The 72,089-nt window shown below is 45.1% G+C and overlaps 1 long non-coding RNA gene across 2 annotated transcripts; it reads right to left on the reverse strand.

Moving 5' to 3' along the window:
• Window positions 1–34,295: 34,295 nt before the first annotated feature.
• Window positions 34,296–58,809, reverse strand: LOC148783742 (uncharacterized). Of its 2 annotated transcripts, XR_016045587.1 has the most exons (4): window positions 58,490–58,809; window positions 58,178–58,297; window positions 37,205–38,131; window positions 34,296–34,486 (listed from the first exon to the last, which is right to left on the reverse strand). It is a non-coding gene; the product is annotated as an uncharacterized LOC148783742 (long non-coding RNA). The 2 variants fall into 2 exon arrangements; XR_016045585.1 differs by having other exon boundaries at window positions 58,178–58,809.
• Window positions 58,810–72,089: the final 13,280 nt, after the last annotated feature.

Genomic DNA, 72,089 nt, shown 5'->3' on the forward strand with positions numbered 1-72,089 from the left:
CCCACACCCCCTTTAGCGGCTAGCAAATCCTTCCAAAAGGGCATCCAGGGAGGAGGGACTTTAGGATCCTATCCCGATAACACAGAGAGAGTGAAAGGAGAAAGAGATTGAGAACCTAAGGAGGGCTCCCGTCCAAACCGTGCTAATGAGTAGATGGAGGGCTTCTTAATTGCTCTAAGAGGGCCATCCGCCCGGGCGCATCCCCGAACCCCCAAGCGACGTAAGAGCGATTCGCTCTTCAGTGGCAAAAATCTCTCTCGCCATTGGCTTCCTATCAGCAAGTAAGAAGGCTCGTGCATTCACCGCTCGCCGGACCACCGCGGTTGTCTGAGAGAGGGTTTCCTCACCCCCGCATGGAGGGAAACCAAGACCCCACCGACATCAAAGCAGTAACGGAAATTTTGGATTGAGATGCTTTGGCTTTACCTCTATCTGAATCCCTCCAAATGGTTACTGACTGCAGGCCTAGACCAAAACCCTCCATTAGACTCCCTAGGTTAACTGCATTAGTTTCCAAGTCATTGAAGTTCTGGGATTTGGAAGCATGCAGGTGTATTGTGATATCAGATCTCATGGTTTTTATACACATGAGCACCTCTTGGTCCTCAGGGAATGGGGTCGCCTACCCTATGCTACTATTTTACCATTGAGTGATATAATCTTGCACAGGCTCATGGTCCCTTTGCTTCTCATTGAGGAGTTCAGTCCAATGGACCACCCTTTATGTATTCTGAAACTTTGCTAAGAATGCTTCTTGCATTTTCTTCCATGTAGATATGGTCTCATGAGGTAGTCGTGAATACCATAAAAAAGCTAGTCCTGCTAGTGGCTGTACGAATTGTCACATCAAGAGGTTCCCATTACTGACTGTGTCCGCGCACATTGACATGAAGTAGGCCAAATGTTTCTGAGAGCCTTGACCATCAAACTTTGGAAATTTGGGGTGTTGGTATCCTGCGGGATATGGCACTACATCAACATACACTTACCCCATAAATATGAAGTGATTACAGCTTCTCCATAACCAAATTTTGCACTGTCTTCTGCTTTAAGACAATGTTAGTTGACGATTATAACGGCATTAGTGCAGGAGTTGATTGGTTCTCCATGGCTGGTTTCGAGGACTGTTGTAATGAAGGGCCGTTGGGATTAGGAGCCTCATTAATGGCTCTCAATGCCTCGAGCTCAACTGTTTGTGCTTGGAACTCTATTTCTTTCTGGGTTAGCATCAACCAGAGGCGATCTAATTCTTCAATTTCAGACGAGTCCTTCCCTACTCCCATCATCAGCATACTCAGAACGGGGTCTTGTTCAAATGGCCCAGTGGACTAAGTATCCGAGATTGGTGCAATGAATTTGGGAATTTTGAAAGGGAAAGCATGAGGGGATCCTTCCGTGCCTTAGAGACTGTAACGACCCCAAGGCTTTTCTAAGTCAGAGAAAAGGAAAAGACATACACGATAGGGAGAGTGAGGCAACGACGTTTGGAGAAGGGAGGGAGAGGTAACATCGGGTGTGAAAAGAGACTAACGTCGGCAGTGAAGAGAGAAAGGCAGTGCCAGCTGGGAAGAGAGAGAGGCAGCACCAACTGTGAAGAGAGAGGCAGTGCCGACTTGAAGAGCGAGAGGCAGCGTCGGCTACTAAGAGAAAGAGGCAACGATGACTGTGAAGAGATAGATGTAGTGCTGACAGTGAAGAGAGAGAGGTAGCACCGGCTGTGAAGAGAGAGAGGCAACATCATCTGTGAAGAGAGAGTGGCAATGTCGCTGTGAAGAGAGAGAGGTAGTGCCGACTGGAAAGAGAGAGGTAGCACCGACTGAGAAGAGAGAGAGAAGAGCATGGTCGTTTGTGGCACTTCTGTGCATGGTCAGTGGCCACCACTTATCAGGTTGCATGGGAGTTGTTTGCCATCTTTCAACTCTGAGCTGCCACCTCCCACTAGGGGGAATACTTAAGACCTCCTCCTCCTCATGCCATTTCACTCCCACACTCTCTCTCTCTAAGAACCGACTCTTGAGCCTTACCCACTGTTACCTCAATACTACTCACTAAGGAAGTGTCCTGACCCTGCCCCCTGATCCCTACCTTTCCCAACCGGAGGGTGACAGGATACGAGACTGTGATCGCGTACGTCACTCAAGTGGGAGTGGCATCAACACGTGTTATAATTGCAGAATCAAAGCAAACCAGGAACTAAAAATAAATACATAATCACATGGCCATAGACAGAGCAACACAAAAACCATTTATACAGATCCCGCCTTCAAAAATTATTTGATAAAGGTTCAAGGCGCTATTGGCCCAATAACAAAATACAATTCATCAAAATAACCTTGTGGCAAAGTCACCAGACACCCACAATCACAAACTTCCTGAATCGAACTCGAGCTTCCAAAAGTTTGCTACCATGTCCAGCTATCCACGTACAAGCTATCGGTTGTCACTCTACATGGAAGGGAAAAGAGAGGCACGAGATAAAAGCCCAATAAGTAAATCAGTACCATGCAATCCTATCTACAAGCTTATAAATAATGACAGGGCCTACAATTCATCAAACATCGTATCGACAATCAAAAAGTAAAGTTATTCCCCATAATATCTATAACAACGGCATAAAATGAGTATTGTTCAACAGACAGAAACAAAATCAGAATAAAAAATAGAATCTTTACTCCCAAAGTAGAAGTCACATCAATCGGGCTAAGCCAATTATGTAACTTGAAACTTCTACCCTCATTCGGGAGGGAGGACAATGACAAATGGAGGTCCCATTTCATAGTGTCCTCACTCACAAACTTGATCCCCAACGCGCTTTGGGGTTTTGATAAGCTGAGGCCTTGCAAGACATGGCCCTCTCCTTGTGCCTTTAAGAGAGAGGGCATTACACTATCATTGGACGACTGAATGCGTAGTGCCCATAACAATTTGGAGGGCATGACCCACCCTGTTATTTATAGTTATTACCCGATTCCACTCCTATCATTGGAGTCGGGGCAGAATCAGAACTTGCCGACAAAACAGAATAACTACTATCAATGGAGGACCCTTTGTGTAGTGGCAAAAAATCAGATATAACAGAGTTCATTTAACAGAAACAGAATATCCACTACCAATGGAGGACCCATTGCGTAATGGTCAGCAATCATATATAACAGAGTTCATATAATAGAAACAAAATATAGACTACCAATGGAGGACCCATTGCATTGTGGCAAAAAATCAGATACAACAGATTTCATATAACAGAAATAGAATATCCACTACCAATGGAGAACCCATTGCATAGTGGTCAGAAATCAGATATAACAGAGTTCATATAATAAAAACAGAATATCCACTTCCAATGGAGGACCCATTGTGTAGTGGTCAGAAATCAAATATAACAGAGTTCATATAACAGAAACAAAATGTCCACTATCAATGGAGGACGCATTGTGTAGTGGCCAGAAATCAAATATAACAGAGTTCGTATAACATAAATAGAACATCCACTACCAATGGAAGACCCATTGCGTAGGGGCCAGAAATCAGATATAACAGAGTTCCATGTATATGCATGCATATCATTCATTCATTCATACTTTAAATCACCTTGCAAAAGGAATTAAGTTGTGTTCAGAAAGAGGCATCGATGCATGACATATGCATAATTCATGTGCAACTTAAAATTCATTATCGCTAACTGAACAATACTTGATCAATTGAGGGTTCAGTATATCGTTCTTAACCTTGCTGAATTCAGCCAATAGTGACGTACATTCACAATTAAAAACATAACTTGCAATCTATTCAGATTTTCAAAACAATTTAGACATGCAAATTTTAGTAGGATTTCAAAGCTTCCAAAGTCTATGGTTTCGAAGTAATTGGACTCCATTTGGATGGACAAAGTTCATGGCAACATAGACCAAAATTTTGAGTTCCTAGAAGGTCTGTCAAAAGTCATATACTGGAACATTCATGAGTATGGCCCGTCATTTACACAGAATTTGGGCAAGGTTAAAACGTGAAAATCATAGAAGACCAATGAATCTATCAAATGGCTGTATTTTTGTATTATTTGGACATCAATAGGTCAGGAAAAGCCTTAATGTAACATAAACAATACTTCTGGAATTTCTCACAGTCTGTCAACCATGGCATATGAGCACAACATGAAAGGTACCACCCTCCAAACTAGCAAAATTCATAACTAAACAAACACCAAACTCAAAGTAGACTCAAAGATCTTTCATTTGGTGGTGATTTAAGGCCAAAAGGGTATCATTTTCTTAGTCAAAATCTCATTAATAGAACATGTAAAATCCTTGGAAAATCACAGTCCAGCCATGATGTCCCTTCCAAAATCATCTCTTAACTCTTAGTCTATGCAAAGTAACAACATGAAACCAATTCTAGCTTGAATTACACTCACAAGAGTATCATCCCATAGAATTTTAGGGCCATCAAAAAGGATTTCAGTGCTCATTTTTATCATGCAAAAGAATTCAAGCTTTCTGGAAAATGCAGTCACCATTTTTGCACATACTTATGCTCAAACGAGGCCCAAACCATACTTTATTCATGTTCCATGCTTATGGGTCTGCAAGGTTGTGATCTACTTACCTCTTTGAGTCTTCAAGGATGATCCCAAACTCCTTCCACAGTACCCTCCACCAATATTTCTCGAACTCTCCAACAATGGCACAAAGGGCTAAGCTTGAGCCTCAAAATGTGAGGTGTAGAGCGAGAAAGAGTGATTTTGTACTCCAAAGGTGGGAAGGTGGCTTTCTATGCTCTCAAGTGGCCTTTGCATGAAAGAAAGGTTGACATTTGCTGCACAAAGTAGCATGCAGCCAACAGGTGGCCGACTTGCTTCATGCACGGCCTTCTCTTCTTCCACATCGCCGCGCACGTGCTTTCCCTTTCTCTTAATCTTTGCAACTATCACCGCATGCACTCCTTCCCCTATCACCGCGTGCTCCCTTCCTTCTCTCCATCCTTTCTTCTATCGCTGCGTGCACACTCATGTGACACTCTCTCTCCTTCTTCTTCTTTTCTTCTATCATCACACACACTCGCGTGACACTCTCTCTCCTTCTTCTTCCCTTCTATCACCGCATGCACATTTGCGTGGCTCTCTCTCCTTCTTCTTCTTCTCTTCTATCACCGTGCACACACTCACACAACACTCTCTCTCCTTCTTCTTCCCTTCTATCGTCATGCGCACACACACGCGATGCTCTCTCTCCTTCTTCTTCTTCTCTTCTATTGTTGCGCACACACTCATGTAGCACTCTCTCTCCTTCTTCTTCTCTTCTATCGCCGTGTGCACACTCGCATCATGCTCTCTCTCCTTCTTCTTCTTCTCTTCTCTCACCACGTGCACACTCGCACCACACTCTCTCTCCTTCTTCTTCCCTTCTATCGTCATGCGCACGCTTGCACGACACTCTCTCTCCTTCTTCTTCTTCTCTTCTATCGTCGCGGGGCAGCGACCTCATCTTGCTCATGAAATTTGGATCGTTACATCATTCCCCCCTTAAAAAAAGATTTTTTCCCCAAAATTGTGTCTCGATTAATTAAACAATTGGGGGTACTTATTCTGGATCACATCGTCATGTTCTCATGTTGATTCTTCCTTTGAGTGGTACTGGCATAGAACACGAACTAGGGGGATTTCTCTATTGCACAAAACTTGCACCCTCATGTCTAAAATCTCAATTGGCTGCTCGATATAAGTCAGGTCTTCCTTGACTATTAATGACTCACACTTCAAAACATGGGTTGGGTCTGGCTGATATTTCCTCAATTAAGACACATGAAACACATCATGAATATTTGCCAACTCAAGCGGTAGGGCAAGTCGATAAGCCATACTTCCTACTCTTTCCAGAATTTCAAATGGTTCAACAAAGCGTGGGCTCAATTTTCCCTTCTTCCCAAATCTCATAACACCCTTGGTTGGCGATACCTTTAGGAAAACCCGATCGCCTACCTAAAACTCAAGGTTTCTTCTTCAGTTGTCGGCATAACTCTTTTGCCGACTTTGAGCAGTTTTGAGCCTCTTCTGAATCAAGGAATTCTTTTCTGCAGTTACTTGAACAATTTCAGGCCCTAGATCCTTCTTTCAACGACCTCATCCCCACAGATAGGTGAGTGGCTCTTTCTTCCATACAAGGATTCAAAAGGTGCCATCTGAATACTGGTTTGGAAACTATTATTATAAGCAAATTCTATCAGAGGCAGATGATCGTCCCATCCTCCATTAAAATCAGTAACGCAGGCGCTTAACATGTCTTCTAGAGTCTGAACAGTCCTTTCTGATTGTCTATCAGTCTGGGGGTGAAAAGCAGCTTTGAAAGTGAGTCTTGTCCCCAAAGCTGATTGCAAACTGTCCCAAAATGTTGAAGTAAATCTAGTGTCCCTGTCGGACACTATACTAACAGGTCTTCCATGTAATGTTACAGTTCTTTAAGGTACAGTTGGGCCAATTTGTCCAAAGTATAAGTTGTGCAGACCAGTAAGAACTGAGCTGCTTTTCTCAGTCAGTCGACGATGACACAAATACTATCATATCCAGCACATGTCCTGGGTAAGTCAGAGAAAAAATCCATGGTAATGTGCTCCCACTTCCACTCCGACATGAGCAGGGGTAGCAACAGTCCAATAGGTTTTTGATGTTCAACCTTCACTTGCTGACATGTTAAGCACTTAGAAACAAATTGTGCTATTTCCTTTTTCATATCATTTCAATAGAAATTTTCTTCAAATTCTGATACATTTTAATACTTCTCGGGTGAACAGTATAACAAGAGTGGTGTGCTTCTTCTAGAATAACCCGCTTGACATCCTCAATATTCGAGACACAAACTCGATCTTTAAATCTTTACAGACCGTCCCCACTAATCGAGAAATCGTTTTTTCTTCCCAACTTTATTTCTTCAAGAATCTTCATAAGTTGGGGATCCTCTTTCTGTGCTTTACCAATTTATTGAAAGAGCTAGGACTCTGGCCTCATATTAGCAGTTACTCCTTCCTCAACACTAAGGGGTAGGGTTGGGTGCCACTCCACCACATCTTCAATTAGATTCATCTCTCGAGTCATTAGGTATGCTACTAACGCTTTAGGTTATCTGGTAGGTAATTGATGGTACAATCATAGTCATTCAATAGATCCATCCATCTTCTTTATCTCATATTTAACTCTTTCTGAGATAACAGATACTTGAGGATTTTATGATCTGTAAATATCTTAAACTGGGCCCCATATAGATAATGCCTTCAGATCTTTAAGGCAAAAACTACAGCTGTAAGTTCTAAGTCATGGGTTGGGTAATTTTGCTCATACGACTTCAACTGTCTAAAGGCATAGGCTATAACCTTCCCTCGCTGTATTAATACACATCCAAGTCCTTTATGAGAGGCATTAGTATGGACCACAAAGTCTTCATTCCCTTCGGGTAATGTCAATATTTGGGCCATGGTCAGTCTTTGAAGATGAGAGGATCAAGGTTTGTTATCAGGAGTTGGATGCCCTTGACAAAAAATGATTAGAGCCCCTGCAGGACCTCGATCTCAATCAAGAGAGAATGAAGAGATCCTTTAACAAATATGTCAAGGTTTGCTCATTCACTCGTGAAGATCTAGTCTTAGAAGTCAAGAGACCGATTGTCATGCATGAGCGCCGCAAAGGAAAGTTCGAACCTAAGTGGGAAGTACCATTCATAGTAAAGAAGGTCACACTAAACGGGACCTATATACTGGCAAACTTTGATGGAGAAGAGGCTATGCCCCCTATCAATGGGAGGTACTTAAAGAAGTATTATCCCTGACATATCCCTAAAATGCGGTGCGTGCAGTAAAAAGAAAGAAATGAAGACGAGGAACATTAAGCCAACTCAAAGGAAGTTCATTTCTTTTATTGCATTAGAAAATGTTACAAGCTACAATCAAAAGCCCATTATTAGGGAAGTTACAGAGCTCTTGCATCTGAGGATAGGAGTACGATTACAGGCCAAAAAGAAATACTCTCCTCATGAAGAAGAAGCAAAACCACCAAAGAAATGCTCTCCTCAAGAAGAAGAAGCAAAACCACGAACGAGGATGGTTACATGCCAAAAAGAAGAAGCCCTGCCATTTTCAAGTCAGTTTCAATTCATTTGACGAGGTCTGGCTAGCTTCCAAGGAAGTGGCCCGTGATGGCTTCCCTTCCTCGAAAACAACATTGACTTCACTGTCGTGCTAAAGTAATTAGCTTTCAACAAACCACAGTGACCGGGCTTTCTCATTTTCCATCACTCTTGGGCCCCACAAGGCATCATCGTGCATGGTCATCACCGCGTGCAACTCAATACCGCGCATAATCATCGTCGTGAATACTAAACGCTGCATGTGACCGCTACCATGCACAGCTCAATGTCGTGTGCTACCATTACCACAGGCAGGCTAGAGTTCCGAGCGGCACTCTCCCGAGTGTGGCTATCACCGTGCATGGCCTAGAGACGCGTGAAGGTTCCAACTGTTTCCAATTCTCGGGAGGCATTAAATTCCACGCCTCTTTGATTTCCCAAACTATCAGTCCTCGTCGATGGTCCAACTTCTCACAACCTTTTGCCTCCCCCGCAACACTTCGATTCTCACTAGGAACTCACTCCAGCCGCCGAAAATCCCCATCTGACCCTATTCTTTCCCCTTTTTGACAGCCGCGAAAATTGAAAAAACACACCAGAATCCCTAGAAAGCTTCCTTGTGACTCTACGGATTTCCCTTCTCCTTGTTTTCGCACTTCAGCAGTTCGCCACAAACTCACCGAAATTCCATTGAGTTTTTCGGTGAACCCATTGCTACTCCTCCTTCTTCTCTCGATAACCAGAGGATTGTTAGCTCCCCAAACATCTCTACAACCTCCCTATCAGCCTCAGGACTATCAGAAGAGCACCTCAACTCCAACAAAACACCACTACGATTCTTGCAGCTTCACCGAAAATGTCTCAGTGAGCCTGAGAAGCCTCTCTTCCTTGCTTAGGAGAGCCTTGACACCTTCAAAAAACTCCCGTAAGCAGGCTGTAAAGGCCCACAACCTACTGAAGCTCGTCAGAAAATTTCTTGAAGGCATGTCTGCATCAAATTTTGGGCGAGAAAACTCTAGTCGGGAAACTCTCGAAAAAAACTCCCGCTCTCTTTCTCTCTCTCTCTCTAAAACTCTCTTCGAATGTTTTACTCTTCAGTAAAACAATAAAATGAGGTTTCCCCTTTTTATACTCAACAGTAACACAAACTGCCACTCACAAGTTCAAAATGATGCTCCAGTCACCAGCTTCTGATGGCAATAAGACTAGGCCAGAGCAAGTCAAGCCCGAGGCCTGAAAGGGTTATCGTCGTGTGCTGCGTAAGATGCTATCGTCGCGTGCCTTTATCAAGGGTTGTCGCCCCGTGCTTCACCCAGAGGCAATCGTCGTGCACTGCATAAGATGCTATCGATGTGCACCTTCGTTGAGGGCTATTGCCACGCGCTTCACCCAGAGGTAATCGCCGTGCGCGGCATAAAATTCTTTCGTCTTGTGCCTTCGCCAAAGGCCATCACTGTGCGCTTTGTCAAGGGCTATCGTCGCGTGCCCATCAAGAGCTAACGTCGCGCACCTCACCAAGTGACTACTGCCTTCATCATGAGCCTAATGTCATGAGCGTCATCCAGAACTTAGCACCGTGCACATGCCATGGCACTCCCATCTGGACCTTCGTCCCACATCCCCAAGAAGTTCATTCCCTGCACCCCAGCCTCACTCCTCCAAGAGTTGAGTCCCCAATTACAACTCCATTCCCCCAGGAGCTACATTCACCCTACACAATGGTCCATGCTGCATAACCTTAAACTGCACAACCATGGTCCATGCCGCATGACCTTAAACTGCACAGCCTTGGTCCACATCGCATGATCTTAAATTGCATAGCCTTGATCAATGCCGCATGACCTTAAACTTCACAGCCTTGGTCCATGTCGCATGACCCTAAACTACATAGCCTTGGTTCTAGCCGCATGACCAGAAATTGCACAGCCACGATTTAGTTGCATGACCTTAAACCGCATGGTCCAAACTACATGACCTTAAACTGTAGCGAAGGTCTAGTTGCACAACCTTAAACTGCATGATACTAGCCGAATGAGTTTAAATTGCGTAGCCATGGTCCGAGCTACAAGACCTTAAAACTGTAATGCATGTCCCTGTAATAAAATGATAAACAACATGACAAATAGTCCACACGCAGGACTTTAAACTGTGAAATGGATGCACCCCTTTGCCAGGTGTATTCCATCAACATGCCCAGTGGAGTTAGGCATATGCAAAAGAAAAAGAGAGTCATGCTTACCCCTTTAATCCCCAGTGGGTTTGTCTCACACCAACACCTCAGTAGGAGTCACACCCTATTGTGACCCACTACCCCCAGTGGGGTTGCATCTATACTTTGGCCTGTCATTATTAACAAAGTTACATGCATACTGTTACTCATCATCCTCAGGGAGTCACACTTACCCTCTTAATCCCCCATGAAGTCCGCTTCCACTCGCCACTCCTTGTAGGGGCCACCATCTTCATTTAAATCTATCTACTTATGTATAGCCTCAACTATCTTTATCCTTAAGGAGTCAGATTGCTATCCACAGACCTCTTCCCCATGCAGCTTCACCTACGTGGTGATCCACATAAGGGTCCATGCTGCATGACCCTAAACTGCACAGCCATGGTCCAAATTATATGACCTTAAACTGTAGTAACGGTCTAGTTGCATGACATTAGACTGTTTGGTCCTACTTGCATGACCTTAAACTGCATAGATATGGTCCAAACTATATGATCATAAACCATATTCTACGTCCTAGCCGCATGACATTAAAAGGCTCAACATCATGGTCCAAACTTTATGACCCTAAACTGTAGCGGAGGTCTAGTTGCACGACCTTAAATTGCCTGGTCTTTGTTGCATGACTTTAAACTGCATGACCACGGTCCGAGCTATATGACCTTAACGCATAGTGCATGTCCTGGCCACATGACGTTAAACTACTTTGCCCAAGTCCAGGAGACATGACCTTGAAGATTCCCCCACACATATGCACACAACCCCTTTACGTGCATTTTCATGCACGCTTTCCTTCAACGACCCATTCGTGTGCACGCACCACCTTCATTGCTTCCCCAGTGAATTCACTTCACTATCACTATTCATCACTCCCCAGTGAGTCTGACACATGCTCACAAAGGTGACGAACCATCTCGCCATCCATACTCATCATTAGCTAGTGGGTCACCACTTTTCATCCACTATTCATACACCTTCCATATTTCATAGGTAGCCTCATGTCACCTCCCCAAAGAGAGTCAAAACCACCACCATACTCACCTATGGCCTCCACAGACTGCATTCTTCACCACTCTGATCCAGATGTATGACCCTAAACTATAATACGCGTCCTGACAGCATGACGTTAAAAGGCTTCGTGCAAGTCTCGAAGGCATGACCCTAAACAGCCTTCACAAAAAATGGGCATGGTGTACACATGAACAAGAGAACGCCATGAGTAAACATGACAGATAAGCATGGTCATGAAACCATGAGTAAAAGAGTTATGTGAAAAAAAAAAACTGGGCATGGTGAAAAACCCAAAAGGGAAATGTGAGCAAAAATGGATGAAAAGGATGGACATGGCCGCAAAGTCATGGGTAAAAGAGCCCAAAATCAAGAAAGTTGGCGAAAACTATCTTTACGGCACCACATCCCCTGTTCAAGAGAAAACCCGCAAAAGGGCACTTGGACCGACAAAACAGGTTGAAGCAACACCACAGCCTCAACCGACACATAATTTCCAAACAGTCATAATCTTAGCTAGCGAGGTCTACCTAAAATCCTCAACTGCCAGCATCCAATCACAACACAAAATGGCTCATTTGGGAGTGAGAGCCTCAAAAGATCTCCCACACTTCACCTCCAAAAAATGACAAGAGTCTTGGAGGGTGAAGACGATGACCGAAAGATCCCTCCAAAATGCTAAAGATCCCCACAAAGGCATGAAACTGACGAAACCAGAGCCTAACCTCCCAGAGACTTCAAGGTAATGTCTCGTCATGAGATTGCCTCGCCTAAAACCTTCCATAGTTGAAAGGCCCAGATTTTCTACTAGACCCGACAGAATGGGGCCCACGAGGCCGCCTCAACAAAATTCCCTCAAGCGACAGGGCCAAACTTTCGAGATAAGTCAGAAGCTCCAGACTGGACCCCGTTAGATGGGACCTACAGAGATACCCTGATCATCAAAAGAAAATCTGGTGTAGCAGCAAACAATGAGGTCCCTACAAAATTCAGATAGGCCCTATTCTGATCAATGAGGTCCCTACAAAATTCTCAAGCAGTCAGAATCATGAATAGTCCCTCGAGGGTGAGGACTTTGACAGGATCGGTTAAAAGTATCTTCTCCCCCTAAAGTCTCCATAAATGGACCTGTACATTGCATCCAAATTTCCGAGCATCCTTTTCAAAAGTTTTCCCTCTCGTTTCTCTCTAAGAACAACATTTAGTTGGGTAAGCTGTTTGAAGACATTTTTCAACACCTTGGTCGCCCGGTTAGTAAAGCCTGACAAAACAGTGGAAATTTTGACAGTCTTAAAAAATCGCCAGAACTGGCCAATATCTTCATAAGGATTCTCAAAGTCTCCTATCAAGTTTCGTCGTATTCCGACATGTTTAAGGTAGTGCATACTGGAAAACAGTTTCGCCAGAATCGACCTTCAATACCCTGAAACAGACCTTATAATTAGAGCTATAGTTTTGATGTCTCAATTTGCTGTGGGACAACTGCCATTGAATCTGTCATGGTTAAAAACCCTAGAAGGTCAAATTTCAGCATAAACGGACACTCCAGGAAGATGTTATAAGCACAACAGTGAAACAAGAGGAGCCACACGCTATTCCCATGCGGCCACCCTGCAACTCAACTACATTAAAAGGGCAGTGTGCCCAAAATATATACCAGGTACCATCATGTTTGGGCACACTTCCTCACAAGAAAGGGTTTTTACTTAATAAAGTTTCTCTTTCTTCCCATTGTTGGGTCATGCTTGGAGAGAGAGAGTAAGGAGAGAGAAACTTTGGGACCGCTACCCCTAGGCTTAAGGTACGTGCTATTCCTCAACGTCTCAGTGAGGAATGCAGGTAGCGAAGCATATTGTCATCCGCGGGGGCTTCACCCTGCCACGTGACTATTGGAGGCGGCGATGTCCATCACCATCTGCAAAGGGTCACGACAATACTCATCACCACCCATGAGCCTCTCTTTTGCGCCCCGCACCTACCGTCGTGTGCAGGTTTCTTTAATTCACTCGACGGCCATCACCACGCGCAAGCTCCAGACTCCTTCCATGCCTCTCCACATCTATCATCGTGCACAAGTTACCCTTGTGCCCCATGCTTATCGCCATGCGCTCCACGAGATGTAATGGTCGCGTGACCCATGAGAAGTTATCATTGTGCCCCTCGCCAAAAGCTATCGCCATCCGCAAAAGATGAGTTGCCTACTTGCGTTGTAAATGGCGATGCCTCTTGCATTCCACGGGTTTCTCTCATGTCCCTCGTCTAGTGTCGTGTGCCTCACGGGGAGCTATTGTCGTGAGCCTCACCGGAAGCCATTGCCGCCTACAAGGGATGCGGTGTCTTCTCATGATGCTAAAGGCAAGGCCCACTGCCGTCTGGAGTCTCCCCCCCTTACTCTTGAGCAAGGTTCTTGAGAGAGTGATCTCAAGTTCCGGGTTCACTAGAGACCTGAGATACGTGCCGTTAGATCATCTAGATCCGAAGGGTGAGATCAAGGCACCTAACCAGTCTCTTCTTTAGCTCTTGGAAGCTTGTTTCACAATTATCTTACCATTCAAACTTTACCTTTTTTTGAGTTAAGTGAGTCAGGGGAAGCGCTATCTTTGGGAACCCTTCAACAACGCGTCTGTAATAACCTGCCAGTCCCAGAAAACTATGGACCTCAGACACATTTGTCAACCTTTCCCACTTCAAGACGGCTTCAATTTTACAAGGGTTAACTGCAACCTCGTTCTTCGAAATAACATGCCTAAGGAAGGGAACACTACAAAGCCAAAACTCGCTTTTCCCCAGCTTAGCATATAACTTCTCTGTCTTTAGGATCTGGAGGACCATTCTGAAGTGTTGTTCATGCCCTTTCTGATTCATTGAATATAATAGAATGTCATCTATTAAAACCACTACAAAAATCTTCCAAAAAGGGTCTAAACACTTTATTCATTAAATCCATAAAGACGTCTAGAGCATTAGTTAGCCCAAATAGAATAACTAAGAACTCATAGTGTCCGTATTGGGTTCTGAATGCGGTCTTAGAAATATCCTCTTTCTTGATCCGTAATTTATAATAGCCTAACTAAAGATCAATTTTAGAAAAAACTTGAGCCCCTTAAAGCTGATCAAAGAGGTTGTCAATTCTAAGCGAGGGGTACTTATTCTTTACTGTGACCAAAATCAGCTGTTTATAATCTATACAAAGTCTTAAGGACCCATATTTCTCTTTCACAAATAAAATTGATGCACACCATGGTTACACACTAGGTCGAATGAATCCTCTTTTCAATAATTCTTGCAGTTGTTCCTTCATTTCCTTCAATTTAGCTGAGGCCATCCTATAAGGGGCTTTAAAAATGAGGGAAGTGTCAGCAATCACTGTTGGAAGGTATTTTATATCAACATGGGGCCCCCGCTCAATAAAGGCCTAAAAAGTAGTGTAAATTCAGGCAGTCTCAGAACAACCACAAAACTGGCCAAGATCTTCATGAGTTCTCTCAAGAGTCTCATGCCATGTTTCGTCACATTTCGACATGTCTAAGGCAGTGTAGACTGAGAAACAATTCCGACAAAATTGGCCTCTAGCACCTTGAAATGGACCCCTATAATTAGAGCTACATTTTTAGCATCTCAAATTATTGTTGGACCACCACCACTGGATCCGGCATGGTTGAAAAGCCCCAAGGGTCAAGTTTCAGCTCAAATGAACATTCCAAGATGAAGTTATAGGCAAAAGAGTGAAACAGGAGAAGTTGCACGTTATTCTCATGTGGCCACCCTGCAACACTACACCATTGAAGGAACAATCACAACCAGTAAATTTTGATGCTCATATCTCACTCATCCTAGGTCGGATCATGCTCAAATTTGGTGAGCATGTTCGTCTAATCAAGACGAGCAATTCGATATGTGACACGCCTTGTGACAATCCCCAATCGCAAAGAAAAGCTAGAGAGAAGTTGCTGATCTGTGAAGAAAACTGCAGAAAATTCAGCATCATCGTGCCTCGCTCAAGTGGTCAAATCATGCCGCTCGTGAGCCTGATCGATGCGAGATCAATTCTAAACCAGCTCAAGCAGCTGGGGGGCTTTCTTCATGATCTAAAAGGGCACCCAAGCCAGCCAGCATGAGTAAGTCCTGAACCCACCTAAAATTCCTCTCTCATTGGTCAGTATACCTACCCTTTCCCTTGAGCGAGGTTCCGAGAGAGAAATCTCAAATCTCAAGTTCACCAGAAACCCTAGACACTTACCGTCAGATCACCAAGATCAGAAGGGTGAGATTGAGGCACCTAACCAGCTTGGCGACTCCACTAGGGAATTCCTACCCCTTAGTCCATTCGCTCTTGTTTGACCAATTTCCTTTCACTTGTTGCACTTATTTCTATGGCACTTGGGTTGTTCAAGCCATTATTCTTGGTCGAGGACTTCCTTATCCCTGCACTCGTGGCTGTCCTAGGGAAGTGAGTCACTGAAGCCTCCTTCCCTACCCTCCTTTTGAGTTAGGACTCATGATCTGGCCCTCAGATTCTCACCTGGATCGGTGTGAGTGAGGACTTAAAGGTCGCCACCTCCCCAGCTTCTCACCTTGGTGGACTCTCCACCAAGGCCCCTTGCATGGGCAGCAATGCTGCTACCACACACCCTACTACTGGCAAATCTCTTGCCAGTCATACTGTTAAGATACACCGAAAGGTTGCCCCATCCATCCCTGTGAAAGGCAAGCAAGTCGTCGTCGTTCCTGAGGTTCACTGCAAGGCAACCCCCTGTGCTCCTTCAGTACTCCATGCCTCCGCACGCGGAAGGTCAGCACTCAAAGGCAAAGGTCCTAAGGTCTTCACCCCTCGCACACACTCAAAGGCTCATGCTCCATCAACCACACCTCGAGGAAACCCTCATGCATTCGCTTTCCTCCGCTCGGGGCAACGCTAGCTCTATGCCACCTCGAGCACAGGACGGTTGATCGTTGCATCTTCCCTCCTGGCACACACAGCTTCACCTTATGAGAGACAAGCTCCCGCCTCATCCCTCGCGAACACAGGCACATGGGTCTCGACCTCTTCATGTCAAACCCATTTATCGACTCTGGGCTGACCCCCAAGTCACCCGGACAGCTAACCCTAAAGGTGCACACGCACCACCTTTGTAGGTCCCTCTTGGATTCAGACTCAAGCGGAGTCATCAACCAGCTTCTTCGTTTACTGCGTCCCTGAAGTCAGGCAAGCACCTCTAGCTCTAGTATTCAAAGGTCTTCCCTAAGAGTACCATCTTGAGTCAGCCCCAAGTCAACCAAACACCCGAGCCTTATAAAGGAATTCGGGGCATCGGCTTGATGTCAGACAGAGGTCTCCGGCCTCCATGACAAGAACCCAAGCTGCCCTCCATCCTTGGGCCCCACTCCCTGCTCCAACTCATAGACAGGGTCTTCACCTTTTTGAAGAAAACAAGGCAGTCCAGGTTTCAGGCTCGGTTTTAGAATGAGGTCCATAGATGCCTCAGGGTCAAGCATAAAAGAGGCATGCAGATCTTGACCAGGGAAACCTCCAAGGCAGTCGAGGTCACCACCCTTGACAAACTCCTGCCTTGTAATCCCTTCTTCCCTCTTCAAACTACAGAACCTGAGAAAGTTCTAGAATACTGATCGGTGATCACCACCCAGAAGTCATAGTCTCAAGACCGTCAAGAGTCGGTCCTCTCAAGATTGGCATACAAAGCCCGAGTCTAGTCAGGGCAAGCTAAGCCCCTCCAGACTGATTTTCCACGCATGGCTCCCCAGCCTAGGCGGTCTGCTGCATCACCTTACCTTGGCCGCCCAGAGAAATGGTCAATGTCATGGTGATCAATGACCAAAACGACGCTCAAGAGGAGTGGATGAACAAGTTCGAAGAAATGATGCAAGTCATCCTCGGAAAGATGGCTCGACTAGAGGACTCCAAGTCCCCTTCTTCATTTGATTCCCCGACCAGTGAGGACACAGCTCCAAGGCAGACTCCCCGTCCGGTCCCCCAAGACAGCTCCTCTTCTCGTGGGGTCTCCCAAATCGACATAGATGCTATGGTGGCCCATAGCCTCAAGAACAAGGTCCCGAGAATACAGGAAATGCCGCTCTACCAAATGCCACATCCTTCATACATTGACCAGGTGTCGTTTCCTTCAAACTATTAAAAGGGGAAACTTCCCCTGTTCAATGGAACCACGTCTCTTCACCAGCATATGACCCACTTCCCAGCAACCTGCTAGGAGATGGTAACTGATGGATGTCTCCTCCTCTGCCAATTCATCGAGACTCTTCATTGACCAACCTTCTATTGGTATGCTTAGCTGCCGCCAAACTCGGTGCACACTTGGCAAGAAATGGAGCAATTGTTCTACCAACACTTCTACGAAGTTCAAAGGAACATAGAAACCATAGAGCTCCTCACCTTCATGTAAGACCCTGGTGAGCTGGTTGACAAGTTCATCACCCAATGGAGAGAGTTGGCGACCTTTCACACCCCCATGATCAAGAAGGAAGCAGTCCAGACCTGCATACGAAACATGCTTCTAGAGATCGCCCTACATGTCAAGGCTTCCATCCCGCCCTCCATGTTAGAGCTCATCTCTAAGGCAGTTTGTATCGAGGAATTGTTCAAGCACCACGACAACCCTCATCAACAATCCTTCTGCTCAAATTCTTGCTTCAGCAGTCAGGGCAATCAAAAGGCAGTGATCAACGCGGCCATCACCATGACTGACATTAAAGGCACGGCTCCCCAAACTCTCGATCTCTCTAAAGCACATATGACTCGGACCAGGGGCAAGCAGTAGTCCTACAATACGGTCCTGCCTCCTGAACACAGTAAGCAGAACGACTACTAGACCCATCACCAAAATAAGGTTTACCCCTTTGACACGAAGTGGACCCCTGCACTACTCCAACTGCTGTTGGAACAAAACAAGATCCAACTACCGAAGATCACCACTGTAGAGTCGTCGGGGCAAGAGTCGAATGAGAAGTACTGCACCTATCATAGGAGAGTAGCCCATTCCACTAACGACTCCTACAAGCTCAACAACACTATCGAGTGCCTTATCAACAAGGGACGGATATAGCTCGAAGAGTTGACAAAGGAATTTGGGTAGTTGAGGCATCTCACATAGTCACAATCCAAGAGGACGATAGGGCACCCGCTATCCTTCGTGCATTTTTCTCTATAATGGTCGAAGAAGGGATCGCCACCCCAAAGCCAACAAGGCAGCCCAAGTTCTTTCCTTCAGGTACCTGCCAAGTTTCGTCGTATTTTGACATGTCTAAGGTACTGAACACAAAGGAACAATTTTCGAAAAAATTGCCTCTAACACCCTGAAAAAGACCCTACAAGTGAAACTACATTTTTGTTGTTTGAAATCATTGTGGGACCACCACCATTAGATCTGACATGGTTGAAAACCCTTATGGGCCAAGTTTCGACATAATCGGACAATCTAGAACAAATATATGAGAAAAACATTGAAACAAGAGGGGTCGCACACTATTCCTGTGTGGCCTCACTCCACCAAAACACCATTATTGGTGGCTATGTTTACAGTCACGGGCAGTCACTTTTAGGACCCGTAATTAACTCGTTCCAGGTCGGATCGCTCCCAAATTTGGTGAGCATATTCATCTCATCAAGACGAACAATTTGCGATGTGGCACGCCCCAAGCCGATGTCCGAGTAGGGAGAAAATCTAGATATAAAATGCAAATCAGTGAAGAAGTTGCAGAAAATTCAGCAGCAACATGCCTCGGTCGATTGACCAAATCACGATGCTCGTAAAACGGATTGACGGGAAACTAATTCCATTGTGTGCGTAAGGTCTAGGGCTATTATTGGTCCGAACGCCGAACATGATGAACGGTCAGATTTCACGCATGAAACTAATGAAGTTACTGAAATTCTGGCTATCGGATTTCAGTTTTCGACCAAAACTCAAAAGTTGTAATATCTTCGTTCGGACTCCAAATCGCATCCCATTTATTGCCACGCGATCATGATGGCATGCTTAGTGCACTACGATGAAGAAATCACAAAAAACACTAAGAAACGAAGGCACTATCGATCTAAAGTCTCCACGATCTAAAGTCACCCATGTTTGGGCACAATTCTATATAAACAAGCACTCCCTCATTATAAGAAGGCCTCTAGATGCATAAGTCACTATTTGAAGATTCAATAAAATTTACGTTCTTGCTTGAGCCTGTAAGTACGTCTTGGAGAGAGAGAGAGAGAAGAGAGAAGAAAAGGGTCGGTACCCCTCGGTCAGGTAACTTTCTCTCTCATCCCCTCTCTTCTCTCTTCTCTTTCTCTCTTTCTCTCTTCTCTCTCTTGTCTCTCTTGTCTCTCTTTCTCTCTCTCTCTTTCTCTCCCTTCTATCTTTCTCTCTCTTTCTCTCTCTTTCTCTCTCTTTCTCTCTCCTTCTCTCTCTCTTTCTCTCTTCTCTCTCTTTCTCTCTCTTCTCGTTCTCTCTTTTCTCTCTCTTTCTCTCTCTTTATTTCTCTCTCTTCTCTCTTATCTCTCTCTCTCTCTTCTCTCTCTTTCTCTCTATCATCTCTCTCTTTCACTCTTCTTTCTCTTTCTCTCTTCTTTCTCTTTCTCTCTCTTCTCTCTCTTTCTCTCTTTTCTCTCTCTTTCTCTCTCTTCTCTCTTTCTCACTCCTCCCCTCTCTCTCTTCTCTCTTTCTTCTCTCTCTTCTCTCTCTTTCTCTCTCTTTTATCTCTTTCTCTCTCTTCGCTCTTTCTCACTACTCCGCTCTCTCTCTTCTCTCTTTCATCTCTCTCTTTTCTCTCCTCCCCTCACTTCTCTCTCTCTTACTCTCTCCTCTCTCTCTCTTTTCATCTTCATCTCTTTCTCTCTCGTCTTCTTTTCTCGTCCCTAACTTCTTTTTTCAACTAGTGAGACTTAACACCAGTTGGTCTTCTATCTCTTCTTCTATGAACTGGAGAGGCCTAGCGTCAGTTGGTCTTCTGTCTCTTCTTATATCAACTGGCGAGGCCTAGTGCTGGTTGATCTTTTGTCTCTTCTTCCATCAACTGGCAAGGCCTAGCGCTGGTTGGTCTTTTGTCTCTTCTCCTAACAACTGGTGAGACCTAGCGTCGGTTAGTCTTCTACCTCTTCTTTTATCAACTGGCGAGGCCTAGCACTGGTTCGTCTTTTCTCTCTTCTTCTATCAGTCGATGAGACCTAGTGCTGGTTGGCCTTCTCTCTCTTCTTCTATCAATTGGTAAGACCTAGAACTGGTTGATCTTTCTCTCTTCTATTAGTCGGTGAGCTCTAGCGCTTGTTCGTCTTCTGTCTCTTCTTCTATCAGTTGGTGAGACCTAGCGTAGGTTGGTCTTCCCTCTCCTCTTCCATTAGTCTGTGAGACCTAGCACTGGTTGGTTTTCCCTCTCATCTTCTATCAGTCGACGAGACTTGGTGCCTGTTCGCCTTCTTTCTCTCTTCTTCTGTCAGTCAGTGAGAGTAAGCACCTACTGGTTTTCCTTATCTTCTTCTATCAATTGGCGAGACTTAGCACCAGTTGGTTCTCTTCCTCTTTTCTCATCTAACACAGTCGACGAAGCTTAGCGCCGACTGCTTCCTTGCTCTCCCATCTCCTGAAATAGTCGGTAATGTCTAGCGCCGACTACATCTCCTCTTCCTTCTTCTCCCTCCTTTGTTCCTACTTCTATGTCCTTCCCATCCGTTACCTTCTTCTCTTTAACCATTCCTCTGTTGCTCTTTCGTTTGACCAAGAGGGATTGAGGTTAGCATCTCATGGCAGTTCTGTCATATAGCCGTAATGTTGTTGTGTCAGGTTCGCTTGGCTCTCTTTACTACCACGACTGACCGACCATCGTGCTTAGCTAGTTGATATTGGCAATAGCATCTAGTAGCAATCACATGATCCGGTCTCAGTTATCGAGCCCGTTTCGCTACCGCGTTACGCCAATTATCCACCAACCTAATTACTGCTCTGATCTCCTTGCTTGGTCGAATTCTTCTCTCCCCCCATCTTTCTTTCTTCTTTTTGAATACACACGCTTGCGTATGATCATCAAAGAGGAAAAGGGTGAGGTCCGACCCACCTGTCTCACAACCTTTGCCATAAATGTGTGCGATTGCAGGAAAGCAGAAAACAAGAAGAATACGAGCCAAGGGAGGAAATTTCGAACCAGTTTCATTACTGAGGGCCTTTCTTCTTGTCAGCCCGAGTAAGTCCCGAACCCACCTTTAAATTCCTCTCTCACCGCTTGGTAACACCTTCCCCCATTTTCGAACGAGGTTCCTGAGTGAGCAATCTCACAAACGTTCTGGGTCTCCCTCGAAACCCGAGACATGTGCCGCCTGATCCTCCAGGGATCCAAAGGGCGAGATCGAGGCCCCTAACCACCCACACCTCAAAAGCTCAAGGTCCTCAAACTTCCTGGTCCTTCACTTTCCCCTAAACTTAAACCTTAGACTTCTACATCCCTAATACAAATTCCTATACTGCCCCATTAACCCAGACCTCACCGGCTGAACAAACTCAGTCAGTGTCACAAACTAGAACTCAACCAATGTCTGTTCCTAAATCTACCCTAGCACCCACACCAGTGACTGGATCAGGAACATAGAAGGCCAATGACGATAAAGTGAAGTATGACGTAATTGGGCACTTGAGAAAGCTTCCAGCCCTTCTAAGTATCTATGATGCCCTCCTGCTATCTATAGACTACCGTATGGATCTGGTGCAAGCTCTTTCTAACCCAGAGGTATACGAGACCGAAGTGGAGCCCATTGAAGTCAACCTGGCCATCCTGAGTGGGTGCTTCAAAATCTCTTTCTCCTAAGACGACCTTCAGTTGGGAGACAAATTCCACAATCGCCCCCTCTTCGTGAACAATGAACTTCACGCCTACTGTCTCAATCAGCTCATGCTGGATGGAGGGTCAGCAGTTAACCTGATCCTAAGAAGGATTCTCACCAGAATGGGATTAGGGTCTGATGACCTCATTCCTACCCACATCACTATGCAAGGGTTCAACCAGTCAGAAGAAAAGGCAGCCAGCACAGTTCGTCTTCGCCTCAAGATTGGTGATCTCAACGATTACGCTCAGTTCCACGTAATCGACACTGATACCTCTTACGTCCTTCTTGGTCATCCTTTTCTTCACGATCAGGGGGTGGTTCCTTCCACGCTCCACCAATAGTTCAAGTGCAGCCGGGATTGAAGGCAACACACTTGACATAAGACCATTCTCCGTAGCTAAAACTCACTATGCCGATGCCAAGTAATATTTCACAGACCTTTCAGCATCAGGAAAGCCAAAAGACGATGATCAGAAGTCTTTGTGAGAGACAGGACCCTCGTCTAATGACGACGTTGAGGATCTGGGGAGAATGACCACCTAAATGTTCAAAGAAGAGGAAAGACAAGGCAGGATCATCCCTTTGACCCTCGTTCACACAAGTACACCTTGCCACCTATCCTCTCTCAAAGATGAAACTTCTTCCTCTACTTCTAATTTGCCAGAACAAAACGACGAGTCAGAAGTAGCCCCTGAGCTCGAGAAAGCCGCTGAGGTGGGGTGGACCTTCCAGCGCCAAGGGTCACCTATGCATCAGACCAACAAAAGGTCATGCATGTCCCCATTGGTCTCTTAAAGGCAGAACTGGCGCACCAACAGCCACGGAAGGTGCTCCAAATTCCATCCTCCTTGAACAAGGAGATCACTGGCAGCTAAAAGAAGGTCCTACACTTTTTCGAGGTTATCAAGGAAGTACAAGTTGACAAGAGTCATCCCTTTGGCTCTCAGGAACAAGACCTCATGGCAGAGCTGAGAAGAGAGGTTCGTAATCTCCTGGGCCAATTGGTGATCATGCGCGTCGCTTCAAAGCATTTAAAGGGGTTTGTCCCTGAGACTAAGACTTATGACGAGCTCAAGACCAATGCACCTCAAATCGAAGCAAAAGCACCCCAAGACTGGAGCATTTATAGGGAGTAGGCTCATCGAATCATGGGACCATGAATTATGAGCCCCTCTCCAATCAAACACTAAGGGGTGAGGAAGCCACTGCTCTCTCTTTCGAGATCATTGAAGCCACAACAGACTGCCACAAAACGAGGCAAGGAGTAGGCTACTCTCTCTTGTCTCAAACCATGAAAGGGAGGAAGTAATGAAATAAAAAGAAAATTCAAAAGAACTGTTTCATTCACAAAATCAAGAGGATGTTACAAACTACCTTCCTTTACAATGGAAAGAAACGAAAAAGAAAAAGAGAAAGGAGGTATCATCAAAATCGATCAATTGCTTCATTGATCTTTCCCCGGTATAATGCAGCCGATGTTTTCACCCATTCAATCTCATTCTTCAGCTCTGCTACCAGCCCTGCCTCTTGCTCCATCAAGGTGGTCACTTCTCCCAAAGAATTTTGGAGGGTCGAAGTGTTATAAAAAAACACTTTGTCCTTCTCTTCCTAATCCGCAGTCTCTTTCTTCAGCTTGTCAAGCTTCTACGTCAGCTCTAATATCTTCACTCTCGGAGTAGTCACCTTGCAGTGGCAGGCGATGGCCTCCTCGGCAAGGCCTGATCTCTGGGATTCCACAGCATCCAGCTACTGAGATTGAGTGTTTACCAATTCAAGGTAGCACAGAAGAGAAGACTCCAAAGGAGGCAAATGCAAGCTTTCCAGCCGCTACGCAGTTGCTTCTTCTCGCATGGCGTTCACCCTCCATCCCTCTAGCTCATTGACAACTCTGTCAAAATAAGGAAGGAGTTCGGGCTCATTCCCTAGGGCAATCTCCCTCAACCGTTGGATCGCGGCTCGAAGCTCTTCAAACGATAGCTCCTTCAGTTGTTGTAGTCCTGTCTAAAGCATCACAAAAATGACATCTAACCCTCTTGGTAGGGCAAATTTGCATAAGAAAAGTATCAAGTAAGCAACCGAGAAGACATGTCCATTCTTCCTTGGCAGCACGAAACCTGGTGAGGTTTCCTTCACCTCTTTTCTCAATGACGGACCAACTTCATCCGTATAGTCACCATAAAAGAACGCTACCCACTTGGCGAAGGTAACTCGCCTCTCTTGGGCTCATCATAGAGTTGTTGGTAGATCTTAAACGACTCACAAAGCCCAGCCGGCAGGGCTTCTTCACCTACCTTTTCCCCTCCGAAAAAGACTGAGTTTGGGGGAATAAACTCGTCATACATGGCACCAAGGAGAGGCAACCCACCGACGAAGTGAGGTTTGTGACCAAGCAGCCATGTGTTACTAGCATGGCTCTAAGTCTCCAACAACACTTTGACCATGTTTGAACAATTGTCGTAGTAGCTCAGAGAGCACTGGAGGGCAGCCGACAAAGAAGCCAGTCTCAAAATATCCTTGAAGTCTTGCAGCACTTTCAGGGTCTAGGAGGAATAGCCCTTTAGGTATTGGTGCTCCCCTGGCACCCACAGACCGGAAGAGGACCGTTGCATGTCAGGGGTTTCAACCATTCAATTGCTTAGGGTCAGCAATTTAGTGTTAGAGGCTACCTTTTGGTGTGGGCAATGCAAAAGGCCTACCCCTTCCTCTATGCTCACGACTCCATCAGTATCTTCCCTCATCACCAACTGGACGGGGGTACTCACAAAGGTGACGCTCAGAGGCCACCTGGGTTCACATAAGGTTTTGGTGAGCCATATTGGTTCACCTCTTACCCAACTCTCGTCGGTGAAAATATCAATGCCAAGCTCCCATTTTCAAGGGAGGTTCTTCACATTCGGAATGGCCCCCGAAGACTCGGCCATTAGAAAAAAAATGAAGGATACTAGGCGGCCACGAAGAAACTGTGCTCACCACCAGGGCAGGACTATCACCGTCTACCTACTAGGATGCTATCGTCGTCTCATAGACAAGGGTAGGACCATCGTCGTCTACCCGCTGAGATGGAATTGTCGTCTCGTAGGAAAGGGCAAGACTATTGCCATCTGCCCACTTAGATGGAATCCTCGTCGCTACCAGGAGGCAATCGTCGTCTCGCGATCAGCCAAGGATTATCGATGTCCCATGAACTAAGGCATATTAATGCCTCACTCCAGCTGTCATCATGCACCGCACGTGCGACCCTTGAAATCCGGACATGCCGCATGACGCTTACGGCGTGGCCTGTCACCGCACGTGCTGAGCGTGACCGTTCTCCGCGCGGTGACCCTCCTTCTTCACGATTGTTACAGTCCCATGACCCTCCGGGTTCCCACCGGCGTTTCCCCTCTCCACCAGGAATCCACTTCTGTTCACCGAGGAAATCCTTCCCGCCTTCTGCTCTTTGCTAGAGTTAGTGAAAAACCACCAGAAGTCCCCAGAAAAACCTCACCTAAGTCCCTGTGACCTGCGGATTGTCCTTCTCCCTGGTTTCCCACTTCAGCAGTTCACTAAATCTCTCCAAAATTCCACTAAGTTTTCGGTGAACTCAATGCAGCCCCATCTCCTTATCCTCCAACAACCAGAGAGCTGACAAAGCCCTCTGAACTATCGCTGGAAAACCCTCACCAGAAAGCTCTGGTTCTCTCTCTCTAAAAATCTTTCTACTGTTTATCCTTCGGTAAAACAATAAACTTGAGTTTCTCCCCTTTTTAGACCCTGCAGTGCCGAGAACTACCCCCGACAAACTCAGAATGATGCTCCAGTCCCCAGTTCTTGATGGCGATAAGTCCAAGCCGGGGCGGGCCAAGCTCGAGACTCGAAGCATCATCGTCGTGTGCCTCGTCAAGACTTGCGTCTCGTGCATCATCAGAAGGCTAGTGACATACACCCCATCAAGACTTTTACTATGCATTTTGTCTAAGGATTATTGTCGCGCGTCTCGTCTAGGGGTCATCGCCGAGTGCGTCTCTCCCAAAGATCATCGTTGCATGAAACGTCAGGGCCTACTGCCGTGTGCTTCACCAAGCGACCTAACGCATCACCTAGGCTTACTGATGCATGTGCCACTCCACACTTGGTGTCGTGAGCATGCCTTGACACTCCCCTCCGGACCAATCTTCAGGAACTTCATTCCCTACATCACAATCTCAGTCCAAGGGAAGCCCAATCATTGGTGATGGCTCTATTCCCACACGGAGTCACATCCCCTCACCGTTACTGCCACGATCTGTGCTGCGCGACCATATACTGCACTGCCACGGTTCGTGCTGCATGACGTCAAATTGCACTGCCACGGTCTCTGTTGTACGACCTCAAACTGCACTGCCACGGTCCGTGCTGCACGAGCTTAAACTGTACTGCCACGGTCCGTGCTACACGACCTTAAACGATACTGCCACGATCAGTGCTGCACGACCTCAAACTGAACTGCCACGGTCCGTACTGCATGACCTTGAGCTGCACTGCCACGGTCCGTGCTGCACGACCTTAAACTGCACTACCACGGTCTGTGTTGCAAAACCTTAAACTGTACTAGCACGGTCCGTGCTGCACGACCTTAAACTGCACTGCTACGGTCTGTGCTGCTGACCTTAAGCTGCACTGCCACGGTCCGTGCTACACAACCTAAAACCACACTACCACTCTCTGTGACGTTAAACTGCACTGTTCCATTCCATACTACATGACCCTAAACTGCACAACCATAGTCCTTTTCATATGACTCAAAACTGTATGACCATGGTCCGAACTATATGACCCTATACTCTAACAGAGTTCTAGTTGCATGATCACAAATTGCATGGTTCTAGTTCTATGACTTTACACTGCATAACCATAGTCCAAACTATACGACCCTAAACTGTAACGGAGGTCTAGTGGCACAACCACAAAATGCATGGTCCTAGCTATATGACTTTAAACTGCATAGCCATGGTCCAAAGTATATGACCCTAAACTGTAGCGGAGGTCTAGTTGGACAACCACAAACTGCATGGTCCTAGCCTTATGACTTTAAACTAAATAGCCATGGTGAAAGCTACAAGACCCTAAAACGGTAATGCATAGTGCGACAAATAGTCCATACGCATAACTCCAACTAGACCCCCAGCGGAATTAGATGTATGCAAGGATCGTACTCACCCCGTCATCTCCATAGGGTTAAGGCCTTTCTTACCCCTTCAACCCACGGTGGGGTTCATTTGTGCTTTGGCTTGTCAGAGTTCCATGCATAGCGATATTCATTATCCCCAAGGAGTCAAACTGGCCCGCTAATCCCAAATGAAGCCTCTCCCATTTACTACTCCTTGTAGGGTCACCACCTTCATCTAGTTCTTTTCGCATGTGTTTAGCCTTAACTACCTTTATCCCCAGGGAGTCAGATTGCTAGCCACATACCTACCCCCCATGCAGTCCTACTGACAGGGCGATTTGAACTTGGTCTGCATTGCATGGCCTTAAACTGCATAGCCATGCTCCGTGTTGCATGACCTTAAACTGCACAGCCCTGGTTCGTGGTGCATTACCTTAAATTACACAGCTCTGGTCTGCATTGCATGACCTTAAATTACCAAGCCATGGTCTGTGCTGCATGACCTTAAATTACACTGCCCTGGTCCGCATTACATGACCTTAAACTGCACAGTCCTAGTCCATGATGCATGACCTTAAACTACATAGCCCTGGTCTACATTACATGACCTCCATGCTACATGACCTTAAATTTCACAGCCCTGGTCTGCATTGAATGACCTTAAACTGCACAGCCATGGTCCGTGCTGCATGACCTTAAATTGCACAGCCCTGGTCTGCATTGCATGACCTTAAACTGCACAGCCCTGGTCTGCATTGCATGACCTTAAACTGCACAGCCATGGTCCGTGCTGCATGACCTTAAATTGCACAGCCCTGGTCTGCATTGCATGACCTTAAAGTACACAGCCATGGTATGTGCTGCATGACCTTAAACTGCACGACCTGTAACTGCCCGACCTTAAAACATGGCCCTGTTAATCGCACACCCCTTCCACGTGAATGTTCATGCACTCTTTCCCTAACCAACCCATTTGTGTGTGTGTACCCTCTTCTTCTCCCCAACGAGCCTACTTAAGCGTATACGCCCTTTACGGGCATCTCCACACAGGTTATCCATAGCCGGCCCATTCGTGTGCGCTAGTCACCTTCACTGTCTTTCATCATCCCCTGATGAGTCTTATCCATACTCATAAAACGGCAAGCCATCTTGGCACCCATATTCGCCGTCAGCTAGTGGGTCACCACCTTTTACCTATCATCCAATCAAATCTCCATAGGCAACTTCATGGCATCCTCCCAAGTGAGTCAAAGTCATCACCTGACTCACTCTATGGCCCCTACAGACTGTCATTCCTCACTGCTACGGTCCAGCTGTATAATCCTAAACTATAGTGCGCATCCTGACCGTATGACATTAAAAGGCTTCGCATAGGTCTGGAAGGTACGACCCTAAACACGCCTTCTCAAAAAAAAGGGGCATGGTGTACATCTAGACAAGGGAACGTCATGAGTAAAAATGACGGACGAGCATGGTCACGAAACCATGAGTAAGACAGTTCCATGAAAAGAAAAATCCAGGCATGGTAAAAACACTAAAAGGGTACCATGAGTGAAAAAGGATGAAAAGGGGTAGACATGACCACAGGTCATGAGTAAAAGAGCTCAGAAATAGCATAAGTTGGTGAAAACCGTCTTCATGGTGCCACTTCTTCTGTTCAAGTGAAAACGCTTGAAAGGGCGCTTCAACCACGGAAAGCTGACGCATGAGTACTGCCTCAGCCGACATTCAATTTCCAAATGGTCACGATGTTACTGAGGTCTGCCTAAAATCCTCAAAAGCCAGCATCCAGTTGCAGGCCAGATTGCTCGTCAGGGAGTGAGAGCCTCATAATATCTCCTCGGTTTCATGGCTCATCAGGGAGTGAGAGCCTCATAAGATCTCCCCGGTTACATGGCTCATCAGGGAGTAAGAGTCTCATAAGATCTCCCCGGTTTCATGGCTCATCAGGGAGTGAGAGCCTCATGAGATCTCCTCTATTTCATGGCTCATCAGGGAGTGAGAGCCACATAAGATCTCCCCAGTTCAACAACAACAAGAGTCCTTGAGGGTGAAGACGATGATCAAAAGATCCCTCTGGAAATGCTAAGATCCATCACAAAGGCAAGAAACTAACGAATCCAGGGTCTAACCTGCCACAGGCTTCAGGGTAGTCTTCTCCCCTATATTACATGAGACCAGATTTTCGGGTTGGGTCAGAAGCCCTTGACTGGACCCCGCAAGATGGGACCTATAGGAGATACCTTGAGTATCAAAAGCAAACCTGGTGTAGCAGCAAATAATGCCGATCGAAGGTTGGTAGCATTTGGCCTTTAAAAAAGGCCTGATTCTGTATGAGGAGGTCTTCATAAAGGCCTCATGCTCCAAAACCACAGATAGTCTCTTGAGGGTTCACACTCTGACAAAGATCCCTCAAAATTCCCAAATGATTGCTCTTTTAGATTCTCTCGAAGCACAACATTCGGCAGGGCATGCTGTTGGAAGGTATTTTTCATCAACATGGGGTCCCCCGCTCAATAAAGGCCTACCAAGTAGTAGAAATTCCTACAGTCTCAAAATAGCCCAAGAATTGGCCACGATCTTCATGAGGTCTCTCAAGAGTCTCATCTCAAGTTTCATCACATTTCGACATATCTAAGGCAATGCAGACTGAGAAACAGTTCTGGTAGAATCGACCTATAGCACACTGAAATGGACCCCTATAACTAGAGGTACATTTTCAGCATTTCAAATTACTGTGGGACCACCACTATTGGATCCGGCAAGGTTGAAAACCCCCAAGGGTCAATTTTCAGCTCAATGGACATTCCCGAAAGAAGTTAAAGGAAAAAGAGTGAAACAAGAGAAGCCGTACGCTATTCTCGTGAGGCCACCCTGCAACACTACACCATTGAAGGGACAATCACGACTAGTGACTTTCGATGCTCATATCTCATTCGTCCTAAGTCGGATCGTGCTCAAATTTAGTGAGCATGTTTGTCTAGTCAAGACGAACGATTCGATATTTGGCATGCCCCATGATGATCCTCGAGCGCGAAGAAAACCTGGATATAAGTTGCTGATCTGTGAAAAAAAGTGCACAAAATTTAGCAGTGTCATGCCTTGCTCGAGTGGCCAAATCACGCTGCTCGAGAGCCCGATCGATGCTAGAAAAATGTCATTGCAGGCATAAGGTCTCAAGCCATCTCTGACCCAAACCCCATATATGATTAATTGCCAGATTTTGCACATGAAGCCGATGAACAAACTATGAATTTTGTTGCCGGATTCCTTGATTCCGGCCAAAAGTCCAAACTCGCAAAATCTTCGTTCAACCACGGAATCGAGCTGCGTTTGGTGCCACATGATCATAATGGCATGCTCAATGTGATTCAACGAAGAAAACACAGAAAAACATCAAGGAACGAGCACACTATCAAAATATCTACTCAAATTTCATGTCACATGATCGTGCACCAAAAACACGATCCATGGCTCGAAGTTGGTATCAAATCGATCGCCATGCTGAGCCTTACAAGAAAGCAAACATCTTACGATCAACCAGGCATCAGAATGACCTCGAGCCTCAAATCAGTCATGCAAGATCACGCAAGTCCTAGGGCAACACAAGGACTGTTATGGAGTTTCACTATTTCTTAGGAAGGGACAAATCTGTCATTTCACTCCACATTTTATAATTTCTTTTAATTCAATTTAGTCTTAATTCCAGCAATTAGCGTTACTTTTTATCATTCACTCATGTTTGGGGCATACTCATATATATACGTACCATCGTTGTACGAGGAAAAAGAAGAGGCAGAGGCATACACACACAAGAGAGAGTTTTTGCTTAATTCAAGTTTCTCTTTGTTACCATGGTGGTGTAACATTTGAGAGAGAGAGTGAGGTGAGAGAAAATTTTTGACTGATACCCCTAGGTTGAGGTAAACCTTCTCTCTCTTCTTTTTCTTTTCTTCTTCTCTCTCTCTCTTCTCTCCTCTCTTCTCCCTCTTCTTCATCTGAGTTCCTTGCAGAGGTCATGCACGACAGTGGCAATGTTGTGCATGCCTCTCCCTTGGTCCCACAGGTTATGCATGGTGATGGCAGCACCATGCACGAGTCCCCCTCCCCTTCTATTCATTTGTATTTTTGTTCCAGCGAAATCTATAGACGGCGCTGCCCATCGCCGCCCACAAATTTAGCTGTGATGTCTAGATGTAGAACCCAGACGATGAAGCTTGTTGCTGCCTGTAGGGGTCTTCCTCTACTGTGCGTATAGCTAAGACAGCGAAACCTATCGCCGCCTGCTAAGGGCTTTGACAACACCTATCGCCGTTTGCGAGCCTCCTCTATGTGCCCAGTGCTCGTCACTATTCCCCCTACATCCCTCTCCTATCGCCATGCGACCTAGGAGAAGCTACCACCGTGTGTCTTGTCAGGAGCTAGCACCATCCACAAGGGATGCGCCGTCGCCTTGCATTGTCCACTACGATGCCTATTGACGTCAGGACTTCCCCTTCTTTTTGTAGTCTCGTTCTCTCCTCATCATCTCTTTCTCCTCTCATCACCTCTTTCTCCTCTCACTTGATTGAGGGTAGACCGAGCCTATCACCGACGTGTTGATCTCAGTTTTGAGTAATATTGCCACCGTGTTGGTCATGAGAACCATGTTTGTCTTGCTACCATTCCTAGTCTGTAATTTTTGGTTGTCATGCTAGTCTCACCCTTACATCAAGTTATCTTCCCTTTTCTATCTTTCACCGAACCTTGCAATTCATCGCCTTCTCATGTGAACGTGCATTTCCCTAAGACAAGGGTGGGTCCCTTCGACCCACTTATCGTACAAATTAACCATAGAAGTGTTGTGCAGAAAAAATAAGAAGATTACAGGTCAAGGGAGGTGATTTCAAACTAGCTCAAGCAGCTGTGGGGATTTCTTCGTGATCTAAGAGGGCGCCCACGTGAGCCAACCCAAGTAAGTCCCGAACCCACCTAAAATTCCTCTTACATTGGTTGGTATACCTGCCCTTGCCCTCGAGCAAGGTTCTGAGAGAGCGATCTCAAATCTTGGGTTCACTAGAAACCCGAGACACGTGCTGCCAGATCACCTAGATTAGGAGGGTGAGATCAAGGCACTTAACCAGTCACCTCTATTTCAAATTCTATCTCCTTGACTGGAGGCAAAGTAGTTAACTCCTCAGGAAAAACTTCTAAATACTCCCTCACTATTGGTATCTCATCTAACTTTGACTGGATGTTCCGATTCTCCACTACGTAAGCCAGATACCCAACACATTCTTTGGCTAAGAGACGAGAAGCCCAAAGAGCTGAGATAAGGTGCGTAGGGAAACATCCTTAATGCCAACAAAATTCAAATCAGGCTGTAACAGTTTTGTCATAACAATTCACTGTTGCATAGTGAGCAGACAACCAGTCCATACCCAAAATCACATCAAAGTCTCGGATGTCTAATAATAGGTAGAACAACCACATCAAGGAAAACCCCACAATGCTTATAAACAATATCAGTCTCTATAGATTCTCCTATAAGTGTGCTTACAGCCAAAGTCCAGTCAAGAAGTGCACGTCTCATATTTATGTGGCATGCAAAGCAAGGTGCAAAAAAAGAGTGAGTGGATCCAGGGTCAATCAACACTTTAGCTCCCATGTTACAAACATAAAGCATACCTCGAATCACAGAGGTGAACGCCTTGGTTTCTCATTCCAAAAGGGAAAACACCTGACCTTGTGTCTTCACTAGGTCTCCTGGTCCCTTCATCGGACAGTCCTTGATCATGTGGCCAGGCTTGCCACATCTGAAACATGTTCCTGTTTTCCTTCGACACTCAGCCGCCAAGTGATTGTCCTTTCCACAATATGGACATGTCGGGCTCTTATTCACTCTTACGTCGCCAGAGAAGAGTTTTTGGATGTTCTTGCTTCCTTGATTATTATTTCCTCTGAAGATTCTCCTAGGAGGTGGTCAAGTCCTTCTTCCAAAACTTCTAAACTGAGCTAGTCCCATCCTTCCCTCTTTCATGAACTGGGACCCTTTGTCTTCCTTCCTATCTTCATGGCCAGGTCCACGAGAGGGGAGAAGGTCTTTAAATTGGCCGATATTACCCCCTTCCTTATTTCTGGCCTGAGGCCTCTCTCAAACTTACTAGCCTTCCGCGCCTCAATGTTAATGATGTGGGCGCATATCTTGACAATTCCACGAACTTGGTTGCATATTGTTCTACAGACAGTCCCCCTTGTCATAGCTCAATAAACTCCATTTCTTTCTTTCCCTTATTAAGTCAGGGAAGTACTTCTTATTAAAGGCTTCTAAGAAATTTTCCCAGGTCATTTTTGTCCCTGACCATTCTCAAGATTGCTTTATTGAGCCCCACCAGTGCTCAGCATCTCCTTCTAACATGATGGCCCCTGACTTAACCTTCTGCTCATCACTGAAAGGTAACACTTCAAATATCTTCTCCACTTGCCTTACCCATCGCTCTGCTTTTTCTATTCCCCCATGCCCTAGGAACATAAGAGGTGTGAGCCTATTGAATCTTTCTATTAGTCCACCATCAGTTTGCTCAGGGGCAAGGGTAATCAAGGCTGGCATACTATCTTTCATCATCTGAGTCATGGCCCCCAATGTCCTGAAGAATTCTCCAAGGGCTTCTGCATTCTCCCCACCGGAGCTCGCATTATTAGCATGATTCCTTGGCATCTTTGTCCTACAACAAGGGCACCTTAGTCACTAGTCTATCCAAAACTACTCTAGAGACACCTCTAAAACTTTCTAGGGCAAGAATCCTAGCCCGACAGCTCTGATACCATAACTGTCATGACCTAGTCCCTTGACCCTTACCATTCCCAACCGGAGGGCGACAGAGTGTGGGATAGCGATCTGAGGTCGTGTACGTCACTCAGGTGGGAATAGCATCAACATGTTTATAATTGCAGAATCAGCAAACCATGAACTAAAAATAAACACAAAATCACATGGCCACAGACAGAGCAAAACAACAACTATTTATACAGATCCAGCGTTCAAAAATTCTTTTACAAATGTTCAAAGCACTATTGGCCCAACAACAAAATACAATTCATCAAAATAACATTGTGGCAACGCCACCTAACACCCACAATAACAAGCTTCCTGAATAGAACTCGAGCTTCCAAAAGTCTGCTACCACGTTCAGCTGTCCACGTACAAGCTATCGGTTGTTACTCGACATGGAAGGGAAAAGAGAGGCATGAGCTAAAAGCCCAGTAAGTAAATCAGTACCCTGCAATCCTACCTACAAGCTTATAAATAATGATAAGGTCTACAATTCATCAGACATCGTATCGGCAATCAAAAAGTAAAGTTATTCCTTAGAATATGCATATCAATATCATAAAATGAGTATTTTCAAAAGCCGGAGCATTTAATATTTCTCGAGATGGCTGTGACATTGATGCATATCACAGTCATAGTCAGACAATCATACATGTTACTTAATTCAAACACACACAAACAGAATCAGAATCAGAAAGAGAATCAAAAAAAGAATTAGGAACAGAATCATTTACTCCCAAAGTAGAACTCACATCGATTAGGCTAAGCCAATCCTGCAACTTGAAACTTCTACCCTCATTCAGAAAGGAGGACAATGACAAATGGAGGTCCCATTTCGTAGTGTCCTTACTCAACACCCGATCCCCAGCCCACTTTGGGGTTTTGATAGGCTGAGGCATTGCAAGACATGACCCTCTCCTTGCGCCTTTAGGCGAGAGGGCATTACACCACCATTGGAGGACCCAATGTGTAGTGCCCATAGCAATTTGGGAGGTGTGACCCACCCTGTTATTACGGTTATCTCCCGACTCCACTCCTATCATTCTAGTCGAGGCAGAATGATAACTTGCCAGCAAAACAGAATATCCACTACCAAAGGAGGACCCATTGCGTAGTGGCCAGAAATCAGATATAACAAACTTCATATAACATTAACAAAATATCCACTACCAATGGAGGACCCATTGCATAGTGGCCAGAAATCAGATATAATAGCGTTCATATAACATAAAGAGAATATCCACTATCAATGGAGGACCTATTGCGTACGGGACAGAAATTAGATATAACAGAGTTCATATAACAGAAACAGAATATCCACTACCAATGGAGAACCCATTGTATAGTGGCCAGAAATCAGATATAACAGAGTTCATATAACAGAAACAGAATATCTACTATCAATGAAGGCCCCATTGCGTAGTGGCCAGAAATAAGATATAAAAAAGTTCATATAATAGAAATAGAATATCCACTACCAATGGAAGACCCATTGCGTAGTGGCCAGAAATCAGATATAATAGAGTTCATATAACAGAAGCAGAATATCCACTATCAATGAAGGATCTATTGCTTAAGGGTCAAAAATTAAATATAACAGAGTTCATATAATAGAAACAGAATGTCCCCTACCAATGGAGGACCCATTGCGTAGTGGTCAGAAATCAGATATAACAGAGTTCATATAACAGAAACATAATATCCACTACCAATGGAGGACCCTTTGTGTAGTTGCTAGAAATCAGATATAACAGAGTTCATATAACAAAAACAAAATATCCACTACCAATGGAGGACCCCTTGCGTAGTTGCCATAAATCAGATATAACGGAGTCCATATAACAGAAATAGAATATCCACTACCAATAGAGGTCCCATTGCGTAGTGGCTAGAAATAAGATATAACAAAGTTCCATGTATATGCATGCATAACATTCATTCATTCATACTTTACTGTTTTCAAAAGGTCAGGAGCATTCAACATTTGTAGGATCATAAGCATGCTATTTAAATAACCTTGCAAAAGGAATTAAGTTGTGTTCAGAAAGAGGCATCGATGCATGACATGTGCATAATTCATGTGCAACTTAAAATTCATTGTTCTCCTTATCAAACATGGCACCCAAAATATGAAGGGAAATTCTACTAAATTCTGAATCCAATTTGTTAACTGAACAATACTTGATCAATTGAGGGTTCAGTATATCGCTCTGAACCTTGTTGAATTCAACCAATAGTGACATACATTCACAATTCAAAACATAACTTGCAATCTAGTCGGAATTTCAAAACAATTTAAACATGGAACTTTTAGTAGGCTTTCAAATGCTTATGGTTTCAGAGTTATTGGACTCCATTTGGAACGCTAAATTTCTTGGCAACTGAGACCAAAATTCTGAGTTCTTGGGAAGTCTGTCAAGAGTGACATACTGGAACATTCTTGAGTATAGCCCCTCATTTACACAGAATTTGGGCAAGGTTAAAACGTGAAAATCGTATAAGACCCATGCATCTATCAAATGGTTGTATTTTTGTATCATTTGGATATCAATAAGTTAGGCAAAGCCTCAGTGCAACAAAAGCAATGCTTCGGGAATTTCTCACAGTCTGCTAACCGTGGCATATGAGCACAACATGAAACATACCTTCCAAACTAGCAAAAGCCACAACTAGACATAAACACCACTCAAAGTACACTCAAAGATCTTTCAATTGGTGGTGATTTGAGGCCAAAATGGTAGCATTTTCTTAGTCAAAATTTCATTATGAGAACATGTAAAATCCTCGAAAAATCACACTCCAACGATGACATCCCTTCCAAAATCATCTCTTTAACTCTTAATCTATGCAATGTCACAACATGAAACTAATTCTAGCTTGAATAAGACTCACAAGAGTATCATCCCATAGAAATTTAGGGCCACCAAAAAGGATTCAATCATTTTTATCATGTAAAAAAAAGCAAGCTTTCGGGAAAATGCAGTGACCCTTTTCGCACATGCTTATGCTCAAACTAGGCTCAAACCATACTTTATTTATGTTCCATTCTTATGGGTCTACAAGGTAGTGTTCTACTTACCTCTTTGAGTCTTCAAGGATGATCCCAAACTCCTTTCACAATCCCCTCCACTAAGCTTTCTCAAACTCTCACACAATGGCACAAAGGGCTAAGCTTGAGCTTCAAAACGTGAGGTGTAGAAAGAGAAAGACTGGTTTTGTACTCCAAAGGTGGGGAGGTGGCTTTTTATGCTCGCCAAGTGGCCTTTGCATTGAAGGAAGGTTGACATTTGGCGCACAAGGTAGCATGCAGCCAATAGGTGGCCTGCTTGCTTCATGCACGACCTTCTCTTCTTCCACCTCGCCACGCGCGTGCTTTCCCTTTCTCTTCGTCTTCCCACCTATTGCCGCGTGCACTCCTTCCCCTATCGCCATGCGCCTTCTTCCCCTATCATCATGCACTCCCTTCTTTTTCTCCTTCCTTTCTCAATTGTCGTGAGCACACTCGCGCGACACTCTCTCTCCTTCTTCTTCTCTTCTATCACCACGCACACACCCGTGTAACACTCTCTCTCCTTCTTCTTCTCTTTTAACACCACGCACACACGCGTGTAACACTCTCTCTCCTTCTTCATCCCTTCTATCACTGCACGCACACTCGCACGACACTCTCCTTCTTCTTCTTCTCTTCTATCGCCGCATGCACACTTGCATGGCACTCTCTCTCCTTCTTCCCTTCTATCACCACGTACACACTCGCACGACACTCCCTCTCCTTCTTCTTCTCTTCTATCACAGCACACACACTCACGCGACACTCTCTCTCCTTCTTCCCTTCTATCACCACTATCACACTCGCGCGGTGCTCTCTCACCTTCTTCTTCTTCTCTTCTATCGCCACGCATCACTCTCTCTCCTTCTTCTTCCCTTCTATCGCCACATGCACACTCACGCGATTCTTTCTTCTTCCTCTTCTTCTCTTCCATCGCCGCTTGGCAGCAACCTCATCCTGCTCAAGAAATTTCGGTCGTTACAAGAAGGTTGAGGAGACTATGCAAGGAGTTAGGAGCACTATTTCCTCATCAAGTAAGTGGATTTAGAAGCTATGTATTACTAATTTTATCCAAACATGAGGTATAGAAGAGTAGAATGTGGAAACATCTGTATGGATGTGCAAGAGTAAGCTTGAAAACTTGGAAATTAAGTCTTATAATCCATGCTTGGTTAGCCTGTGATTGTAAACTTGTTTGTAAAAATCCTCCTGTGAATTTAGTTAAGTTGAAGAAGTTTTTGACTGAGTACTAGACTTTGTTTTGAAAGCATTGTTTGTGCTTTAGTAGGTAGTAAAAATTGCGGAATGAAATTTCCAGGAACTGTGGGTGTTTTCATATCAAATTGTTCAGTTACCAAACGATGTCCTAATGGACTCATATTGGTCATGAATGAAAGATATGATTGTTTATTACAACATTTCTTCTTGTACTATCTTGGAATTCTTCATATTTTAGGATTTATAGTAAAAAATGTGTGAACATGTCACTGATGACAGACAACAGAAATTCCAGCCACTGTCACCAACTTTGTATCAAATGTTTTACCACCCAATAAGTGACCAAATACCTCCAAATCACCACCATTTGAACCATATATACATCTGATACAATGTCCATGTTCAAACCTTGTTGAAATTATTCACGAATGAGAAGCTATACTCCAAAATATGCTAGCACGTCACTGTTATCAGAAACTATGAAAATTCAGAATTATCACCTTGTATTGTCCTGAGTTTTGATTAATCAAATGAAGTTCAATTGTTTTCAAACCATCACTATTCGAAATTTTTATGTGAATACTTAAAGTTTCATGTAAATATTTTCTTGAAAAACCCCCTAGATTGAAAGTTATGCTTCTTTTTAAGAGAGTATGTCACTGTTGACAGACCTCCCAGAAACATTGCTTGCTTAGTGAAATGCTAATTAGTGAGTGCCATGTGAAATTCAAGTAATGAATGTGAATGCTAATTAGCCAGTACCATGTGATATTCAAGTAAGGAATATGAATGCTAATTAGTGAGTGCCATGTGATATTCAAGTGATGAATGTGAATGCTAATTAGTGAGCGCCATGTGATATTGAAGTAATGAATGTGAATGTTAATTAGTGAGTACTATGTGATATTCAGATAATGAATGTGAATGTTAATTAGTGAGTACTATGTGATATTCAAGTAATGAACGTGAATGCTAATTAGTGAGCACCATGTGATGTTCAATTGATGAATGTGAATCATATATGATGAGTACCATGTAATATTCATGTGATTAGTGTGAATGCTATATAATGAGTGCCAAATGGTGAATTCCCTGTTTAATCATGTAATAAGCTTAAATGTCGAGTGATGAATGTCAAGTGATGTGTAATCTGATAATATGCTTCAAGCATGACCCTTGTGTGTTTGATAATTGTAAAGTAATTTAAGAGACGCTATGCACGGGTTACCCATGGTAGCATGATGCGATCTAATAAGAAAGTGAGGTCGCCTGTGTTTCCTATCTTTCTATGATAGGAGGGGAGTTATGTTGAAAGTGTAAGGGGTGGGTCACGCCCCCTAAATTTCAGTGCATTCAAAAAAGAAAATAGTAAACCTTATCTTGCAAGGAAGGTATCAATCAAAAGCCCCGAGGCATGTTGGGGATTGGGCGCGTGAGGGTAAGGGTATTACTGAATGGGTCACTCATTACCATTGCCCTCCCTCCTGAGTGACAGTAGAAGTCCTAAACAATAGGATTGGTTTGGCCTAATGAATAGGGCTTCTACATTGGGAGTAGATGAATTAAGGAGTACGTGATTAATACTTGAAGTATGTATGCGAATGTTAATAGTCATGCTGACGGAATGATAGTTATAATATTGGATATGTCACCTGGGTTAGATATATTGATAAGATTGCTGAATTGACTGCCATTTTCCTCTGTGATTGCTTATAAACTTTTTGGATGAATATATCATTGATGCATAGCAACTAGATCCTATTACTGGGCTTATAACTCATCCCTCCTTTTTTTTCCATCCCTATGGAGTAGAAGCTACAGGGCAAGAGTAGTCGGTTGGGTGATCGATCTGGTCGATGAAGGCTTGTACCTGCCAAGAAGGTCCCTTACTTGTATGCGTCTATAGGTCGTGGGCCATGTTTTTGTCTATATTGAAGTTAGATGTTTTGTACTCAGGCCTACGGTGCCTTGAACGTTTGTATTACTCCAAGTTGTTATGTAATAATATAAGTTTTAGTATTACTTTTACCTAGATCTTGTTCTTTTATGTTTAGAGTTTCTTTACCTTCTTAGCGTGCTTTGTTTACCGCTTTATTAAAGCAATGCGCCACTCCAACCTAAGTGGCATTCGCTACCTCTGGATTACGGACCCACACTCTGCCACCGTCCGGCATGTACGGTAAAGGGGTCAAGTGGTGGGGTCATGACAGTTATGGTATTAGACCAGCCAGGTTAGGATTATTGGCCTAGGGAGTCTTAGAAGTGCCCTTAGGTCTTTTCTGGATAAATTAGTAATTGAGTGCTTTTGTGCTCGATTGAAGAGAAGACGACAAGGACTCGTGCTAATAACGCGAGCTCCAGTAATGAGAACACTAAAGCCTTTAGAGAATTCTTTAGGACACTCGGGGCCATGACCCAGATCATGAATGATAATATTTCGGCCTCGTCCACACCTGCCCCAAACCTTGCGGATAGTGAGTTGATTGAATGATTCAGATGATTAGCACCTCCTGCATTCTCAGGACATGGGGGTGTAGAAAAAGGAGAGAAATGGAAGAGATAGATGGAGAAGATTCTGGAGGTGTTGCTATGCACGAGGAACAGAAAGCTAGACTAGGAGCCTTCATGCTAGAAGGGGAAGTGGAATATTGGTGGAATCTAGTGAAGCAGTCCTGGAGGGAATCAAGGACTAAAGCCACATGGGACAACTTCTTGGTGGCGTTCGATGAGAAATACTTTAAGGACAGGAGTTGAGTTTATTGAACTCCAATAAGAGAGACTAACAATCGACCAATACGCCGCCAAGTTCACAGAGCTTGCTTGCTATGTGCCTCACAACATCAATACAAAGGCACAAAAGGCAAGTAAATTCGAGAGGAGTCTTCGACCAGACACCAAAGGAAGGGTGTTAGGGGCCAATCTTAAGTTGTATGCCCCTTTGGTAGACCTTGCAATGAAGATTGAAAGGGATTGTGAAGAGTATCACTCGAGAAAGGAAAGAAAGGAAAGACCCGCTCAATCAAGAAATTTTGGGAAGACTGTTCAGCCGCCCACCAAGAGATATTTTAGAAAAAGACCCTACTCGGGTAATCTGAGGAGTCAAGGGCCCTTTTTGGGCAACAAGGGGGATAACCAATGCCCAGTGTGTTCATACTGTGGAATGCGTAATAATATTGACGTCGAGTGTTACCAAAAACTGAGCAAGTGCCTTAAGTACGGCAAGCCTGGTCAGTGGATCGGAGAGCGCCTCATGATAAAGCTGGAGAACCGACCAAAGGCTCAAGGTCTAGTGTTCACATTGACGAAACAGGAGGTTAAGGCATCTACCTTGGTGATAAGAGGTACGCTTTTTGTCAGCGGTAGAGAAGCAACAATCTTGATTGACCTTGGTTCCTCTTATGCTTTTGTTGCACCGCATTTCACATGTCATCTAAATGTTAAACCTGCATGTCTTAATCATACTCTAGTGGTGCACATACTGGTGGGAGACTCTATAGAAACTTCTAAGGTATTCAAGCAATGTGAAGTCTTGATAAAAGGATGTGTCTTACGCGCAGACTTGATATTCTTAAATATTCAGGATTTTGATGTTATTCAAGGTATGGACTGGTTGTCTACCCATCGACCTACTGCTAACTGCCATGATATGACTGTGGCCTTTAAGTTCTCTGATCAATCTGCATTACACTTTGTGGGCACTCCAGACGATTCCCCTCTACATCTTGTTTTGGCCCTTTAAGCTTCTTGCCTTTTTGCTAAAAGACGTGTGGGGTATTTAGCTTATGTAGAAGACATTCCAGTGGTACAAGAATACCCAGAAGTATTCCCTGAAGAATTGGCCACTTTGCCTCCCATGAGAGAGAAAGAGTTTGAAATAGATGTGGCTATTGGAAGGTATTTTTCATCAACATGGGCCCCCCGCTCAATAAAGGACTAGCAAGTAATGGAAATTCAGATAGTCTTAGAATATCCTCAGAACTGACCAAGATCTTCATGAGGTCTCTCAAGAGTCTCCTGCCATGTTTCGTCTCATTCCAAGATGTCTAAGATAGTGCAGTCTGAAAAAAAGTTTCGGAAGAATCGGCCTCCAACACCTTGAAATGGATCTATATAACTAGAGCTACACTTTCAGCATCTCAAATTGCTGTGGGACAACCACCATTAGATCTCACACTGTTGAAAACCCCCAAGGGTTATGTTTCAGCTCAAACAGACATTCCAGGAAGAAGTTATAAGTGAAAGAGTAAAACAGGAGAAGCCGCATGCCATTCCTGTGCGGCCACCCTGCAACACCATACCATTGAAGGGACAATTATGACCAGTGACTTTAAACGCTCATATCTCACTTGTCTTATGTCGGATTGAGCTCAAATTCGGTACGCATGTTCATCTAGCCAGGACGAGCGATTCGATATATAGCACACCCAGTGACGATACCCGAGCACGAATAAAAGCTAAAGAGAAGTTGTTGATCCGTGAATAAAACTACATAAAATTTAGCAGCGTCGTGCCTTGCTCGAGTGGCAAAATCACACCGCTCAGGAACCCGATAGACGCGAGACCAATTCTATTACAGGCGTAAGGTCTCCGGCCATCTCTGATCCGAACCCCATACATGATTAACGGACAGATTCTGCACATGAAGAAATTAACAGATCGCCAATTCCGTTGTCGGAATCCTTGATTCCGACCAAAATTCCAAACTTGCAAAATCTTCGTTCAACCACAGAATCGAGCTGCGTTTGGTGCCCCGTGATCGTAGTGGCATGCTCAGTGTGATTCAACGAAGAAAACACATAATAACATCAAGGAACGAACACACTATCGATCCAAAATTTCAAGATCTACTGAAATTTCAAGTCACATAATCATGCACCAAAAACACAATCCATGGCTCGAAGTTGGTATTAAATCGATCGCCATGCCAAGCCCTACAAGAAAATGATCATCTTACAATCAACCAGGCACCATAATAACCCCGGATCAGCTATGTAAGATCCCGTAACTAGGGCAACACAGAAACTATTCTTGAATTTTAAGATTTGTTAGGAAGGGGCAAATCTATCATTTTGCACCCTATTTTCTAATTTCTTTTAATTCAATTTAATCTTAATTTTCAGCAATTAGGGTTACTTTTGATCATCCACCCATGTTTGGGGCACACTTCAATATATACATACCATCCTTATACGCAGAAAGAAGACACTGAAGCATACACACTCACAAGAGAGTTTTCACTTAATACAAGTTTCTCTTCTTACCATTGTGGTGTCACATTTGAGAGAGAGAGTGAGGTGAGAGAAACTTTTAGCCAATACCCCTAGGGTTGAGGAAAATCTTCTCTCTCTTCTTCGTCTGAGTTCCTTGCAGAGGTCGTCCATGGCAGTGACAGTGTCGTGCATGGCGATGGCAGTGCCTTGCATGAGTCCCCCTCTCCTTCTATTCATCTGTCTCTTTCTTCCAGTGAAGTTTGTAGATAGCATTGCTCATCACCTCCCACAGATGTAGTTGTGACGTCTCGGCAAAGAGTCCAGATGGCGAAGCATGTTATCGCTCGCAGGGGTCTTCCTCTACTACACGTCTACCTGAGACGACGATACCTATGGCCGCCCACTAGGGGCTTTAGCAACAACTACCGCCGTTCGTAAGCTCCCTCCTTGCGACCGGTGCCCACCGCCATTCTCCCTGCATCCCATGCCTATCGTCGTGCGACCTAGGAGAAGCAATCACCGTGTGCCTCGTCAGGAGCTGACGCCATCCATTGACGTCCGGACTTCCCTTTTCTCTTTGTCGTCTCGTTCTTTCTTCTCCACCTCTTTCTCCTCTCACTTGATTGAGGGTAGACCTAGCCTATCATCGACACACCGACCTCAGTATCTAGTAGTATTGTCGTCGTATGGGTCTTGAGAACCATGCCCGTCTTGCTACCACTCTGAGTCAGTAATTTCTAGTTGTAATGCTAGTCTCACCCCCACGTCAAGCTCTCTTCTCTTTTCTATCTTTCACCGAAACTGGCACTTCATCGCCTCCTCATGTGAACGTGCATTGCTCTAAGACAAAGGTGGGTCCCTTCAACCCACTTGTCTTATAAATTAATCATAAAAGTGTTGTACAGAAAAACAAGAGGATTGCAGGTCAAGGGAGGCGATTCCGAACCAGCTCAACAAGCTAGGGGGCTTTCTTCATGATCTAAGACGATGCCCACACGTGCCAGCCGAGTAAGTCCCGAACCCACCTTAAATTCCTCTCTCATTAGTTGGTATACCTGCCCTTTCCCTCAAGCAAGGTTCTGAGAGAGCGATCTCAAATCCTGGGTTCACATGAAACACGAGACACGTGCCGCCAGATCACCTAGATCCAGAGGGTGAAATCGAGGCACCTAACCAGCTTGACAACTCTATTTGGGGATTACTACCCCTTAGTGAGTTCGCTCTTGTTTGACCAAATTCCTTTTTATTTTTTGCACCTTTTTCTATGGCACCTAGGTTGTTCAACCCATTCATTCGGCTTGGGGACTTCCTTATCCCTGCACTCGTGACTGTCCCACGGAAGCGAGTCAATCAAGCCTCCTTCCCTACTCTCCTTTTGAGTCAGGACTCACGATTCGACTCCCAGGTTCTCACCTATATTGGTGCATGAGGGGACTTAAAGGTCCCTACCTCCCCACTTTCTTGCCATGGTGTACTCTCCGCCAATGTCCCCTGCATGTGTAGCTCTCATGCTGTCGCACACCCTGCTACTGACAAATCATCTATCAGTCATACTACTGCGGTACGTCGAAAGGATGCCCCGTCCATCCCTGTGAAAGCCAAGCAAACTGTCGTCGCTCCTGAGGCTCTCCACAAGGCAACCCCCTATTCTCCTTCACTACTCTGAGCCTCCGCACCTAGAGGGTCGGTACATAGAGGCAGAGGTCTTGAGGTGACCCCTCTTACACACTTAAAGACTCGTGGTCAATCCACTCGAGCCACACCTTGGGGCAACCTTCATGTTTCCTTGAGCTTGAATCTAGGGCCAGGCCTTCTCGAGCCAAACCCTACATATGTCATGCATTCGTTTTCCACAGCTCGGGGCAGCGCTAGCTCTATGCCACCTCGAGCACAGGAGCGCCGACCGTTTTATCTTCGCTCCCAGCACACACCGCTTCACCTTGTGAGAGAAAAGCTCCCGCCTCGTCCCTCACAAACACAGCCTCGTGGGTCTTAGCCTCCTCAGGTTGAACCCATTGGCCAAGCCTGGGCTGACCCCCAAGTCACCCGAATGGCTAACCCTAAAGGTGCACACGCACCATCTTTGCAAGTCCCTCTCAGATCTAGACTCAAGTGGAGTCACGAACCAGCTTCTTCCTTTTCCGCTTCCCCGACTCCAGGCAAGCACCTCGAGCCCTGGTACTCAAAGGTCTTCTCTAAGAGTACCATCTTGAGCCAACCCCGGATCAACCGAACACCTGGGCCTCACAAAGGAACTCGGGGCAACAGCTTGATGTCAGACAGAGGCCTCTAGCCTCAAAGACAAGAACCCAATCTGCCCTCCATCCTTGGGCCCCACTCCCTACTCCAGCTCATAGACATGACCCTCATCTGTTCGAAAAAAATGGGGCAGTCCAGGTCTCAAGCTTGGTTCTAGAATGAGGTATACAGCGGCCTTAGGATCAAGCAGAAAAGTGGCATGCAGATCCTGACAAGGGAAACCTCCAAGGCAGTCGAAGTCACCACACCTGAAGACCTCCTACCATGTAATCCCTTCTTCCCTCTTCAAACTTCGAAGCCTGAGCAAATCCAATAATACTATTCGGTGATCACCATGCAGAAGTCATGATCTCAAGACCGTCATGAACCAGTCCTCCCAAGATCGGCATAAAAAGCACGAGTCCAGTCGGGGCAAGCTGAGCCCCTCTAAACTGACTTGCCACCCACAGTCGCTAGCCTCGAGAGTCCGCTGCATCACCTGACTCTAGTCTTCTAGAAGAAATGGTCAGTATCATGGTGATCAATGACCCGAACGACGCTCAAGAGGAGCGAATAAACAAGTTCGAGGAAATGATGCAAGCCATCCTCAAAAAGATAGAGTGCCAAGAGGCCTCCATGTCCCTTCTTTGTCTGATTCGCTGACGAACACAGCTCCTAGGCAGACTCCCCCTCCGGTCTCCCAAGACATCACTTCTTCTTGTGGGGTCTCCCAAACCGACATAGATGCTATGGTGGCCCACAGCCTCAAGAACAAGGTCCTGGGCATGCAGGAGACACCACTCTACCAAAAGTCGTATCCCTCTTACATTGACCAAGTCTCGTTTCCCCCGAACTTCTAAAAAGGGAAACTCCCCATATTTAATTGTAGCACGTCTCCTCATCAGCATACGGCCCACTTTCAAGCGGCCTTTCGAGAGACGGCAACTGACGGACATCTCCTCCTCCTCCAGTTTGTCGAGACTCTCGAAGGACAAGCCTTTCAGTGGTATGCTCGGCCGCCGCCAAACTCGATGCACACCTGGCAAGAAATGGAGCAGTTGTTCTACGAATGCTTCTACGAAGTCCAAAGGAACGTGGAAACCATCGAGCTCCTCACCTTGATGTAAGACCTTGGTGAGCCGGTTGACAAGTTCATTACTCGATGGAGAGAGTTGGCGACCTTTCATGCCACCCCCATGACCAAGAAGGAAGCAGTCCACAACTGCATACGAAACATGCTCCCCTAGATCGCCTTACATGTCGAGGCATCCAATCCACCCTCCATGTTAGAGCTCATCTCTAAGGAAGTTTGTATTGAGGGATTATTCAAGCACCATGGCAACCCTCATCAACAATCATTCGGCTCAAACTCTCATTCCAACAGTTGAGGCAATCAAAAGGCAATGATTGGCATGGCTGTCACCGTGACTGACACTAAAGACGCGGCTCCCCAAACTCTCAACCTCTCTAAAGCACAGACCCCTCAGACCAGGGGCAAGCAGCAGTCCTACAATGTTATCCCGCCTCCTAAAAAAAGTAAGCAGAACGACTACTGGACCCTGCACCAGAATAAGGTTTACCCCTTTGACACTAAATGGACCCCTTGAAATTCAAATACCCTCACTCCGTGTTGCAATACATCAGGACTAACTGAGGACGAGAGGGTCAGGATCCTCTACCAAGAGCTGGATGCCCTTGATGAGAAGAGACTAGAAGCCTAATAAAACCTCGAGCTCAATCAAGGAAGAATGAAGAGAGCCACTGACAAGTCTTTCAAGGTTCGTTCATTCACTCGTGGGGACCTAGTTCTAGGAGTCAAGAGACCGATCGTCATGCACAGGCGTCGCAAAGGCAAGTTCGAGCCTAAAGGGGAGGTTCCATTCATAATCAAGAAGGTTACACCAAGTGGGGCCTATATACTAACGAACTCCAATGGAGAAGAGGCAATGCCCCCTATCAACGGGCGATATTTAAAGAGCCTAACATGGAAATAAAGTGCTGTGTGTATAGTAAAAAGATAGAAATAAAGATGGGAAACATCAAGCCAACTCAAAGGAAATTCATTTCTTTTATTGCATTAGAAAAAGTTGCAAATTACAACCAAAGGCCCATTGTCAGGGAAGTTACAGAGCTCTTGCATCAAAGGATAATAAGACGGTTACAAACCAAAGCCAGAGAAGTTGCTCTTTCATATGAGGGTAAGAGGATTGTTACAGGCCAAGAGAAATGCCCTAATTGTACAAACCCACTAAATAAATGCCAGCCCTATGAAGAAATGGCAAAACCACTAGGAGAAGTTAGCCTCGGCCCCGCCAAGGAGAATAGTTACAAGCCAAAAGAAAAAGCCAACCACTTCCGATTCAGCTTCAATTCATCTTACGAATATGTCAAACATACAAGGCAAACTTCTCTGGCAAGGAACTGGCTTATGATGGAGGGCATACCCTATTCACAATGGATGCCCTTCCATAGAACAATATGGACTTCCCAGTTGTGCTGAAGGATTTGGCTTTCAACACATCGTTGTGGCAAGGCCTCCCCGTTTTCCATCACTCTTGACCCCTGCAAGACGTCGTCATCTGAGGTCTTCGTCGTGCGCAACACAAAGCCGTGTTCTATCACCACCACGAGTAGGCTAACGCCGTGCAGAACTATCGCAGCAAGCCTCATGCCCCCAAGCATGGTTATCGCCTTGTGTAACCCAGGGACGTGCGAAGGAGGCGTTGCATGTAACTTAATAGCATCCTTGACTTTGAAGCACCTCAGTTCTCAATGTTCCCCATTTTCAGGGGGCATTGACGCATCTTCAATTCCCCTAATAGTCACCCCTCATCGACGGTACACCTTCCTGTGATCTTTCGCCTTCCCCCCAACCCTATGAGTTCCCACTGGCGTTTCCTCTCTTTGTCGGTAATTAACTCTCAACCACCGGGGGAATCCCTCCAGCCTTCTGCTCGTTGCTGCAGTTGCCAAAAACCACTAGAAATCCCTGAAATCTTCCCTGTGACCCCACGGATTGCCCTTCTCCCTGGTTTCCCACTTCAACAGTTCACCAACGCTCATCAGAATTTTGCTAAGTTTTCTGTGAACTCAATGCGGCCTCGTCTCCTTCTCCTCCAACAACCAGAGAGCTGACAAAGCCCTCTTAACTCTCCGCGACCTCCCCATCAACAGCAGAACGACCGGAGGAGCATTGAAACTCCGATAGGGCACCTTTGCAAATCCTGCTAAGGCCTTGAGAAGCCCTATTCCTTATTCAAAAAGCCTTAGCACTTCCTGAAAAGGGGTTCATAATCACGTTGTGAAGCTTCGTACCTCCTAAAGATCGTCAAAAAAATCCCTCAAGACCTGTCCCCGCAAGTTTTGGCCAGGAAGTGCTCGCTAGAAAACCCTCACTAGAAAGCATTGGCTCTCTCTTTAAAAAGCTTTCTACTATTTTTACCCTTTGGTAAGATAGTAAACTGGGGTTTCTCCCCTTTTTATACCCTTTAGTGCCGAGAATATCCCCCAACAAACACAGAATGATGTGTAAATCCCCAACTCTTGATGGTCATAAGACCAGGCCGGGGTGGGCCATGCCCGAGGCCTTAAGCGTCTTCGCCGCATGCCTCGTCAAGACTTGTGCCCTACACCGCAATAAGACTTTTACTGAGAGGCTCGACCAGAGACTATCACCACGTGCCTCATTACAAGGCTAGTGTCGCGCACCCCATCAAGACTTTTACCTGATATCTCGTCTAGAGATTATCGTCGCACGTCTTGTCCAGGGGTCATCGCCGAGTGCGTCTCGTCCAAAGATCACCGCCACACGAAATGTCGGGGTTTACTGCCGCGTACTTCACTAAGGGACCTAACGCATCACCTAGGCTTGCTGATTCATGCGCCACTCCACACCTGGTGCTGCGCATGCCTTTGCACTTCCCTCTGGGCCATTGTCCTGCCTCTTCAGGAAGTTCATTCCCTGCATTACAATCTCACACCTCAGGGAGTCTAGTCTCTGGTGATGGCCCTGTTCCCCATGGAGTCACATGCCTTCACCACTTAATGGTCCACATTGCATGACCTTAACTGCACAGCCATGGTCCGCATTGCATGACCTTAAACTGCACAACCATGGTCCGCATTGCATGACCTTAAACTACGCAGCCATGGTTCACATTGCATGACCTTAAACTACACAGCCATGGTTTGCATTGCATGACCTTAAACTGCACAGCCATGGTCCGCATTGCATGACCTTAAACTGCACAGCCATGGTCCGTATTGCATGACCTTAAACTACACAGCCATGGTCCGCATTGCATGACCTTAAACTGCACTACCGAGGTCCAAACTATACGACTCTAAACAGTAGCGAAGGTCTAGTTGCATGACCTTAACTGCACAACCATGGTCCGCATTGCATAACCTTAAACTGCATAGCTGCGATCTTCAGTGCATGACCTTAAACTGTAGCAGAGGTCTAGTTGCACGACCTTAAACTTCATGGTCTTGGTTGCATGACCTAAAACTGTATAACCACGATCCAAGCTATGTGACCTTAAACCATAGTACACGTCCTGGCCGCATGACGTTACGCAAGTGGGCTAAGGGGAAGTACTGCGTACCGGAGTGGCATTTTGCCGGAAGTGGTTTGATGAATAAGGCTGTGCATGCGGGGCAATAATTGTTGAATGAGGGGCCTGCATTAGGATTGCACGGTGTCTTGATTACGTGTCCTCTGTGCCTCCTTTGAACAGAGAGTGATCTTTCGCATGTGTGACATGTCGCTTCGTGTGTCATTCGTACTTCCGTATCTCTGAGTCATGCGACATTTCGCTTGTGCGGCGCTTCACTTCACATGCTAGTTGTGCTTTTATGCCCCTGTTTTTACACGACGCTTCGCTTCCCATGCCGTTTACGCTCCCTCATGACTAGGCCACGTGTCACTATGTAGGTTTTGTGCTTCGTCTTTATAAAAGGGGTGCATAGGGGTTGTTTTCGCATTTACCAGGGTTTTTCATCTGAGATAAGACCCTAATTTTCTTTTCTGCCTTCTGTCGGCGCCCACTTTCACCATCGCTCTTTGAGTATTGTCCCTTACTACCCTTCAGTGCTTTCATTAATGACCATGGCTGGTACCAGTTCACATCTCCTCCAGGTAGTGTCTGCTTGTTTATTTGCTCTCTCTAATGTACTTTTAGTCTGCCTATGGTGCTATTTCTTTTTTAGGCTAATTTTTCCTCTTGCTCTTTCTGGCTCTTCTTTGCAGTGGAAATTCTAGATGTGGACTGCCTGCCTTGTGAAGGGGAATTGGGAACTGGTCCCTATACTGATGTTTCTATTGTCAAGGGGACTTCTCTTGAGGCCATCACATCTTCTTGTGAGATAGAGCGGCCTTCAAGCACCACTTATGCAGGAGAAGCTGCTCAGCCCATTATGCGTGAAGATGCTAGCCTGGGTCATTCGTCTCTAGAGGGTGAGACAAAACCTTTTTTTGATGACCACAACTCCATTTCTGGGTGTGCTAGGGGAGATGTGGTCCCATATCGTGAAGGAGGATCTGTCCAGAGCCTGAACGCTATGTCCGAGCGAGGCCAGAGGACACCTATGAGTGTCTAGTCGAGGAGTGTTCTCCTAGGAGCAAGAAAGAAGAGACAAGAGGGAACAAAGAGAAAAGGATCAAAGGGGACTCAGCCAGTTCCCACGATCTTGAAGGAAAGCATGTGCTCGAAAAGGGCAGGGTTCATTCGTTGTGGGTGCGTCTCCGACAACTCCTTCTGCCAAGCATGTGAAAGTTGAGGCTTGTGTGGTTTGAACCTCGCCTCCCGCTATATCGACGCCGATTTTTGTCGAGACTGAGGATGACGTCCTGAGTGTGGGTGTGGCAACCCCAACAGCTTCTGCTTTAGCCGTTTCAGAAATAGATCTAAGGGTAGGACTTAGCTTGGAGATGCCTTCTTCGATTCCAGTAGTGCCATTGTGCCCAGAGGACTTCTTGGTCGGATGCCTCGATCTCGCCTCCCCGTATCTAGGTGATCGGGTGACACGTGTCTCGGGTTTAGAAGACCCGAGACCTGAGATCGCTCTCTCGGGAACTTTGTTCACAGACCAAGGGCAGGTCCCAATTAGTGAGAGAGGATATCTATTTGTGAGGTGGGGCCAATCTCACTTGGGTCCGTGACTTACTCGAGCTGACTCGCCCTGGTGCCCTCTTAAATTGCGACATAAAGCCCCCCAGCTGCTTCAGCTGGTTCAGAATCGCCTCCCTTGACCCACAATCTCCTTGTTTTCTGCACTACACTATCATAGTTAACTTGCAAGACAAGTCAGCCGAAGGACCCACCCTTGTCTTAGGGCAATGCACATTCATATGGTAAATAAGGTGAGAAATTAGGGTGATAAAGAATATAAAGTTTTTGGAAAATTTTCTGTCATCGCTACAGTGACCTCTTCATAGAAAAAGGGGCATAATTTCCAAACCACAGGAAATTTCGTTTGATTCCAAAACCATATTTATAGTAGACTCAAGTAGACAACCCATTTTAAATATGGTAAATTCTATGGTTTTCTAAACTCTTAGGACCACGTTATTCTAGTAAACCCAAAATCCATAGTTCACATAGCCTACCCTGTGACCTAGAACCAATCTGCCTTCCCGGAACCGTATAGAAACCCTGTTTTGACCTAGAATCCTACAGACACCCTCTTTTACAAAAAAATCATTAAAAATAGTAAAAAAAAATCCTTTTTGGCCTAAATTTTCTCTGAGAGCTTCACAAGAGGCTGAGGAACACACTAGAAGTGAAAATATCAATTTGAACCAAGTTTAACATGGGTGACACTGGGAGTGTCACCCAGCCTAGACTGGGTCGCCCATACTTTTTTTGGCCTAAAATGATAAATTTCTTTCCCGTGTTGCTTTTCCTACCTTTTGTGAGGTTTCTGTCCATTTTACTTGGGTGACACTAGGCATGCCGCCCAGATCTGTACCCCAAAAAATGATTTTTTAAATAGGGATCTGTTGGTTATGGAAAGTTATCATTTCCCTTCGATCCTTGATCCCTATAAGATGTACTTCCATGGCCATTGGAGGGACGAGTATAAGAGAATTGAAACCCTATAGGATAGACTTGCTTCAGAAACCCTAGCCTCCTGAAACCCCAGCCTCCTGAAACCCCAACCCTAAGCCTGATAAAACTTAGACCTAGGGCACAACAACCCTACCCTAAGCCTGATAAAACCTAGACCTAGGGTACAACAACCCTAGATCTAAACTATCTCCATGGCACAATAACCCTTTTTACACTAGAGATTTGTTGTTCAACATTCGAATCAGAGAGGCAAAGAGGATGTCGGTTCTGATACGGATGAGCCCTAGAAGGCTCGAGACTCCCGGGCCAGCCGGCCCTGTTTGGTATTGTTTATTCCCTTTTATATCTTCTTCTTTTTACTGTTTTCATTTTATTGTGATCTTATTTTAGTTTTCTTTAAAATCATATTTTTATATCTTGAATGCTGACTCTGCCATACAGATCTACTCGTTTTCAAGCATATCTGGCCTCAGATCTGAATTCGATTTGTCTCATTTTCTCTACCACATCTTTTTCATAAGTTTAAGGTGTCATTATTTGATAGATCTTCATCAAAAGATCTGTCATATTTTCATCGTTAACAGTTTGGCGCCCACCGTGGGGCATTTCGAGCTTGATCCAAGCGACAAAATACAATTTTTATTTTTTCACTGATATCAATCACAGAAGGTCCCAAAAGTTGGCTATGACCAGGATCTAGGGTTTTGGTGCTGCGAAACCTTGTTTTTTTCTGGGCGACAGCACCAATGTCGCCCAGATCCATGGCAACTCTCCCCGTGTCGCCCATTTTTAAAAGTTTCAAAATCTTTTGAAATTTTGTAGATCGTCTCTAGGGTCTCTCTTGTGACTGTTCAAAAACTTTCAGATAAAAATAAATTTTTAAAACTACCTAAAAAATATTTTAGTTGATACAGATCTGTTCTATCTGCACTTTTATGCTTTACTCTGTTTTAATTTATTTCATCATAAATATTATTTTATATGCTTCTGAAAGATTATTTTAGCCTTACTTCATCAATATAAACAAGATAAAAATAAAATAAAAAAAATTTTGGGGCGACACTAGCAGTGTCGCTCAGCCTGCCCAAGTGACACCACCCCCGTCGCCCAACTGCAAGTGTCTCAGAAATATTCTGGGACCCCACATGTATTTTCCAAATAATTTTGGCACCTTGTTGACCAATTTTTGGCTTAAAATAAAAATTTTAAAAATATAAGAAAAATATTTTGCTTCAGATAGGTCTGTTCTGTTTCTGGCCTTTTAACTTTATTTTAGTTTGTTAATTTTGATTGAAATCATGTTTTCCCTCCTTTCACCGTGTTTAGTTTAACTTTGTTTCATCAAATTTAAAAAGATAAAAAAATTTTAAAAAATATATATTGAGGGTTGCTAGCACCCTCCCTAAACTGGGTCCCGTTACTTAGCATGGACTGTGCTTGGTCTCACTGTTTTGACTGTACTTTCTTAGGGGTTGCCTACTCCTCCATCTATAATGTGCTTCAAGCGAGCTTCACCTCAAAGCGTGAATCACTAGGCATGACTGGTGTCAAGCGCTCACTTTATTTCTTCATTGCATTGTGTGCCTGCCCTTGCCACTTTATTTTTTCTTGCGTGCTTCATTACACACCCCAGCACACACCGGACCTTGAATGCCTAGGAAACCAGCAAACAAATATTTCAAAAAATCCAAAATCCACGTTAATGGCGTGAGGAGAATCTAGCTTTGAGACTCGAGGAGGTTGGGATTCGCGTAACTTTAATTGCGAACGCCCCTCCGTAATATTTTGCCTCAAAGCAACTCCACGTATAGTAGGACTTGGTGAACATCCTATAACAGGAGGCCAGAACCTATGTGGGGACCTATATCATCCTAGCTGCATTTCAATAATAATGAACCCACTCTCATGCCAAGCCTACCTATAAATCTAGGTCAAACGTTTTCATGTGCTGCTGTGCTTGTTTTTTTTTTGTTAGTTAATCTTAGATCTCAGTTTGGACCCGCTTTTGGTCCGAGCTGGACCCTCTGGGTCCAAGTCCAGACCTGTACCGAGCTTAACCTAAGTTCGAACCAGGTTTTCACCTCGGTCCAAACTTAAGCCCCCTCTTGATCCAAGCCGAAGGCTCGTTCCTAGTTCATCTTTGATCTAGTCCGGGTCTATACCTAGTCTGATCATCAAAACTCTCTGAGTCCGAGTACATGCTTATACCTAGCTTAGCTTAGGTCTGAACCAGCTTTTTCCATGGTCCGAACCAGGGCCCCCTTTTGGTCTGAGCTAAGGGCTCGTGCCTAAAACAACTTTGATCCAGTTCGGGTCCATACTCGGTCTGATTATCACAACCCTCTTGGTCCAAGCCCAAGCTTGCACCCAGCTCAATTCAAGTTCAATCCCCGTTCGGACCTAGACCCACTCTTGATTCGAGCCGAGACTCGTACCTAGCGAGTCTAGGTCTTAGTCTAACATAAGTCTAAATTTAGAGTTTCCTCTAGAGCTAGACTAGGCTTACCCTAGTTCAGGGTCTGAACCAAAACCCATTGAGTCTAGTAAGTCTAGGTTCCAATCTAGTCTTAGGTCTTAGTTAAGGTTTTGCCCCTAGAGTCAGGCTAGGTTTTCCCTAAGTCATTGAGTCTAGATCTTACCTAAGTCTAGATTTTAGGACCCCATCAAAAGCAATCACCATGTCAGTCACTCAAGGTGACTATGATGATAGCTCCACGGCCGACTCTAAGCCCAACCGTTCTAAATCTAGGGACCAGTATGCTGCGATCCCTTGGGATTATCGACAGAACTCAGGTCAATCCATTATTTAATGCCTAGGACTCAAATTAGAGGCAGAATCCCAAGCATCCACACCTAATCCTAAGATCTGTGTGGTCCGAAAAGCTAGTTCAGCTCGAAAGACTTTGAATAGTTAGGGGTTCCGACCTGGGGTCGTCCAATAGGAGCTTTAGGCAACCAAAGTAGGAGCCGAGCGAGGGAAGAAGTTCATGCCGTATCTAACGCCAATTCCCACAACTCGAATCAAGACAACCTCGAGGCACAATGATCTCAAAACCAAGACCCACCTAGGTCTAGGGGATCTAACACAACCTCGAGCTACCATAGTACAGACTGTACGAAGCAGAGGTGTCAATATAGACCAACCCTTAGGCGAAATAGGCATCCAGGCTTCCCTCAAAAGTCTAGTTGACCTAGGTTACACTGCTCATGCTCTAGCTTACGGGTCGATCCCAAACCAACTTAGTGGTATAGGTCAACCCTTAGCCCAACCGAGTCAACCGATTCTTCAATTGATTCCTCTAATTCACCCGGTCCAACAAACCGTGCAATTTCCTCAACCGGTGGCGACACCCATGGGTCAGTATGCCCTCAGGCACAGGTATATCAAACCGCCCCACAGTGGCTCATCAGTCTCAAGCCCATGCAGGCCACACGTACCCCAAGTATCGACTCATCAATCTATGCTTGGGAACCCACCGACCAGTGGGCCTACTGTCATGTCAAATACTCAACACGAAGGCACCTTAAAAGCAATACAGGATATGCTTGTAAGAATGGGCATGCATGAAATTTTACCCTCGAAGGCCTATGTTCATGAGACCCTTGGAGGCATGAAAAACCTTCCCTTGGGATTTATCGTCCTAGAATTTAGAAACAAGTTCAATGGGAAGAGCGATCCAGATACTCACATCAACGTGTACCTCCTCTCCATTCGAGCTTTGCGAAACAAGGCTTAACCAGCTGAACGTCATATTTTCGCAAACATTAACCAGCGAGGCCTTGAACTGGCATGGGTCGACACCAAGACCTCTCTCCCTGAGCGAGCTCAGTGCAATGAAACAAAACCCAGGAGAATCCTTTGACGATTTCATCAGGGATTCCGTGAAGCGACAATGCGGGTCATAGAATGTCCACTTACGGACCCAGCCAAGATCTCCATAATCTTAAATAATGTCCCTTCTGAATACAGGACCTTCTTCAGCCAAGGTCTTATCCCCCACTCTTTTGACTCCATGATTGAGCTGGTGGCACAACATGAAAGGGCTAGAGGGACACCCCTCAGCACCAGGCCCAACAATAAACCGGTAACAACTCCCCAAAATAAGAACAAAAACAATAACAAGGGGAATGCTTCTGGTCAAGTTAACGAGATTGTCGTTAATAAATCAGCTCATGGTTCAGCTGCTCAACGCAACAATCAGAACCAAAACAGAAGGAGTCAGCCTAGAGCCAACGCTAAAAGTAATAACCAAAGGCGAGAGGATAATTTCACTCGTCTCAAAGACCCATTAGAAAAAGTGCTGAAATTACACTTGGTTAGAAACATGGTTTATCTCTTGCCACCATCTGAACCACCATTTGAAGTCACGGATAAGAGCAGGTGGTGCAAATGGCATCAAAACCATGCTCATGATACGCAAAACTGCTTGTATTTGAAACGGACGATTCAAGGGTTAATCAATAGGGGGAGACATCACTGTCACACCTAGAAATCAACCTGTCGAAGAGGCTAATCAAAAGATGGGTATCTTCACAAATTCTCTCCCTGAAAATATGGCCACAACGATCGAAAAGTCGGGACCTCAAGACAACTCAAAAGAGAATGTCATTATTCACATGGTTGAGAGTGGAGACGAAGAAGTTGATCCTAGTCAATTCATATTTGCTTGTGATCATCACTTTCAAGAGCCCGAAGAAGATCTTTTGAGCCTTCTAAGAGGAAATCCTTCATCTCTGAATGTCGATAACCTTCCCAAGTGGGACCGATATGACGAAGATGACACACTAGAAATTGATATGGTCAGGATCAACGAAAAGTGATCATCTTCCAAACAAGGGGCTAACACCCCAAAGTCTCCCATTACTCTTGCTAAGGTTGGCTCTATCAAGCTTCAGGCTAGCTGGTTTTGTTCCCTAACCCGAAGAGGCTAAGTGTTCAAACCCATTCAATTGATGGCCGATACACTCGATCAAAGAATGGAAAACACCTCAAAAGCCAGACAACCACCAGAGGCCGTAGATCATGAACCAAATAAAGAACTTCAAGGATCCGCAACCACCTATGATCTACCGGCTCATCTCGGGAATATCCAGGTGGTTAGGTGCTTCGATATCGCCTTCCTGGATCTTGGTGATCGGGTGACACGTGTCTTAGGATTGGAAGACCCGGGACCTGAGATCTCTCTCTCGGGAACCTTGTTCACAGAAAAAGGACAGGTGTCCAACTAGTAAGAGAGAAATTTGGATCGTGATGCGGGACTTACCTCACTTGGGTCCGTGACACAGTCGGGCTACCTCGCGTGAGCACCCTCTTAGCTCACGTTGGAAAGCCCCCTGGCATATGGCTGGTTTGGAATCACCTCCCATGATCTATTTCTCCTCTCCTGCAAACACACGAACATGTAAAAAAATAGAGGTGTGGCAACTCGACTGACTGAAAGTGAGATAAAAGAAATGAAAATGAGAATGAAATGAAAATGAGAGAAGAAGTTCAACGATGTGTCGACTGATCAAATGACAGGACTGACGCGATGGTTGGTCAAACAAGGCAGCAAGATGGGAAAAGTAGCTCAAACCGGCACGATGGCAATACTGCTCGACGACGAGACTGTCCGAACGGCTAGTCTGGCACGATGGCAGAACTGATCCGGTAATCGACTTAATGTGGTAGCAAGACTGGCACGGTAACTCAGACTGACACGACGACAATGCTACTCTACGTCAAAATCAACATCGACCAGTTTGACATAAAAGCAAATCTGTTGTGGCAGCAAGACGGGCACGGTAATTCAGACCGGCATGATGACAAGACTCGCACGAGCGCGAGGCTTAGCCTGCCCTCTTGTCAAACAAGCGATTGAGACAATGAGAGAGACGAAAGTGAAAATAAAAGTGAAGGTGAAATAAAAATGATGGAAAATACGATGAAAGAAACATGAAGTAGGTGAATTAAAATAAAATGGAATTAGAATTAAATAAACTAAAATAAATAAAATCAAGTGGGACAAAGTAAAATGAAGTGGAGTAAAATAAATTTGGAGGAAATAAAATGAGATCATATGATAAAATAAATGGATGGAATAAGAGTAGGGTATGGTGTAGTAAAGTGAGTGAGATGAAATGAATGGAATAAAATGGACTGAATTAAAAGTGAAATAGTGCCATGGAATAAAGTAAAAAAAAAAAAAAGGGTATAGAAAGTAAAATGGTGTAAGTTAATAAAATAATAAAAAAGAATTGATTGAGAGAGAGAGGGTTGAGTGTTGAGTCATTTGGATGAGATGGCATTAGGTTTTTATTGGAACGAGAGGGTATGGAGTTAAATAAAATAAATAAATAAAGTTGCTTAAGAGAGAGAGAAGAAGAGTTGGGGCATTGGGTTTTTAAGGTGAGAGGGCGTGAACGAAGCGCGACGAAAAGTGGGATGAAAAGAAAGTTCGACGGAGAGTTTTGAAAAGAGAAGAAAGCAAGGAAAATGAAAAAAAAACAAAAGTGGGGACTTCGTTCGTGGCTTTTAGAGAGAGAAATAACAGGGATATAATGGGAGAGTGAGAGGATGCAGAGGGATGCATGGGGAGGAAATGAGAAGGTGACCGAGAGGGGCTGGAGAGTGGGAGAGGCGGAAGTGACTGAGAAAGGTCGGAGCTTGGTCATGGGAAGGAAAGAAGAGGTGGGCGAGTCGTTGTAGATGGGTGAAACAGAGTGGCGAAAAAGGAGGTGGACGCAGCAAGGTGGAAGAGATTGACGCGATGGCTGGAGATGGTAGCATCAAGCTAACGAGAATGGCTGCAATTTGAGAGAGTGGGAGGCGAGCAGGTTGCAGGTACTCTTAGAGAGAGAAAGAAAACATGGTGGCAGTGTGGCGGCAGAGAGAGGAGGCAGACGGTGGCTGTGGAAAAGAAGAGGGGTGAGGTGAAGAGAGGGGAGACACGACGGCTGTTGTAGTGGTCGCAGCAGGTGATTGAGGGAGATGCGGCTGCGAGAGGTTGCAGCAGGGTGGAGGAAGTTGAGCAGCTGAGATGGTAATGGTGGGAGAGGAGGGAAGAAAATGTTGGGTTGCTGGTGGCACAGCGATAAGGGATAGAGACAGCAGTGAATTGGGGATGGCCGCAGGAGATTAGGGAGAAAGCGGTGAGCCGGGGAGAGATGGGTGAGAAAGAAAGAGAGAAAGTCATGGGCAGTCGCGTGTGTATGGGAGAAGGAAGTGGGAGAGTTTGGGTTGATCATGGGTGGTGGCTGCTATGAAGGAAGCAGCGGAGCAAGGTGGGGCGCAGCAGGTTGCTGCCGTGCGGATTGTGAACGGCTGTGAAGATGAGGAAAGGGTTGAAGAGGCACACGGCGATGGCTGGGGTTCACGTGCGGCGATGGGGCAGGATATGTCCCACACGGCGATAGGGTTAGGAAAGGGGCGCACGGCCATAGGTTGGAGAGTCGCACGAGACGTGGATAAGAAGGGGGATTTGGGAGACGGTGGTCACACGGAACCGCATATTGTTATAGTGAACGAGGTCACCATGAGGGTGCACTAAAGAGAGGTGCTGCGAGGTGGAAAAAGAAAAGAAAATGGACGAATCGTGAGGGGTCATCAGGAAAAGGAGGAGGTGGACCCTAAGGTCCACATGGAGGAAGTAGTCAAATAGGGGTAAAATGAAAAGGGAAGAGGGTTAGTGGTCATGTGGGACCACGAAAAGGAAAGAGAGAAGAAGAGCGGAAGAAAGAGCAAAGTACAAACGGTGATAGACTTCCGTCATCTATGAAAGAGGAGAGAGAAAGAGAGAAGGAGAAGAGAGAGAAAAAAGAGAGAGAAAGAGAGAAGAGAAAGAAAGAGAAGAGAGAAGGAGAAAAGAGAGGAAGAGAAGAGAGCGAAAGGGAAATATTAAACTTCGAGGTATCGACCAAAATTTTTTTTTTTCCTTCCTCTCTCTCCCAAGACGTGACCCATCAATAGGCAAGATAAAAAATTTTATTCAATAAATGAAGGGTCTACGTACAATGGTATTATGTAGTATATATAGAATTGTGCCTAAACATGAGTGGATTGATCAAACATAAAACTAATTGCTGAAAATTACGATTTAACTGAATTAAAAGAAATTAGAAAATAGGATGTAAAATGATAGATTTGCCCCTTCCAAACGATTTGTGAAATTCCAAAATAGTCAATATGTTGCTGCCCTAAAACTTATGCAATTCTTCATGGATGATCCAGGTTTGTTCTGATGCCCGTTTGATCGAAAGATGATTGTTTTCTTATAGGGCTTGGCATGTCGATCGATTTGATATCAACTTCGAGTCATGGATCGTGCTTTTAGGCCACGATCATGTGACTTGAAATTTGGATGAATATTGAAACTTTAGATCGATAGTGTGCTCGTTTCTTGATGTTTTTCCTGTGATTTCTTCACTGGATCACACTGTGCATGCCATCAGGATCGCGTGGCAACAAACGCAACTCGATTCCGTATTCGGATGAAGATTTTGTAACTTTGGAGTTTTGATTGGAATCTGGAATTCTTGCGTCGGAATTGGTAGTCACTTCGTCGGCTTTGTGTGCAAAATCCAACCGTTCATCATGTACGGAGTTCGAACTAAAAATAGCCCTAGACCTTACGCACGTGATGGAACTGCTTTGTACGTCGATTGGGCTCGCGAGCAGTGTGATTTTGTCGCTCGAACGCGGTGCGTCGCTGCTGATTTTCCTACAACTTTCTTTACAGATCAGCAACTCTCTCTAGCTTTTCTTCGCGCTCAAGGGTCGTCGCATGGCGTGCCATATATCGAAACGCTCGTCTTGAAGAGACAAACAGGCTTACAAAATTTACGCATGATCTGATTCGAGACGAGTGAAATATTAGTCTCACAAGACACTGTTCGTGATTGTCCCTTTAATAGAGTTGAGTTGCAGGGTGGACGCACGAGAATAGCGTGCAGCTCCTCCTATTTTACTCATTTGCCTATAACTTATCCCTGAAATGTCCGTTTAAGTTGAAATTTGACCCTTAGGGGTTTTTCAACTATGCCGGATCCAATGGTGGTGGTCCCATAGCAATTTGACGCATCGAAAATATAGTTCTAGTTATTTAGGGTGCAAGAGGCTGATTCTACCGAAACTATTTCTGTGTCTGCACTACCTTAGACATGTCGGAATGTGACGAAACTTGGCAGGAGACTTTTGAGAGTCCTTGTGAAGATCTTGACCCGTTCTGGGGCCATTATAAGACTGTCAAAATTTCCACTGTTTGTTAGGCTTTATTGACCAAGGACCAAGGTGCTGAAAAATGTCTTCAAACAGCTTGCCCCACCGAAATGAGAGGGACAACATTCGTAAAGGATGCTAAGACATTTGAATGCAATGTACAAGTCCATTCGTGGAGACTTTAGGGGAAGAAGAGACGTTTTGAGGGATCTGTAGAACTCCTCACCCTTAAGGGACTATTTACGATTCTAACAGCATGAGGATTTTTTACGGACCCCATTGGTCAAAATCGGGCATATTTGACGATCAAGTCTATAAACCTTTGGTCGACATTATTTGCTGCTACACCAGGTTTGCTTTTGATGATCAAGGTATCTATGTAGGTCCCTTCTAGAGAGGTCCAATCGGGGGCTTCTGACCTGTCCCGGAGATATGGGCCTATCGGCTAGGGGGAATTTTGGAGAGGCGGCCTCATGGGCCCCATCCTGCTGGGTCCAGTCGGGGGTTTTTTATGGGCCTGTCTCGAAGATCTAAGCATGTCGGCTACGGAAGGTTTTTGACGAGGCGATCTCATGACAAGGACTAACCCTGAAATCTCTGGCAGGTTAAGCCTTGGCTTGGTCAGTTTCTTATCTTCGTGATGGTCTTTAGCATTCTGGAGGGATGTTTCGATCATCGTCCTCACCCTCAAGGACTCTTATTGTTTTTGGCGGTTAAGTGTGGGAGATCTTATGAGGCTCTCACTCCCGGATGAGCCATTTTTCATTGTGATTGGATTTTGGGAGTTGAGGATTTTACGTAGACCTCATTAGTTAGAATTATACTTGTTTTGCGATTGGGTGTCAGCTGAGGCTGTGGTGCTGTGTCGACCTTCTTTTTGTTGATCCAAGTGACCTTTGTGTGTTTTAACTTGAACAAGGGAAGTGGCGCCTTAAAGACGGGTTTCACCAACTTCCTTTATTTTTGAGCTCTTTTACCCATAACCTTGCGAGCATGTCCACCCTTTTCATTCGTTTTTCCTCATAGTGCCCTTTTGAGGTTTTCACCGTACTTGGGTTTTTATTTTCACGGAACACTTTTACTTAAGGTTCCGTGACCATGCCCGTCCATCATTTTTACTTATGGTGTTACCTTGTCCAGGTGTATACCATGCCTATTTTTTTTAGGGTCATGCTTTCAAGACCTGTGTGAAGCCTTTTAATGTCATATGGTCAAGATGTGCACTATAGTTTAGGGTCATACAGCTGGATCGTAGTGGTGATGAATGGCGGTCTGTGTAGGCCATGGAGTGAGTATGGTGGTGGTTTTGACTCACTTTGAGGAGATGGCAGAGGCTACCTATGAAAAACGGATGATGGTGAATGGTGGGTAAAGAGTGGTGACCCACTAGCTGATGGCGAGTATGGATGGTGGAATGGTTCGCCATTTTGTGAGCATGGGTGAAACTCACTAAGGAATGATGGTAATGAGGTGAATGGATTCAATGGGGGAAGCAATGGAGGTGGTGCGCGAACATGAACGAGTCAATTAGGGAAGGCATACGTGAAGATACACATAAAGGGTGTGTGCGCATAGGTGTGGGGGCATCTTTAAGGTCATGCCTCTTGGACCTGGGCAAAGCAGTTTAACATCATGCGGCCAGAATATATACTATGGTTTAAGGTCATACAGCTTAGACCGTGGTTATGCAGTTTGAAGTCATGCAACGAGGACCATGCAGTTTAAGGTTGTGCATTTAGACCTATGTTACAGTTTAAGGTTATATAGTTTGGACCATGGTTATGCAGTTTAAAGTCATGCAACCATGACCATGCAGTTTAAGGTCGTGCACTTAAACCATGGCCGTGCAGTTTATGGACATGCAGCACGGACCATGGTTGTACAGTTTAAGATCATGCAGCACAGACCATGGCTATGCAGTTTAAGGTCATGCAACACGGATAATTGTGTGGGTCGCCATGTAGGTGAAGCTCCCTGGGGGATAGGTCTGTGGATAACATTCTGAGTCCCTGGGGATAAAATAGTTAAGGCTATACACAAGCAAAGAGCTTTAGATGAAGATGGTGGCCCTACGAGGAGTAGCAAATGGAAGTAAACTTCACTGGTGATTAAAAGGCCAAGTGTGACTCCTTGGGATGAAGGATGAGGCTTCCTGTAACTCTATTGGGGATGACAGGCTGGAGCATAGGGGTAACCCCACTGGGGATAGTGGTAGAACACAGTCGACGGTAATGAGGTCTAGCATAAGGGCACACATGACAAGAAGTGGGGTCAGAGGTACTTAAAGGTGCATGATGGAGGCTTAAGGGGGCTATGAGTGGTGTGACTCAACTGGAAAAATGGAGGTCAAGAGAGTCTTGAGGTAATGGTGATGCGTGGAATGGGTACAATGGATGGCGAAAGCACCCTATCAGATGTAAGGATATACGGTTGAGACTGTGGAACGCCTCTTTGAGATATTGCTTTGTAGAGGTGGGTGCATGCCTTGCATGCTTTGCTTTGAATCCTCACAGTCGAAACTGCGGTACACCTCTTTGTGATATGGCATTGTAGAGGTGGTCGCATGCCTTGACGGTTACATGCTTTGCTTCGAAGCCTCACAGTCGAAACTGTGGTACACCTTTTTGATATATGGCTTTATAGAGACAAGCGCATGCTTTGACGGTTGCATGTTATGCTTTGAAGCCTCACAATCGGAATTGTGGTACACCTCTTTGATTTATGGATTTGTAGAGGTGGTCGCATGCCTTGACGGTTACATGCTCTGCTTCGAAGCCTCACAGTCGGAACTGTGGTACACGTCTTTGATATATGGCTTTATAGAGGAGGGTGCATGCTTTGACAGTTACATGCTTTGCTTCAAAGCCTCGCAGTCACGACCGAGGTACACCTTGATTAAGGAGGATACCTCGGAGATGTGGTGTCCTTTCACCGTGGACATTGTGAAGGAGGATGTGGTAGGGGATGTGTAGGAGGGTGTCATGCGGTAACCCCATGGAGACATGTTAGAACAGGAAGCAGCTTATAGTCATGCAGATGGATTATATGTCGCACAGTTTAACGTCCTACTACAGGGATGTTTGACATTTGTACTCGTGATGACCTGCAGGAAAGGCTCAACACGCCTTCATTTGAAAGTGAGTGCCCCAAAGGGTTTTCACTACACATCTTTTATTTTGAATTTCTTGCCCACAGTACCTTTGCGGGTTTTCACCATGCTCATCTTTTTTTTTTTCTTTTTCTTTTTGACATATTTTGCCCATGGTGGTCTTTGGGGTGCATACCATGTCCGCCATCATTTTTTTTGACATTTTTTTACCCATGACACCCTTGCGGGTTTTCGTCATGTCTGTCTTCTTCTCTTTTTTTTTTTACGGAAGCGTGTTTAAGGTCATACCACCATGACAATCAATTTCACGTGTTTTAAGGTCATCAACCGAGACCTGAGGGCATGTTTAAGGTCTTGTCTCCAAGACTATCTATTGTGCAGTTTAACGTCATGCCACTAGGATGTGTGCTATAGTTTAGGGTCGTATAGCTTGGACCGTTCAGTTTAAGGTGTAACTAGACCTCTGCTACAGTTTAAGGTAATATACCATGCAGTTTAGGGTCGTGCATCTAGACCGTGGTGTTTGATCAAACCTTGAATTTGAACTGCCTTGTCAACCATCCTGGCGAATGTATTGGGCCATGATAGAGTGACATAACGAGCCAATTCTAGGTGCATCCTGTCTATGCAGTACTCTTTCTCTTGCGGCTCACCTATCGATGTGGCCAGATTGTGCCACCTTTCGATGTACTCAATCATTGGCTCGTGTGGCTTTTGTTTCACTACAAAGAGTTCAAAGAGTTATACTTTCTTTTCTATGTCCCAGAAGCTCCTAAGGAACTCTTCCTCCATTTGTGCCCATGATGAGATTTACCCTAATAGTAACCGACAGTACCATTTGAATGTTGCTCCTGTAAGGATTCCCACAAATTGCCTAAGCAGTATGTGCTCATTGTTCGATGTATTGCCACAAGCTGCAATGAAATGGGCTATGTGTTGCCACGATGAGCCAATACTATCAAACTTAGGGAAGTAGAGTCTTTGATAGCCCATTGGAAATGGAATTTGGTCAACATACGCTGAGTAAGGCTTTTGGTAGAGGTTTAGCTCTTCCATCACTGGGATATTGTGTTTTTTCAATGCTTCGAATACCATGCCCTTCACTAATTCTTCGTTCCCAACCTGAGTCGGTGGGGAAGAGACTAGCAATGAGGGAGGCAAGGGTGGGAGTGGCTCTCCTTTTGATGGTGTCGTTTCGATGACCTGGCAAGGTGATTGAGAGACGATAAAGAGGGCTAGGTGCCTCGAGGGGGTACAAGACACCAATACCACTTGGTGCAAATTTTCCATTGTTTCATCTTTTGACCTCATCTCAGCTTGTAATCGCCTTAATGTGGCCTTGAGTTACGCAATTTCGTCTCCATAGGATTTTAGTACTTCATCGATCACTATAGCTTCAATAGCTACCATACTTGAAGACTCTTCTTTTATTTGCCCATTACATGCCTCGAAGCTTACAATCTTGGATTCGACTGCTTCTGCTTCAACAACGTCATTGGCGAGGGTCAATTGGCCTTCCCTCAAGCTTACTTCATTTTCCAAGGTTTAGGTATCCTCATCATTTAATGAGAATGTGAAACTCTCAAAAGACGATGAGGTCACATCATCATCATTTAAGGAGCATTTTTCAAGTTATCGGAAGATCATGCGACCATCCTTATAAGGAGCCATGACACTTTCAAGACATAGAGCTCATATTTAGTTAGCGTCATAAAGAATCATGGCGTCTTCGGGAGCTGGAGGCGTTATTTCATTGGGGTGGTCAGCGAAGGGAATGCTGACCATCTCATCCTCTATTAGGGAATGACTTTTCTCCAATGAGAGTGACGAGCACTTGTCAGAGGTAAGAGTCATTGGGTGGATGAGGACGAGGGATGTCGCCCCATCAGAATTGAGCTCTTCATCACCTAACAAGAATGTTAAACCCTCATAAGACGATGCCTTACTGTCATCGTTAAGAGCGCATATGTAGCACACATGACAAGGGGGAAGCATGTGGCTGGCTTTGCTGGGAATCATGGTGCCTTTAGGGCATGGAGGAGCCATATCAGTGGGGCTGCCAGCAAGGGAAGTGCGACCCATGCCATCCAGTACTGGGGAGTGGCTTTCCTCGAATGAGAGTGACGAACTCTCATCAAAGGTAAGAACATCTGGATGAGAGGGGGTGAGGGAGGCCACATCATTAGAACCATCCAGAGGGGACGGGAGTCCATTACTTCTCCAAGATTCTAGGGCAAATCCCGATGAAGGCCGGGAGAGGGTGAACAATGGCAAAGTCTCATTCTTGTTTATTAGATCGATCTCCACAATGAGATTTTTTCAACCCTTTGAAGCAACTCAAGAGTTTCGGTTCTTTTTTCAGTTTCATCTCGAGGAGCTAGGATGTTGAGACAGACTTTTGGAGGAGCTGGTGGACAATTTTCTTTCATCCTGGGAAGAAGACTAGTCCTTTCATAATTCAAACTTTCCCCCACCAAGGGATCATGGGAAACGCCCTCGATGGGTTCGGCTTCCGTCTCACTTGAGTCACCGGGACTGCCCTGCAGCAGTGCCTTCCGGCTCATCAGGAGTCTAGGGGAAATTGATTCGAGTTTATGAGCTATCTCGAGTTCAGTCTGCTCAAATAAGGCTTTGCACTCGGTGCCCCAACTTGAGAGGGGCTCTGGAGTTTGATCGAGTGATGGCTCAACTGGCTCAAGATTGATGGAGTCACTGGGGTCAGACTGGCTCTTTTCCCCATCTGGAGGTTCGCCTTCACCCAGAGTCAAGCTTGGATCTTCATAGATAACCGGCTTCATCATGCCTCGATCAATCCTTTTAGTGTTCATCTCATGCCATGCTTTTCCAGCATCATCCACATCAAGGGGAATGAGAGGGGGAAAAGGGCTCGCATCATTGAGAGGGAATTCTTCAATCACTTTTTCTTCTTTGTCCCTGAGCTTAGCTTTCAATGTCTTAGTCTCTCGGCCTAATTTCTGGGCTTGACCATGATTTCCCTTCTTCATGACCAGGTAGTACTGCCTTTGAGCAAAGGCAACCCATTAACGTGATTATCCTTGGAACCGAGTGGAATGCTAGATCCATACGTGTGTGCACATGCAAAGATGTGCTCCGAGCGGGCGGGGGGATTGGCATGTGTACGCCTTTTACAGAAGGACTTCAAGTGACCTGGTGGTCAACCTGGGCTCGAGTAGCGTGTCTGGCCTTAAGAGGCCTAGTGCCGTGACCATGTGTGTGTGATGGAATGGCCATGTGACCATGCCTCACAGGGTGAGCAAGCATATGCTGGGAGGAGGTACTAAGAGGTTCCCCCTTGTGTGCTCTTGCAGACGCAGCAACAAGGCTGCCCCAAGTGATGTAGTGCATATGCAAGGGGTGTGCAGGGCCGGTCCGAAGAAGTGTCGAACCCTGATGCTGTCTCGAGGTAACCTGAAGGTTGCCTCGAGGATGTCCAGGGCTAGGTCAAAGAAGACCCGAACCCTGACAGTATCTCGAGGTAACCTGAGGATTGCCTCGAGTGGTGCAGTATGCATGTGAAAGGGGTGCAGGGCTAGGTCCAAGAAGACCCGAACCCTAACCGTGTATCGAGGTAACCTGAGGATTTCCTCGAGTGGTCGAGTGTGCATGCAAAAGAGGTGCAGGGCCACGTCCAAGAGGACCAGAACCCTGACCGTGTCCCGAGGAAATCTGAGGGTTGCCTTGAGGTGTAGCTAGAATGGATGGTCCACTAGCTTTGGTGGATGTGTGTGAGGTGGTGGCTTCAGTGCCACCTCCTCTTAGTGTCAAACCTCTTTTTACAGGGCCCGAAATGATAGAGAATGGGGGGTAGCCTCACGGCAACCCGCAAGAGCAACGACAAATGAACTGTCACCTGCGGGAGATGGAGGGGCGGCATTCGGGCTGCCCCGAGCAGCAAGTGAGTAGCTGGTAGCAGGGTACGTGCTATGTGTGGGGCATGTGTGCCACCAATGCAAGGTGCATTGGCAGAAGGTCCACCATTGCAAGGGGGTAGGGAGTGAGGGACTTGTTGGTCCATCCTAACCTTTATCTAGGTGATGACCTAGGAACATGACTCAGGGTCGATGCTCAAGAGAAAGGTCGGGCATGAGGTTCCCGTAACCTGTTCCCATTGAAGACTCATGAGTGTGGGGATTACGAAATCCACGACTCGGATGAAGGGGTTAAGTAACCCCAAAGACAGGTATGTGTATAGTGAGCAGGAATAAAAAGAACGGAAGGTCAAACAAGAACTATCCAACGATGGGGTAGCGTGTCCCCTGTGGAGTCGTCAAGCTGGTTAGGTGCGTCGATCTCGCCTTCCCGAATCTAGGTGATCAAGTGACACGTGTCTTGGGTTCGAAAGACCCGGGACCTGAGATCGCTCTCTCGAGAACCTTGTTCACGAAACAAGGGCAAGTGTCCAATTAGTGAGAGAGGGATTTGGGTTGTGAGGTAGGACTTACCTCATGTGGGTCCGTGACACGCTCAGGCTGGCTCGTGTGGGCGCCCTCTTAGATTATGTTGGAAAGCCCTCCTGGCATACGGTCGGTTTCGAATCACCTTCCTTGACCTATTTCTCCTTTCCTGCAAACACACGCACATATAAAAAAATAGCAGTGTGGGTCATAGGACCCTACCTTGCAATAAAAAGATAAAAGAAATGAAAATGAGAGAAGAAGTTCAACCAGGTGACTCGAATGATCCAGTGACAAGACTGGCGCGACGGTTGTTCTGACGTGGCAGCAAGACAAGCACAGTAACTCAGACCAAAGCAACGGCAATACTGCTTGACGACAAGACCGTCCCAACGGCTAGTCTGGCACTATGGCAGAACTGATCCGGTAATCGACTTAACATGGTAGCAAGACAGGCACGGTAACTCAGACAGGCGCGACGACAATACTACTCGACATCAAATCAACATCGACCGGCTTGACATAAAAGCAAATCTGTCGTGGCAGCAAGACGGGCACGGTAACTCAGACCGTTGCGACAGCAATACTGCTCGACGACAGGACTCGCACGAGCATAAGGTTCAGCCTGCCCTCTGATCAAACAAGTGATTGAGAGAACGAGAGAGACGAAAGTGAAAATAAAAGTGAAGGTGAAATAAAAATGATGGAAAAAAAGATGAAAGGAAAATGAAGTAGGTGAATTAAAATAAAATGGGATTAGAATTAAATAAACTAAAATAAATAAAATGAAGTGGGACAAAGTAAAATGAAGTGGAGTAAAATAAATTGGGACGAAATAAAATGAGGTGAGATGATAAAATAAATGGATGGAATAAGAGTAGGGTACGAGGTAATGAATGGAATAAAATGGAATGAAATAAAAGTTAAATGGTATCATGGAATAAAGTAAAAAAAAAAAAAGTTGGAGGAAGTAAAATGGTGTAAGTTAATAAAATAATTAAAAAAGAATTGATTGAGAGAGAGAGGGTTGAGTGTTGAGTCATTTGGATGAGATGGCAATAGGTTTTTATTGGAACGAGAGGGTATGGAGTTAAATAAAAAATAAATAAAGTTGCTTAAGAGAGAGAAAAGGAGAGTTGGGGCATTTTTTAAGGTGAGAGGGCTTGAGCGAAGCGCGACGAAAAGTGGGATGAAACGAAAGTTCGACGGAAAGTTTTGAAAAGAAAAGAAAACAACGAAAAAAAACAAAAAAACAAAAGCAAGGACTTCGTTCGTGGCTTCTAGAGAGAGAAAGAACAACGAGATAATGGGAGAGTGAGAGGATGCAGAGGGAAGCATGGGGACGAAATGAGAAGGTGAGCGAGAGGGGTTGTAGAGAGGGAGAGGCGAAAGTGACTGACAAAGGTTGGAGCTTGGTCACGGGAAGGAAAGAAGTGTGAAAGAAAGTTCTATTTGATCTTTTACCGGGGAATACATGCGGTCTCTATTATAATAAGATTATCTTCAAAATAAAATCAACATAACAATAAAATCAAGATTTTAACAACTTGATGTCATTGAAACAACTATGCTCTATACTTGAGAATAAAAAATAAGATTGCAAGAAACAAAAGGAAGAGCACCGAAGATTACCTCAATCGGGCTTATTACACCCCACACCGAGTCACTACCATCTGGAGGTGCGGAATCAACAGTCTAGCTTCAATCTCGAACAGGAAAAACAAATTTTGGCCAAGCCACACCGATAGAACATGAACCCTTTGATTACAAACTCAAACCCTAGGTGAATTCTCTTAGCAACCTAGTTTGAGAGAGATGGATTCTCTTTTTGCTAAACCCTAAAACCCTTAGTTATAAGTCTATTTTTGAGAGATAGGAGAGAAGAACTCCATAACCTAAACCCTTAGGTTCTTTCACAATGTGGGAGAGAGAGATCAAACATTAGAGAGAGAAACTTTCTTAAGAGAAAGAAATAGAAAAATAAGATGTAGAGATTTTTTGGTAGAGACAATCCCTTTTTATAGGCTTTGAATAAGATTAGGGTTTCTTATGGTTTTATTTGGCTAACCTCTTCTTGTAAGATTGAACATAGACCGTCGATCAAGGGTGACTTGTGGGGTGAGAGATCTTAGCCATCCATGCCATAGATGGGTCATCAACATTATGGAATGTGCATGAACCATTATTCCCCTTTCCTAAACTATTTTCCCATCTATAGAAATTAAATAAATTAAATCTAATCAAAATATTGTGCATACCATAAAATAGCACAAGTCTACTCAATCTTTCTACAAAAGCTTTCAAAGATATATCAAGTCTATATATAGTCAATATCTTGCAATCATATGGTCACATGCTATATCACCAAAAAATATGAAAGAGAATAAGGGTAGGGCGTGCCACCTAAGGGAGGCACTCATGGGCCCCACCTTCTAAAAATATGGCGAGTCCATGTG

The sequence above is a fragment of the Amborella trichopoda genome, chromosome 1 (genome assembly GCF_054954075.1).
Source record: "Amborella trichopoda isolate Santa Cruz 75 chromosome 1, AtrichopodaSantaCruz75HAP2 v2.0, whole genome shotgun sequence".
NCBI classification, from domain to species: domain Eukaryota; kingdom Viridiplantae; phylum Streptophyta; class Magnoliopsida; order Amborellales; family Amborellaceae; genus Amborella; species Amborella trichopoda.